At 46.9% G+C, this 69,607-nt stretch overlaps 5 protein-coding genes across 9 annotated transcripts in view; 2 read left to right on the plus strand and 3 right to left on the minus strand.

The window, feature by feature from the left end:
• Positions 1-4,180: 4,180 nt before the first annotated feature.
• lamb1a (laminin, beta 1a) lies at positions 4,181-22,311 on the minus strand. Its single transcript, XM_041038684.1, has 33 exons — positions 22,175-22,311; positions 21,115-21,329; positions 19,420-19,558; positions 18,821-18,894; positions 18,109-18,297; positions 17,890-17,953; positions 17,594-17,796; positions 17,337-17,457; positions 16,875-17,063; positions 16,602-16,778; positions 15,968-16,080; positions 15,534-15,613; positions 15,095-15,230; positions 14,203-14,361; positions 13,482-13,609; positions 13,279-13,399; positions 12,966-13,167; positions 12,304-12,447; positions 11,777-12,008; positions 11,379-11,542; positions 10,598-10,822; positions 10,007-10,224; positions 9,222-9,318; positions 7,877-8,246; positions 7,611-7,795; positions 7,140-7,381; positions 6,585-6,794; positions 6,351-6,495; positions 6,030-6,237; positions 5,717-5,858; positions 5,438-5,614; positions 5,163-5,322; positions 4,181-4,907 (listed from the first exon to the last, which is right to left on the minus strand). Exons 1-33 carry the CDS (start codon positions 22,218-22,220, stop codon positions 4,768-4,770), a joined length of 5,415 nt encoding a protein of 1,804 aa, XP_040894618.1. The 5' UTR covers positions 22,221-22,311; the 3' UTR covers positions 4,181-4,767.
• Positions 22,312-24,022: 1,711 nt separating this feature from the next.
• lamb4 (laminin, beta 4) lies at positions 24,023-47,345 on the minus strand. The gene is made up of 36 exons (XM_041038191.1): positions 47,184-47,345; positions 46,851-46,937; positions 43,745-43,813; positions 43,386-43,561; positions 41,406-41,541; positions 41,156-41,229; positions 40,786-40,974; positions 40,595-40,658; positions 40,220-40,434; positions 39,594-39,714; positions 38,508-38,696; positions 38,059-38,214; positions 37,804-37,907; positions 36,847-36,926; positions 35,622-35,799; positions 35,401-35,532; positions 35,108-35,296; positions 34,676-34,788; positions 33,946-34,057; positions 33,634-33,814; positions 32,921-33,064; positions 32,483-32,714; positions 30,902-31,059; positions 30,561-30,785; positions 29,643-29,860; positions 29,456-29,552; positions 28,718-29,087; positions 28,374-28,534; positions 27,796-27,998; positions 27,019-27,213; positions 26,560-26,704; positions 25,681-25,888; positions 25,380-25,515; positions 25,139-25,297; positions 24,841-24,994; positions 24,023-24,702 (listed from the first exon to the last, which is right to left on the minus strand). The coding sequence occupies exons 3-36, from the start codon at positions 43,761-43,763 to the stop codon at positions 24,563-24,565; spliced, it is 5,373 nt and encodes a 1,790-aa protein (XP_040894125.1). The 5' UTR covers positions 43,764-43,813; positions 46,851-46,937; positions 47,184-47,345; the 3' UTR covers positions 24,023-24,562.
• A 3,601-nt stretch (positions 47,346-50,946) lies between these two features.
• LOC121181589 (gamma-crystallin M3-like) lies at positions 50,947-52,419 on the plus strand. Its single transcript, XM_041037548.1, has 3 exons — positions 50,947-50,979; positions 51,546-51,809; positions 52,141-52,419. The coding sequence occupies exons 1-3, from the start codon at positions 50,947-50,949 to the stop codon at positions 52,417-52,419; spliced, it is 576 nt and encodes a 191-aa protein (XP_040893482.1).
• Positions 52,420-56,382: 3,963 nt separating this feature from the next.
• On the plus strand, positions 56,383-57,511 carry LOC121181794 (gamma-crystallin M2-like). The gene is made up of 3 exons (XM_041037941.1): positions 56,383-56,415; positions 56,659-56,901; positions 57,233-57,511. The coding sequence occupies exons 1-3, from the start codon at positions 56,383-56,385 to the stop codon at positions 57,509-57,511; spliced, it is 555 nt and encodes a 184-aa protein (XP_040893875.1).
• A 1,351-nt stretch (positions 57,512-58,862) lies between these two features.
• Positions 58,863-69,607, minus strand: part of LOC121182197 (sodium channel protein type 4 subunit alpha B-like) — a 21,391-nt gene continuing 10,646 nt past the window's right edge. For 3 of the 5 annotated variants that reach the window (XM_041038575.1, XM_041038573.1, XM_041038577.1), the window contains exons 15-30: positions 69,140-69,493; positions 68,645-68,834; positions 68,112-68,293; positions 67,277-67,334; positions 67,037-67,191; positions 66,209-66,382; positions 65,981-66,103; positions 65,519-65,803; positions 64,961-65,014; positions 64,670-64,807; positions 64,400-64,504; positions 63,091-63,361; positions 61,813-62,425; positions 60,727-60,871; positions 60,574-60,651; positions 58,864-60,474 (exon numbers count right to left, since the gene is read on the minus strand). In XM_041038575.1, the coding sequence (XP_040894509.1) occupies positions 60,313-60,474; positions 60,574-60,651; positions 60,727-60,871; positions 61,813-62,425; positions 63,091-63,361; positions 64,400-64,504; positions 64,670-64,807; positions 64,961-65,014; positions 65,519-65,803; positions 65,981-66,103; positions 66,209-66,382; positions 67,037-67,191; positions 67,277-67,334; positions 68,112-68,293; positions 68,645-68,834; positions 69,140-69,493 (3,087 nt within the window). In that variant the 3' untranslated portion in view covers positions 58,864-60,312. Of the gene's footprint in view, positions 60,475-60,573; positions 60,652-60,726; positions 60,872-61,812; positions 62,426-63,090; positions 63,362-64,399; positions 64,505-64,669; positions 64,808-64,960; positions 65,015-65,518; positions 65,804-65,980; positions 66,104-66,208; positions 66,383-67,036; positions 67,192-67,276; positions 67,335-68,111; positions 68,294-68,644; positions 68,835-69,139; positions 69,494-69,607 lie in introns of all 5 variants that reach the window. The other 2 variants (XM_041038576.1, XM_041038574.1) reach the window with 2 other exon arrangements.

Consider the following 69,607-nt stretch of genomic DNA (forward strand, 5'->3'; position numbering starts at 1 on the left):
TAGGCCCTGTACACTCAACAACCCTAAACACCAACTTCAGTTTGACAAAAAGTACCACAAAAAGGGGGGTCCAAACCACTCCTAAGGCTCTGAAACGTGCTCCTAAACACTTTCTGGGGGAACATTTTTGGCCTCTCACACTTAGGCCCTGTACACTCAACAACCCTAAACACCAACTTCAGTTTGACAAAAAGTACCACCCCCCTTTTTGTGGTACTTTTTGTCAAGTTGAAGTTGGTGTTTAGGGTTGCTAAGACTGTACAGGGCCTGGAGTTTTAACCAGGGTCTGTTTTGACCGATTCTCAGGGGAGCAAGATAGAGACATGGGACCTTGTCCTACCCCCCCCCCCACCCCCATTTGTGTGTACCCCGAGTCCAACGGTACCACCCTTGAGTCTCTAGGACTTAGGGTTCCAGAGTTATGAGCATTTGAAGTTCCTCCATAAAAGTGAGTTGGGAGAGTGAAAATTTACCAAAGTGTGAGAGGCCAAAAGTGTTCCCCCAGAAAGTGTTTAGGAGCACGTTTCAGAGCCTAAGGAGTGGTTTGGACCCCCCTTTTTGTGGTACTTTTTGTCAAGTTGAAGTTGGTGTTTAGGGTTTCTAAGAGTGTTTTTTTGGGCCTCAAAATATCATAAAAATGGTCATAGTATAGTAATGCGTCAAAATCGGCCAAAAAATGTCAAAAAAAATTTTGGCAGAGCTACGTCCGGATGCTCTTTGTGGATTACAGTTCCGCCTTCAACACAATCATTCCCAACATTCTCACAATCATTCCCAATTCTCGGTCTGATCAGCGATGACGATGATGCAGAGTACCGAGGAGTGACGCAGGACTTTGTGGACTGGTCATGGCCAAACCACCTCCTCATCAACGCAGGGAAGACCAAGGAGATGGTGGTGGATTTCCGCAGACACCGCAGACATTGAAAGAGTGGACTCTTATAAGTACCTGGGTGTTCACCTAAACCACAAACTTGACTGGACTAACAACACAGACGCACTGTACAGGAAGGGGCAGAGCAGGCTCTACCTCCTGAGGAGACTGCGGTCTTTTGGTGTGCAGGGGGCACCTTCTATGGACCTTCTATGACTCTGTGGTGGCGTCAGCCATCATGTACGGTGTAGTCTGCTGGAGCAGCGGCATAACTGAGAAGGAGAGGAAGAAGCTGGACAAAGTCATCAGGAAGTCCAGCTCTGTCCTGGGCTGTCCTCTGGACTCAGTGCAAGAGGTCGGGGACAGAAGGGTCCTAGCAAAACTGTCATCTATGCTGGACCATGAGTCCCACCCCCTGCAGGATGTCCTGTCAGCTCTGCAGAGCAGCTTCAGTGACAGACTGCTCCACCCTCAGTGTGTGAAGGAGAGATTTAGAAGATCTTTCCTTCCTGCTGCTGCTATAATGAGCATTGACACACAAACTTGATAACAATTCCAGGCAACTATCAGTGCAATATCAATATGCAATAATTCAATTATTAGTGCAATATCAATGTGCAACACTTATCTCCATCTCATAATTATGTCCATCTCATATTTATGTATGTACATACTGCAGATATCTTTCTTAGTTTAGTTCTTAGTTATTCTGTTATTGGAATAGTGCTTATTTAATCTTGTTCCGGCCATATTGGCCTCTTACTTATATTTACTTACTGTACTGTACCCCTGCTGTTGCTAAATGCAATTTCCCCACTGAGGGACTAATAAAGGATTTCTTATCTTATCTTATCATCAAACTGGACACTCTCGGCCCCCCCCCCTCACATGTGCCTGGATAAAGGACTTTCTAACCAAACGACCCCAGACTGTGAGACTCAGCCCCCACCTCTCCTCCATTCGCACGCTGAGCACTGGCTCTCCACAGGGCTGTGTGCTGAGCCCCCTCCTGTACTGCCTCTACACCCACGACTGCAGTCCGGCCCACAACAGCAACTTCATTGTCAAGTTTGCTGATGACACTGCAGTGGTCGGACTCATCACAAAGGGAGATAAAGCAGCCTACAGAGAGGAAGTCCTGAAGTTGGCATCCTGGTGTCCAGAGAACAACCTGGCTCTGAACACCAAGAAAACCAAGGAGATCATTGTCGACTTCAGGAGGCACAGCACCGACTTAGCCCCCCTCTACATCAACGGCGAGTGCGTGGAGAGAGTCCACACTTTCCGGTTTCTTGGGATCCTCATTTCCGCTGACATCTCCTGGACAGAGAACATCACAGCGGTCATTAAGAAGGCTCAGCAGCGGCTACACTTCCTGAGGGTCCTCAGGCAGCACAACCTGGACTCCATCCTGCTGCTGACCTTCTACCGCTCGTCCATTGAGAGCCTGCTGACGTACTGTATCACAGTATGGTACAGCAGCTGCACCATGGCAGACAGGGAGAGGCTTCAGAGGGTGGTAAAGGCGGCACAGTTCAATTCAATTCAATTTTATTTATATAGCTCCTTCCACAATCAAAATTGTCTCAAAGCGCTTTACAGAGACCCAGAGCCTGACCCCAGAGCAGCACTTAAGGCGACAGTGGCAAGAAAAAACCATTAATCCAATATTTATCTGTAGCAGAATGGAACATTAAACGTGTTAGAAATGGATCATTGTAAACAATAAACAGCAGCAGGTGGGTGGAGCCAGGACCACAGAACATGCAGCTCCGGAGCCAGAGACACCTGCAGAAAGGTACAGAGAAAGAGAGACCAGAGAGAGACAAACACAGGACTACGGGACAGAGAGGACACAGAGTTAATGACATGTAATAAAGGCTAATAAATGTGAAAGTGGGTCTGAGGAGAGAAAGAGAAAGAAGAAGTGTGCAGAGGATCATGGGAAGTCTCCCAGCAGCCTAGGCCTATAGCAGCATAACTAAGGGATGATTCAGTTGCCTGAGCCAGCCCTACTAAGGTCTATATCCTTAACTGTGTAACAGTGTCTAACAGTGTCTATGGAGATAAATGTGACTAACTATAAGTTTAATAAATAACTAGGACTGTAACTACAACTAATTATAAGCTTTGTCAAACAAGAAGGTTTTAAGCTTAGTTTTAAAATTAGAGAGGGTGTCTGCTTCCCGAACCCAAACTGGCAGCTGGTTCCACAGGAGAGGGGCCTGATAGCTAAAGACTCGGCCTCCCATTCTACTGTTAGAGATTTTGGGAACCATAAGCAAACCTGCATTCTGGGAACGAAGCAATCTGTTGGGATAATATGGCTCTATCAGCTCTTTGAGATGTGCAGGATCATGGGCTGCCCCCTCCCCTCCCTGATGGACATTTACACCTCCCGCTGCCTCAGCAGAGCAAAGAGCATCACCAAGGACAGCTCCCACCCTGGCTTTGCTCTGTTTGACCTGTTGCCCTTAGGAAGGCGCTACAGGCACATCAGAACAAAGACTAACAGACTCAGAGACTGTTTTTTCCCGAAAGCCAAAACCACACTGAACTCACACATGCACTGAACCCCACAGTCTATTCCCCTGACCCCCTGGACTTCCTTCTTTCTATCCACTCACTGTGCAATATCCGTATACTGTGCAATATTCATTAATGTGCAATAACCCATACTTTCTTGAACTGTGCACCTTACCCCCCCTTGTATTTTGTTTTTTAACTCTCTCTTCATATTGTTGTATAGCTTTCTTTTTACATATTTCGACTTGCACTAATCTTATTTTATTTTATTCTATTCTATGTTGTATACTTATACACATTGAACTGAATAAGATGCTTTCCAGCTTGTTGTACATGTAAAAGATGTATAATGACAATAAAAGGCATTCTATTCTATTCTATTCTATTTACTTGAATAAAACCATTATATGTTACTTTCTACTTCTCTAAGTTTCATAGGGAAATATTGTTCTTTTTACTGCACCATTTATTTTGAAATTTCATTGGTACATTCAGATGACTAAAACGGGAAATATCAAAAAAGAATGATGCATTATTACAAATGAAACTACTCATCAGTAAATAAAGTGATTCAGCTGCAACATTAAGGTTCTTCAAAATGACTTTTACTTACTTTCATCTGAAGTGATCTGAGTACCGCTACCACTGAAATCTACTCCATGTTTTTTTCTTTTCTTTTTTCTTTTCTTTCATCAAGTGTTTCTTCGGTTTCTTTGTGACTTCAAATGACGACCAGATGTTTTAACTTCTGTCCTCTGAAGTGACAAGCTCCACGCTGTCAACTGTTAAAAGCTTTTTATTAAAATTCATTTTTCAAAGTTTTGGCCACGAAGAATTGAAAGTAAAGGAAGAACAAAAGGAAAAATTCACTGTTAAACAACTGGAAACTCGAATCAAATGATCGACTTTGATTTTCTTACATTCACAAAGACGTTCAAATATTTCAGCAGCTGAATTTTACTGAATTTTAACAAACATTGTTTTTATCATTTGAATCGTGTCGGATCACTTTGATGAATTTCAGCTGCTTCTGACTTTTCTGATCGACTGAATTAATTTTACAGCTGTTGAGTGTTCAAACTGTTGTTTTCAACTCATCTTTCACGGTTCTCCACACTCAGGTGTGGAAATGAAGCTGGAGGCAGTTTAAACAGCTCACAGCACGTTCACCAACGCTCCGACCATGAAAACGCTCCAGGTCCAATTTGGAAATTAACTGAAGATGAAAGATTTCGTATCTTTGGCAGAAGTTCCACCTCAGTAAAAATCTAACTTCTCTCTGAAACATTTGGGGGGATTTCACATCACAGAGTCAGGTTAAAAATATGTGTCAGCTCCTTTTCAGCTTCTGATGGTGACCTTTGACCCTAGAAAAGACAGGTGCTGTAGACAGTGACCTTGTGGCTGATATCCTGCAGCAGGTCTTTCACAGCTGCCTCCAGCTCCACCAGCAGCTCCGCCTTTACCTCCAGAGTCCGCTGGTTGTCGTCATACGACTTCTCCAGATCTGAGAAACAGGAAACAAGTGGTCAGTTGCACCTCTAACGCTCATCAATCAATCAGTCAAGAACTTTATCACTGCAACAGCCAAACAAACACTGTGGTTTTACAGGAAGCCACGTTTTCAGCATCCTCGAAGAACACCTGTCGTGTTCGACACCTGGAGTCATGGCGGTCAGTCAGAGAATCTGAACGGAAACCTGTCTAAAACCTGGGTCTGATGCTGCTGTGTGATGTCAGTGTGATGTCAGTGTGATGTCACCTTTGAGCAGCTGCAGCTTGTTGCTCGCCTGCAACAACAGCTCTTTGGCTTCCTGCTGCAGTGACTCTGCCCTCTTCTTGGCATCAGCCACACCCCCTGCCTTCTGACCAATCAGCTGGCCCACTGTGGAGTACCTGTCCTTCAGGTCTGAGTCCAGGTCCTAAACACACACACACACACACAGAAATTAACTCGACTGAAGCTCTGGGAGCCTGCTGTGTGTGTCCTTCACTGTCCGCTGTGTGTTAGAATATGTCTCTGACAGGTGACCTCACCTTCTTCACCTCCTCAGCAATCTCTCTGATGCTCGCTGCATCCTGATTGGTCTGTTCTGTGCTTAAAGTGACATTCAGAGCTTTGTCTTTCAGCAGCGTTACGTCCTGCTCAAGCCTCTGCAGCCGCCGGGTGGCGTTGTTCAGCTTCAACTCCGCATCTGCCGTCTCTGACTGCACCTGAACACAACACGGAGAGACAAAGCGTTACCTTCGCGTTTCTGATGTGAGGACGGTAAATATTTTGTAACGTTTTCCTCTCGTTGGACGGTCAGCACTGACGATGGACAGCAGGTTGTTGGTGTCCTGGATGTCAGCAGCGGCCTGCTGGATGGCGCCGCTGGCGGCCATCTGGGCTCTATCAGCTTCCTCCAAAGCTCGCTTCACCTCCTCCGCAGAGACCTTCGCATCAGCCGCCTCCTCACTGAGCAACACAGAAAGTGACATTTCAGTAGCTGATTGAGAGAAATCTGTACGAAGGTTTGAGGGTTTCGAGTTTAAAGAGTCACTGAGAGATGAGAGTTTGTTGCGCAGATCCTTGTTGAACCAGGTCTACGCACTGAACTTCAGTCCTGGATGGACAGGTAGGACTCACCTGGCTCGACGGGCCTGGTTCAGCAGGTTCTCAGCTCTCTGGATGTCATCGGTGCTTTGCTGCAGTATGGTCTCCATGTGTCCCAGTTCTCCCACCTTCTGCCGGATCTCTTCGGTCAGGTTCTGCAGCTGAGTCGGCGTGGTCGGCATCTGCATGGCCAGAACCTCGTTAGCCACCAGCTCGATGCTCTCCAGGTCTGCGGCATCCTCTGAAACGGCACACGGCAGGTTTGTTAGTCGCCTGTCCGACATCTATCTACCGCATGGCTCTTAACACCTGAGGCAGCTGACCCTCGTGTTAAACAGGAAATGAGAGACATACGTGTTAAGAAGTCTCTGATCTGTCTGATGAGATGTCTCAGCTCCTCATTACTCTGGTCCACTTTCTGTTTGGTCCTGTTGGTCTTCATCAGCACGTCCTGAGCGCTCAGCTTCGCTTCGTCTGCCTTCAGCTTGGCCTCAGACACCTGAAGACAAACCACTGGTAATAAAATCCCACATGGTCCACCTGAAAAAGAACCGCAGACCAGGACCTGCCAGGACAAGTCAAACTCACCATCTTGGACAGTTTTTCCACTTCCCCCATGGCACCGGTGACTTCCTGTTCCAAATCTTGAGCCTTCCTCCAGATGTTGTTGGCTGTTGTCACCACACCGCCACATCCTTCGCCTCCACACCTGGTCCAACCCTCAGAGTCCACACAGCCCAGACCCTGACAGGTAGAGGGCCAGCACAAATCCTGACCCGGGGATGAACCACCACAGGTCTGAAAGAACGGAGACAGGAAGTAAACGCTGAATGTGTTTCACTAAAATTTTCACTAAAATATTCAAATTCACACTGAATGTTTCCAAGCAGCTCAGAGACGGAGACCTAAAGCAGAGTTTGGTGCTGTCCAGCAGCAGATGCAGGGACGGTTCAGCAGCCTGTCATGGACCAACAGGGTTTCTAGTTGTGGGTCAACACTTTTTTAATGTCAGTGCTTTTAGTTGTGTAGTTGAACCTGATATCGTCGGGATGTTATTAATAATTTTTTAATAATTAAAATTTCTCAGTAAAACTCGGTGTTAAACAAACCCGACGAACTCCACTTCAGGTTTTCACTTCTCACCTTGTGGCTGATCTCTGATAGGTCCAGAGTCTGCAGCTCTCCTGCCAGGTCATCCAGTCTCTGAGCATGCTCAGTGTGTCTCTTCAGGAACTCCCCTCTGGTTTGGTTTAGTTTGTCCTCTGTGAGTTGCCGTAGAGCGCTGGATGTTTCCACGGGGCTGCCGGTATCGACAGTGGAGGCGTTGGCTCGAGCTTCAGCTCCCTGAGACTGCAGGAAGTACTTAGTGACGCTGTCTGTCGCCCCTGGCAACAGACAGGAAGAAGAAATCAGCTGAGAAATCCTCAGCAAAGAAAACTTTATTCTGTGGGTTTAATGAGCCCGGCAGAGTTTGACCCTCACATCTGATCAATAATCAATACTCTTTAATGTATAATGAGTCAACTTGAATTGAGAGAACTGGTCCGGAAGATTCTCTGCATCACAGCTGGATAATGGGAGTGGACTCCCGACCTCTGACCTCTGCCTCTTTACCTCTGATGTCGGAGTTTTTGATGAACTCGACCTGGTCCAGCAGCTCCTGAACCGTCCGCTCCAGTTTCTGAGCGTCTGACGTCACAGAGTCTAATTTAGCTTCTGCGGCCGAGTCCTGGTCCTCCACCTGGATCAGAGTCTGTTCTGTGAGGTTCAACGTCTGGCTCATGGCACTCATGAGGTCACTGAGGGACAAACAAAGGTTTAAAGTTTAAATGCTTCACTCGACCTGTGTCAGGGTTTGATCGGATTAAAGTTAACCTCACCTGGCCTGTTGCAGCAGGTGCTGGATCTCGCTCAGTGGTTGCGAAGCCAGGTTCTGGTTCAGGAGGACCTGGATGTCGGCGGCGCTCCTCTCCACACTGTCCACGGACTTCTTGTACGGTCCACTGACTCCACTGGCTTTAATGGTGTTGACCTTGTTGACGAGGCGGTGCGTCTGATTGGTCAGCTGTCCGATGATGTCGTCCCACTCCGCGAAGCACTGGTGGCAGCGGCGGCAGTCGGGGAACGTTCCCGAAAATCCACGTGCACAGACGTCGCAGCGCGGTCCGGACACGCCGTCCACGCAGACGCAGTGACCGCTGACTTTGTTACACTGCTGCTCAGAGACACCGCGAGGGTCGCAGTCACACGCTGAGGAGGAGAGCACAGTGAGTAACACACACACACACACACAGCCAGACATGTACAGAGTGTGTGTGTGTGTGTGTGTGTGTGTGTGTGTGTGTGTGGGGGGGGGGGGGGGGGGGTCACAAGCTTTTCATTTACAGTAAAAACATTTTCGAGGAAGCGTCTCAGACAAACTGTGCAACTTCCTGTTCAACAAAAAACATCTGGTGAGTTGGAATGGTTTGTGTGTGTGTGTGTGTGTGTGTGTGTGTGTGTAACATCTGGTTTGTGTTAAACACAGTTGAAGCTTCTTTTTGATGCAGAAACAACAACCGTGCAGCAGATACACACACTAACACACACAGTAACACACACACACACACACTAACACAAACTAACAGACTCGGCCTGAATCAGTTGCTTTCATGTGTTCACAGCCCTGAGATTCATCCACTCGTTCCCTTTTCATTCTTCCTTTCCTTTCCTTCATCTATCTTCCCTTTTCCCTCTCTGCAGATCATCATTCCCCTCTTTCCTTCTTTCCTCTCAGCAGATCTGGTTCTGGCCTCCTTTCTTTTCTTTTCTTTTCTTTTCTTTTCCTCCCTCCCTCCATCCCTCGGCCTCCGGCTCTGTTTCTAAATAACAAAGCCTCTTTGTGGATTTCAGGGATATTTGGAGGTTCAGACAGATTCTGGTCTCTCCACGACAACGGGAACAGCAGGCCTCTGGGAACATCTGGACTTAATGGTTCGCAGCAGATCAGAGCAGACCGTGCTAGGAGTTGCGATGTTCCCATGATGCAACAGGGCAGTGGCTGCATGATTCTGGTTTCAGTCTCCCTTTTTAAAACAAAACAAGTCTGGTCTCTGAACCCAGATCTGGTTTCTGGACTCAGTCGAGGAACTCGAACCAGAGTTTTTCCTCCTCCAGAGTCGACCTCTGTAAGATCACTGCTCTCACATTATCACCTTCTTTCATGCAGTGAACATATGAACCTACCGTGACATTTAACCTCTGGGTCTCCCCAGAACAGCTCTCTGCACTCGTTGCACGTTCTTCCTCCGAAGCCGGGGCGACAGGAACACTGGCCGCTGATCTGTGGACCAGACAAAGGTTTGCATTCAAAACTCCAACAGAAAACTCATCGAAATACTGAAGCAGGACCCGACGGACTCACAGCTGAAAGATCCACTGGAAAACTACCAACCAGGTTTTACTGTTTGATCGGAAACTCAGGAACAAGCTCAGTGTGAACATGTGGTACAGCTGATACTTAAAGATCCTGTGATCTGGAACCATGGGTTCAGAGGGAACCTGATCCTGATCTTGATCCACAGGCCTTATTAATATCATAAGCTGTGCTGATCTGCCTGTCTGAGAGAACAAGATGGCCGACAGAAAAAAAAAAATGGCCCCACAAGACTAAAAGTGAATCGCCGATCAGAGTCAGGTATGCCAAGATACAGCTGAGTCACTGGTTGCTATGGTAACTGGGCCCCTGACTAGCCCCAGCACACAGCAAACAAAATCAGGTTTTTTGGGGAAAATTTTCAAAGAAGGCAATTAGAACAGAAGGGTCAGAGGTCAGAGGTCAGAGTTAGAAATATTCAGACTGAAGTCCACGTTTCTGTGTGTGTCATTTAAATCAGAAGAAACTTAAATAAATAAAGGCAGGTGGACACCAGGGCCGACGCTAACCCCGAAGACGTTCGCTCACACTCGTCGGACACTTTTCCTTCAGCTTCAGTAAAAACATGAAGAACCCAGTGCTTTCTGGTCCTCACCTCATCGCAGGACGTCCCGTACGAGTGTTTGGGGTCGCAGTCGCAGGTCCGGCAGCCGCGGCCGCTCACCATGTTCCAGGTGTCGGGCGCGCAGCGGTCGCAGTGTTGACCGACCACGTTCGGGAGGCAGTGACACTGGCCGCTGCCGCGGTCGCACTGACAGTCGCCGGATGACGGACAGCTGGATGGATCGGTGCCCAGCGGGTCACAGGCGCACTCTGCGAACAAAACCGTTCGTCAGGATTCATCAAGATCTCATTAAAGGTTTAATCCAGATCCGTCATTAAGGTTTATATTGGAATTTAAAGGTTCAGTCCCAAAGCTGCACGTTTGATCCGGTTTGACAAAACTTAACAAAAACTTTATTAATCCCCGTGGGGAAATTCTTTTGTTACGTACAAACTCCCAAATGAAAAGAAGAAAATTGTACAGAGAAGCAAGAATCTCAGCTGAAGATTTTATTCCAGTTTCATTTGTGATGTGCTGGATTCCACTGGTCTGTTCCAGCAATTTAATTCATTCATTAAATCATTCATTAATAATAGTTCACAGTAATAAATGACGGTTGCCCCAGTAACCCAGTATACTCACTCCTGCAGTCCTGCAGCAGGGCGTTGCCGTAGTAACCCAGTTTGCAGCTCTGGCAGGCGGCGCCCTCGCTATGGTGCAGGCAGCGCAGACACTCTCCGGTCTGAGCATCGCAGGACTCTGGGTCCAACATGTCAATGTTGTTGTTGCACTGACAGGGCTGACACCGCCCCCCCGGTTCACCAGGATTTCCATAGTAACCAGGTGAGCACTGGTCACAGCGAGCACCTGGAAAGGACAGGTGAGACAGACGAATAGAGCTGACGCTTCAGCTGCTTTCACTTCTCATTGTTCAGGCGATGCTTCACCGCACACACTGAAACTTTAACCGACCCTCCCTCTAATTTCAGTGCTTTCATAACAACTGACTCTCACTTTTTATCAACCACATTTAAGCTGCTTTGACCTTTGACCCCTCAGCTGACACTTCAGCACTGCGTGCAGCGCCGCCCGAGCAGCTCGCCGGCTGCAGAGGAAGCAGAGAGGAAACAAACAGAGGAAGTGGCTGATTCGTGCGTCTGTCAGCAGCTGATTTCAGCCTGAACGTGTCACTTCCTGCTGTAATAACAGACCTGTAGTCACATGACATTCCTGCTCTCTGACATCAAACTGAATCATAGAGCGTCTGCACGTGAAAACACTGTTTGCCTCCAGGAGGCAGCAGCTGTTTGAGCTGTGAGTTAAAGCTGGAGTTTATCTGTTGCTGAGAGAATCTCACTGGTTGTTTTTAATTCTGACAAACTTTGTTTGTACGTTTTTCCCTCAGTGTTAATAAAGTTTTTACCTCTATATCCAGTGCTGCAGACACAGATGGCCTGCTGGGAGTCGTCGCTGCGGTAACAACTTCCTGCGAACTGCCGTTGACTGTCGGGGCCGTCGGGACACATGCAGGGACGACAGTGGTCGCCTGACCCCAACACCGGGTCGCCATAGTAACCATCCAGACACCTACAGACAGGTACAAGGAGGTCAGGAGGACAACAAAGAAATCTGAATGTGATCACCTGAGGAACCTGCTTTCTTCAGTGTGTTATCCTGTGACGGACAGACAGACGGACGGACGGACGGACGGACAGATAGATGGACTGACGGACGGACGGACGGACAGATGGACTGACGGACGGACGGACAGACCGACGGACGGACTGACGGACAGACAGACGGATGGACGGACTGCTGTACCTGTCACAGCTGTGTCCCGTGCTGTGGTCCCGGCAGCTGATGCACCGCCCGGTGTTGGGGTCGCAGTCGTCGGCGTGTCCGTTGCAGGAGCAGGGTCGGCAGGTGGGGAAACCCCAGTGACCCGGCAGGCAGCGATCACACTGGCGACCGTACGCTCCCGACACACAAAGGCACTGACCGGCGAGCTGATCGCAGAACGGACTCTGCGAACCCTGAGGGTCGCACGCACACGCTGCACAAACACAACGACACAGAAGCTGTGGTTAGACACTGCAGAGAACACACACACACACACTTCCTGTTCAGTTTCTGGAAGTTTTAGAGAAACCTTTTCTCGCTGCAGAGTCAGAGACTGAACACTTCGTATTTTCATTGTCATGAAACTTGGTTTATTCTGTTCCTGCGCAGCTATTGGGTCTGAATGTGGCTGGAGGACATAATTTCGATTATCTATGAATCACACACAGAGCATGTATTGATAATCATTGGAGCAGTATTGACTGAATATATTTTGATTGGGTCCTGACCTCTGCAGCCGTTTGGTCCGAACTGGAACGTGGCTGGAGCACATCTGTCGCAGTTCCTGCCGACCACGTTGGCGCGACACTGACACTGACCGCCACTGGGGTCACACACAGTGCTGAGGGAACCCTGGGGGTCACACTGGCATTCTGGGAAAGGGAGTCCAACACGGGACAAGTTAGAAAACAAACTCCAAAGATCTGGTCTGAGAGAGACGATGGTTGAGGGACGAGGAGGAAACCAGCTGACGACAGAAACACTGATGAGTGACTTCACTCAGATCAACAACAACAACAGGAAGGAAAGGAGGAGAAACAGGAAGTTCATTCGAATGTTTGAATTCTGATGTTTTATGCTGCTTTTCTCTGGTCCTATGCGTGAATCGAAACCACATCTGGAAAGACCTGAACCCTGAGGGAACTTCCTCCTCATTCCACAGAGGTCAAAGGTCAGAGATCAGCAGCAGAACTGATCTGATCTGAATGATTCCTGGTCACACAAACAGAAAACAACATGGAACTGAACCTTCTTCTGACTCGTCTCATAAATAATCACTGACTCACACAAAGCTTGAGCTGAAGCTGCACAAACTCCTCTGCTCATTCAAGCTTCTGACAGCATGAGATTATTAAGGTGGAGTCATCAGGTTTAAGGTAGACAGCTGTACCTTTAGCTCCCTGATGCAACATGGCGGAGATGCTGAAGATGAAGTTTCTGCAGATGTCCGTCATTGGCGTCTTGACGACGCTCTGGCTGTTCTCCAGACAACGATAACGCTGGAAAGTTTCCCGCCCGCTGTTCCTGCTGGAGTCTCCTCCCTCTGAGGCTGTGAATATGTCCAGGTTCTTACAGTGCGGCATCAACACAATCTGAGGATAAAGAAAACCATGAGACTGACTGAAAGCACGTGGTCTACAGGTGTCTTCATCCTCCCCTCATCTTCCTCAGGGTCTGAGGATGAAATATCAGAGTTTCCTCACCGAGTCGATGAGTGTGTACGGAGAATGGACGTCGCTGAGGGCCGAGTACAGCGGCAGACTGAGCCGGACTGTGTAGTTCAGACCAGATTCAAAACAGACCGGTCTGGGAAGAACCACATACCTGAGGAGACACAGTTCCACCTGTTGTAAGGTTCAGGTACTGAAACACTTTGGTTCAGGTTCAGGTTGAGTGGGACTGTTACCGTGAGCCGGGGTGAAGTGAGATCATCTGGTTGTCGTCATCAGGTACAGTGTTGATACAGCGGCTGTCTGCTCTGATTGGTCCAGGCCTCATCACCGTCATCAGGACCTCCTCCCATTGGTCAGGCAGCTGCGGGACCAACAAGAACATAAGACTTTAACCCTCAGACCCTCTCAGATCCCCCCAGACCCCTCAGACGCCCTCAGACCCCCCCCCCCTCAGCCCCCCTCAGAACCCCCAGACCCCCCTCAGACCCCCTCAGAACCCCCAGACCCCCTCAGACCCCCCAGCCCCCCTCAGACCCCCTTAGACCCCCCCAGACCCCCCTCAGATCCCATCAGACCCCCTCAGACCCCCCTCAGATCCCATCAGACCCCCTCAGACCCCCTCAGAACCCCTCAGACCACCTCAGGCCCCCGCTCCATGTTTCAGAGCAGCTGAAAACTTTCCTCTGATAAACCTTAGAGTCAGTTCTGGTTTCTACCTGTTAAAGTGAGTTTCCTGTGTCTCTGTAGATAATTTTAGAAAGAGTCTGGTCTGAACCTGCTCTGTATGGAAAGTAGCTTGAGACTGATTGATTCAGCGTTATAAATAAAAAAGGTTCCCAGGTTTCATTGAACCAAATGTCTGGTGGTTTTTATTGACTCGGTCTAAGCGAGACAGCAGTGTCCGATCATATAGTTGGAGTTCTGCTGATGAGCTGGGCCAAACCAGTGTTGTACCTGAGGCTCGTAGCGGATGAGGATGTCGTACTCCATGGACTGAGGGATGTCGCTGATAGAAAATTCTAGGAATGCTCCCTCTGGGACGTTGACCAGCCCAATACCTGTCCAAGTGGGACTGCGGTCCTGAGGGTGGGGCCTTGGTACCACCGTCACTCCCTGAAGAGATGAGATGAAAACATGAAACCTCGGTCGATTAGAAAATACAGTAAATAGAAGGGAGCTAGTATTGATCTTTGTGGAACAACTTGATTGAAGAGCCTGAAGGTGAAGCTGTGCCAGAAATCTCTGCTCTGCTTCTACAGGACTCTGTAATTAACCATCTGAACACCTGAGTTCAAGGTTTAGCAGCAGCCTTCATCTCCCACAAAGATCTGATCTGAACCAAACGCTGTTTAAAATCAGAGAAGAACCCGATGTAAACACGCTGAAACTGGGTTGTCCCAGAGGACTCTCCAGAGGACAAGTTCAAAAGACATATTCAGAGGACAAATCCAGAGGCATCAACAAATTTCTTTGCTTTCTTATAGATATAGTATAATTTATAATATTTTATATATATATATATATATTTATTTATTTATTTTAATGAGATGGAGTCTTCAGTTTTCAGTTTGAATTTCAAATTCTTTTTTTTTAATCTGCTCCACAAATTAGAATTTCAGCCGACTCGTACGCAGCCTGTGAACCTGGGCCGGACCGACACGTACAGGTGAGTCAGCAAAGAATGATGTTGTATCATTTGTCCAAGTCTAATAAAAACCAGTGGAACAAAACACGGCTCCAGTTCTGTTGTTTTCCACACGGAAACCATCGTCCACAGAAAAATTGCAGGATTTAAAGGTGAAGAAAAAAAAACATGTCAGAGGTCAAAGGTTAGAAAGCGACTCACAGGTCCAAGCGTGGCGTCCTCTGCCTCGTAGGTGTAGTGATCGAGTGCGATGAAGTAAAATCCAGACTCAACCTGATCGCAGCGACGGCCGAACATGTGATCTCTGCATGTGCACTGACCACTCACCTGATCACACCTGCCGAGCAAAGAGCAGGAAAACAAACAAACAGCTGAAGCGGCCTCTGACGTTTCCAGGAACAAAACGAGAAGCTGCTTAAAACTGTTTGTGTCGCTTCTCACCTGAGCTCAACGCCGAGCGTCTCCAGCTGAGAATTTCTGAACATGTGACGTTTTCATCACGACTGAAACAATGTGAGCATAACTAACCTTTTCCTGGAGTCAAGACAAAGACTCACAAAGACCAGCATGCACCTGGAGACAGGTGTGTGCACTGGGAGGAGGCAGTTAGCAGCTAGCAGCGACTGGGACGTAAACTCACCGGTTGTTAACAGCTCCTCCGAGGTCGCAGTCACATGGTCTGCAGCCGTCCATGTCGTTACTGAGACCCCAGTGTTCGGGCTGATGGCACAGACACACACAGCAGGTGTTAGAGACGCGTCAGTAAAAAGCTGATTTACAGCATCACAGGAAGTCACTGTCTCCAGTCTCTGATCGGACCTGTCAAACATCTCGTCTCTCTGTGATCTAACACAGGTGCTGGACATTAAACGTGAGAATGAGAAGCTAAAGTCAGTGTTCAGTCGCTGGATGTGTTCGGTGAATCAGCCGCTCAGATCATTATTCTGAGTGTTACACCTGTTCCTGGTGGCTGCGTCCGTGTTCTAGCATCAGCACATGGTCTGAGCTCAGTCTGAGCACGTTTGGTCTGATGACTGTTTTAAATCACACTGTCCAGTAAACGTATGTTCTCACCACACACTGGTCACAGTTTGGTCCCGTCACCAGACGTTTACAGAAACAACTTCCTGTTTCACTGTCGCAGGGATTTCCTCCAGGAACTGTTCCCAAGGGGCTGCAGGCACACGCTGAAACAGAACATCAGAGCATCAGAACATCAGAACATCAGAGCATCAGAGCATCAGAACATCAGAGCATCAGAGCATCAGAGCATCAGAACAGAACAGAACTTTATTGTCCAGCTGAGATAAAGGGGAGGAGCAGGGAGATAAAGAAACCCTCATTCAGCTGATTAAACGAATCCTTAGCGTCGCCCTGAAGGGAGCGACTCACCGACTCATCATGTGACCATCGTCCTCACTGCCTTACAGATCCTGGTTAGCTTGTTTTTGTTGACTTGTTTAGTTGTGCTCACAGCAAACAGGGACACTGAAAACAGGAATACTGAGCCTAACCCCACTGCTGCTTCAGTTTCCTGAATAAAAACATGAATCAGCAACAAGCTGGACTCACTGCACTGTTCCAGCCAGAACAATGAACAGTACACACACTAACACTGACTGTGTCTGTAACTGTGTGTCGTGCTTCCTGTATCCACATGGTGTGTGTGTGTGTGTGTGTGTGTGTGTGTAATGCCTTATTTTCGTACCTTTACAGCCCTCAGGCTCGTCGCTCAGCCCGTAATGCGCCTGTTTGCAGCGCTCGCAGCGTTCTCCCTCCACGTTGACTTTGCAGCGACACTGACCTGCGATCAGCCCAGCTCGAACGTCTGTCATCCGGTCACACATGCCTCCGTTCAGAGAGCCCAGGGGGTCACAGTTACAGGCTACGGAGACACACGCAGGACAAAACACAGCCTGATCGTAAAGATATCCGTAATAACCAGAGGCAGATGATCACACACCAGGCAGCGTGGACTCACCTTGGCAGATGCTGGGGTCTCTGACGTCTCGCTCTGGATGTTGGTAGTAAAACGGTTTGCACTGCTCACAGCTGTGTCCGGCCGTGTTGTGTTGACAGTCGTCGCAAACGCCTCCACTGACGTTTCCTGAAGCCACGAACACGGCCATGTCGAAGTGACACGAGTCCGAGTGCTGGTTACAGTTACACTCTACGAACACCACAGAAGAAGACGGGATCACAGCTGTTTCACACCAAAGTCACGAGGATCACTGATAAATCTGAAATCATGAAAACAGACTGAAACAGGAACCGAGGTAGCTGCTTCGACCTGTCCCAGTACGCCAGAAACCAGTAGAGTCTGGGTTTATACTGGTCATCTTCCAACAGAAAGCAGCCAGCAGCAGCAGAAATCAGTGCAGAGACCAGCAGAAGAGACAAACAGAGACCAATCAAAAACCAGTATAAACCAGTATGGACTCACTCTTGCAGGCGTTGGTGTTGCGACCCTCGGCCGGTCTCCAGGGAAGGTCGTGGTGGAAATCCTGACACTGCTCACAGTTCAGACCTTTGGTGTTGTGGTTACACATGCAGTGACCGTGCACCTGGAGTCACATGAAAATAAATGAAAACAGAATCACCTGCAGGTCATCAGTGTCCCACAGAGACACACTGGAGACTGTCTCCTGCAGCTTGTCTCAGCCTGCTCCTTCAGGACCTTGTACCCTTTCAAGAACTCACCATGCCCTCCCGGGTCTGTCCGGCCCCTTGGATGGGGGCGCACTCGGAGGCGTGTCCGTAGCAGAAGCAGTTTCCTCTCACCACCATGTCGTAGATGGCGTAGTAATACTTCTCTTTGACCTCTATACGCGAGTCCAGCAGATTGTCTCCCAGCGTGTGCAGTTTGGTGAACTTCACCCGCAGGTTGGTAATCTTCAACATGTCTGAACAAAATAAACCAGTCACAGGTCAATAACTGATTTACAGGTGATCAATAACCCTGACAGACGGTGGCGTTAGTGTGTGAGGACTCTTACTCTGGATTCTGGGGCTGTAGGGGTCGTCGATCCTGAACGCCGGGTCCAGAACTCTGAAAATTACCTGGAAAAAAGAGACGTTTCACCAAGAGTAATGAAGATGTCCTTCTGATGACATCACCAGGCTGTCTCATCAGGTCCACTTTATAACCCACCTGCAGCACTCTGATACCTGTAGGAGTATCAGAGTGCTGCAGTAGTATCAGAGTGCTGCAGTACCTCTCCCTCAGTGGATGGCTCGATGTCGGAGTAACGCGAGTCACAGATGACGTCATCAACCTTCTGCATTGGACCCTGGGAAATGTGGGGGAAAGATGTCTCGCAGTCGTAGGCGAAGTAACGATAAACCTGCCACGTCTTCCCAAAGTCAGCTGACCGCTCGATCACCATGGCAGCAGGACGAAACGTCTTAGGACAGAAAACCACAGAAAAAACAGTGAGATCCCACCGAGAATCGATGACACGGAACATGGAGACAACACGTGATGAAGCAAAGAGTCTTTGAACCTCCTGTTCCTCTGGTTTAATGTGTGTCTTTACATATTAATGATAAAGATATTAACATTATTCTTGCGCTTCTGCTCTGAGCAGGATGCTCAGAGCAGTGGACGTTAAACTTAGTTTTAAAGTCAAACTGGTCGAGTGATTTTAGAACTGGGCTGAGATCAGCTGACACTCTGGGGACTGAGAGGGACTCTGACCTGTGACTCGTTTAAAGGTCCCACATTTTACACTTTGCCTCTGTTTTATTTGGAGTTTTGATTTTCATAAGAAGATAAATTTTTGGGTTACAGCAAAGTTAGAGAGCACGCTCTCAGGATCAGTGCCGTGAGCTGAGAGAGTGAAACTGAACGAGCGGCAGAGAAATCGTCAGGTTGGAGCTGTGCGATTCCCCAGAACCCCCTGCTGCGTGCACCTGTGTAGAACTCACCTTGAAGGTCATGATGAGGTGTGTGAAGTGAAACTCTGCCTCCAGGTTCAGTTGGACGGTGACGTTCTCCAGACCTGCAGACGGGACAGACAGAGCCGTGAGCTTCGGATCAGAAAGTCTGACTGAACCGAAGTGGATGAAAAAGAACTCTGAGACGCAGCAAACGTCGGATTCTGTTGTTGTGTTTACTGAGGAGACGTTTTATATGACGGGTGAATGGAAATAAATGTGCAGGGATGTCCTCAAGGACGATCTGCTGAGACGGTTTCGTTTGTTATTTAGAACAAATCCACCGGGAAACTTTCAGATAGTAAAGTTTTAGTTCATTCAGCGACGAGTTGTCGCTGAATGGTTACGGCACAGTTCAATTCCAGTCACGGACGTTAAGTTTAATAAAAAATAAAAAGTTTACTCACATTAAATAGTTTAAAGTTAAAACTGTGTGCCCCTGATCAGTGGACCCTAACCTCCTGTTACCCAGAATTCCTCACACCATTTAATCTGAGCCCAGAGGCCAAACCTGTAACAACATGTCTGACCGACCGAAGCCACGGGAGGAGTTCACCTCTGACCTCTGACCCCTTTGTTGTGTTTCTCACCGTTCTCGGATTGCCACCACGTCTTCAGTCTGTTCGGAGCAAACGTGGTGACGACGTTCTCGATGCGATGGCTGCTTGTCTGATCGATCGGCTCGTCATAGGGAGCCGCGGAGTCACACACGAAACACTTCTTCTCCTCCTGGTTGATCAGAGAGAGACAAAGGCAGAGCGACGTGAGCCTCTTTCTTAACAGGTCGTATGGACGAGGACAGAGAGACGGGGGGACAGGGAGATGGGGAGGAGGCAGCAAACGGTTAATAATGAGCTGAATTCCTCAGATTCCTCTGCTGCTGCTGCTGCTCAGTGGAGAGGAGGAAACTTTCCTATCTGACCCGAACCCAGTCTGCAGATCTGTGATCCACTTCCTGTTGTACACCAGTATAAACCAGTATAAAATCATGTGTCCGACACGTTGAAGAAAAACTTTGGTCGGTTGAAAGTTTAACATTTAAACACTTTGACTGTTTTCCCTTTTTTTCATTCATTCATTCATTCCTCTGCTCCCTTCTCTGCTCCCTTCTCTGCCTCCTTCTCTGCCTCCTTCTCTGCCTCCTCCTCTTCCTCCTTCTCTGCTCCCTTCTCTGCCTCCTCCTCTGCCTCCTTCTCTGCCTCCTTCTCTGCCTCCTCCTCTGCCTCCTTCTCTGCCTCCTCCTCTGTTCCCTCCTCCTCTGCTCCCTTCTCTGCCTCCTCCTATGCTCCCTTCTCTGTTCCCTTCTCTGCCTCCTCCTCTGCCTCCTTCTCTGCTCCCTTCTCTGTTCCCTTCTCTGCCTCCTCCTCTGCTCCCTTCTCTGCCTCCTCCTCTACTCCCTTCTCTGTTCCCTTCTCTGCCTCCTTATCTGTTCCCTCCTCTGCCTCCTCCTCTGCCTCCTTATCTGTTCCCTCCTCTGCCTCCTTCTCTGTTCCCTTCTCTGTCAGAGTGAAACCTGGAAACTCGTTATTCTCTCGTTATCTGAAACATTTTCTTCTTCTTCTGTTTCGAGTTGTTCAGGAGAAATAAATTAAATTGTTAGAAACATTATAATCTGTGTCCGTCCTGTGATTGACAGGTGACCTGTCCGACGTCCAGCAGCAGAAGAATGAACCAGTTCCAGACGAGTCGCTGATCGAACAGAGATTCAGATGTGGATTTAATCTGGATTAAACACCGACGCTCTGCAGACACTTCACACGCTCAGGCCAGAGAAGTGATCAGGGATCAGCCCGAACTGTGGCCATGATGTTTACAGAATAAGCCTCACACTGAGCACACTCAGTTTACTCAGTGTCTGATTGGACGGCTTCAGTGTGACCTTTCACCTTTAAGTGGTCTGTATTTTTTCCTCGGGAACATCTGGACAAACATCTGTCTGCTGTTAGAGCTCAGTGTTTCCTTATAGGGACGGTTAGGTTTACACAGGAAGCACTGCAGACTAAAACACACACACACACACACACACCCACACACACAGAGTCTCCAAACAGAGCACAGCATGTGTGTGTGTGTGTGTGATCATGGACAGGAAGGAGGTGTGTGGTGTTGTGTGGTGTGGTGTGGTGTGTGTGTGGCAGTGTGTGGTGTTGTGTGGTGTTGTGTGTGGTGTTTATTCCCTCTCTAGCTCGCCTCTCTATCGGTGGTCGAGCCAGGGAGGAGGAGCCATCTTTGATTGGTTGTTGTTGTTGTTGTTTGGCGTGCTTACAAACAGGTGTGGAATTTACCTGCAGGTGGCTGACGATGCAGAATGGCTCGGGTCGGTTCAGACCACAGGTGGAGGTGGATGACAGCTGGTGAGCTCGGCCAATCAGAAGGTCTCCCGTTGCGGGGTAACAGCTGCCCTCAGTGCAGACGTCGCTGAGCTCCGGTAGGCTGAGCTCATCCGGATACCCGCCCACCGAGGCCCCGTCCTCTTGAGCACAGGTACATAGCTGCAGAGCTGAGAGGGGAGACTCTTATTTTGAAAGTCTAACACACTGAAACGGCTTCATAAAAACTCTCAGAGCTGATCTGAGATCAGACCTCAGATTAAACTGAGTACAAAGAAGAACCGCGCGCACACGCGCGCGCACGGACTCTCTTATATGTAAAATCAACATTTTCTGTGAAACCTGAGATTCAATCTTATCAACATGAAATTAACTTGTCAGATTGAAAATCTCAGTAAACAAAGTCTTTATTTTCATTTTAATAAAACTAAAGATTAATAATTAGATTCATTAACAACAACAACAACAACGATGATGATGATGATGGTGATGATGATGATGATCTGCTCAGTTTAATCCTGAAAACGGATCCGGGGTCAGATTTCCATTCAGCTGATCCCTGATCAGATCTACTGCTGCTCTTTGATGTCTGATGAAATCACAGCTCGTTTAACTGATCACGAGCTCCAGTGAAATTTATATTATTTCATTTATATCTAACATTTCCTTCAGTTTCCCGTCTGAGCTCATCAGGGACCGAAACAACTGATCGATTATTCAAACAGTTACTGATCAGTTTTCTGTGGGTAAATAATTGTTTCAGCTTGAATTCGGAGGTTTATCTGATCAAACTGAACAAAGAGCTGAAGAAGGAATTCACTCAGTAAAATCACGAGTTTAACACAAAGTCGGTTTTTTTTCTGCAGATTTTTGAGCCAAAAGTTAAAAAAAAAAAAAAAAGTTTAAAAACAGAAAAGTGATGAGAAACCGGATCGAACAGGTTTTCAGATTTTTAAAAAAATCAAAGTTTTAAAGCGAATGAAAAAGTTTAAATAAAGTTTGAGCAGAAACTCACCGAGAAGCAGCGCGAGCTGAAGCAGCACGAGCTGAAGCTCCGACATGATGCTGATTCGACTCAAACCGGATCCGTGAAAACCTGAAGACCCGCAGAGACCTCCGAACCTCCAGACCCGCTCAGACCCTCAGGACTCTCTAACCCCGCAGACCTCCTCAGACCTCCGGGCTCCGCCTCCTCAGATTCACCGGCAACTACACCTCAGGACCGCACATCCGACTTTCAAAATAAAACTACATTCATCCGGTGCGTCCAAGTCTGAATCCTGGAAACACCTGAAAGCTTTTACTTTAACTGCTCTCTGACCAAAGTCTGTGTGAAGTCTCTGTTCTGTCAGTGTTTGCTCTTTTTGCTGTTTATGTGTTTCATCGAAATGTTTTCACAGATCTCCTCCACGGTTCAGCGCCGGGAAAAGATCCCGCTCGAATCACTGACCGAACGTCACCCACTTTTATTTAGAACCGACCAGCTGTGACAGAAACATCAGCAGGAAGGAGCTCGAGAAAGTACCAGAGGTTGAAGGAACAGCTGGAACAGATGTGAAAGATGAAGACCAAAATGGTCCCAGCAGTAACCAGTAACCAGAGCTGTGACCCCCCCCCCCCCTCCCCCCCCAGACTGGGAGACTGGTTCCAGCAGATTCCAGGTCCATGAGGTCCCACTGTGTCTAAGGTCTCTGTCCAGAAGAGTGGAGTCCCAGACCTGAGGCCCAGCAGAGCAGAGAGATGCCCCAGCCCCCACCTCTACAGGAGGGGGGGGGGTGGGGCAGGTCTGTACTGCACTGTAGATATGATGTATCATAAAAGGCCTATGAACTTGTTCATGTCGTCACGGCAACAGCAACTTAAATCAAACACAAACAGCAAAACTCTGTGAAGTTATGTGAAAGAATAACCCTCGTTTTGTCTGGTGCTTTTATTTTGAAAGAGAACTGGCCCGTTTTACAGTCTGACTCTTCTCCCTCTCCCTTCCGTCCTTCCCTCTCTCCTTCCCTCTCTCCCATGCTCCTTCAGTCAGTGTCTGTTTTCCATTGATAAGCTGCTGTTTAAAGCCTCAGAGGACGAACCCAGACGTTTCACTGTCCACAGACCTTTGGCCAAATATTGTTGTGTTGAAAGCACTGACATGTTAAAGTGTTGGATTCACAGTCAGACAGATCACAGATCATAGACAGATCACAGACAGATCACAGATCACAGACAGATCACAGACAGATCACAGACAGATCACAGATCACAGACAGATCACAGACAGATCACAGACAGATCACAGATCATAGATCACAGATCACAGACAGATCACAGACAGACTGTCTGTTTTTATATTGAGTGATTTTCCTTCTGTAGTTCTGAATGTGGTGGATTTCAAAGGAGACTCTGTGCCCTCCCCATCTGCCCCTCGGGGCTTTACAGACAAAAGACATTCCTGACTACCCCCCACCCCCACCCTGAAAGAGACACACACACAGACGCGCTTCCTGCTTTTTTGTTGCAGGTGAGGTTTAAAGTGGGGGGTGGGAGGAGGTGTGTGTGTGTGTGTGTGTGTTGGGGAGGGAGGGGGTTGGGTGCTCGGGAGTCCGACCCCCCACCTGAACATCTGCAGTCTCAGTGTGTGTGTGTGTGTGTGTTGTGGGTAATAACTGTGAACGCGTGGAGACCTGCAGAGACGAGCTGTCAGCCAATCAGAGACAACATCATCTGTCTGAGGACAAACATTAACAAGTGAATGGAAACAGCATGAACACACACACCTACACACACACACACACACCTACACACACACACACACACCTACGTACACACACACACACACACACACACACACACACACACACACACACACACACACACACACACACACAGAGTTATCAGCTCCTAACTGATCAGTGATCAAAGCTCTGATTGGTTCTTTCTGATTCTTGAATCTGATCAAAGTGAGTTTACAGGTCACTTCCCTCTGATACTGTGTGGAGTGTCAGGAGTGAGGGGGGGCGCCCTCTGCTGGACAGAGACAGAACTTCAGCTGCTGGGGACAAATGAACAAACTCTTCAGAACATGGAAGAAAAACCTGGAACATTTCTGATTTTTCAGGGAACAAGAGAAAAGAGAAAGAAAAATGAAGCTTTTTATATCACTGAGCTCCTCAGATGCAAAGAGACGACAGGTAGTAAACAAACACCTGAATATGCATTTTCAATGTTTTCATTCTGAAAGAAGAAGAAATAACACGAGGCATGAAACACTGTTCTCTCCTGTATTTCTACACATCAGAAGATGTTTTACTGGATAAATGTCAAATATTCTTGGAACTTGGAAAAATCCACATGAATAAAAAAAACAAGCAAATCTCCTCAGATTCGTGTTTCGTACTGAGGACTTCGAGGAGCTTTATGAGGTACAGCTGGCGTATCCCTCGGCTCGTCTGGAGATTTCCTGTCGAAGCGAATCGACCGTTTCCAACAACCTGGAGACTTCAGCCGATTTCTCCTCTTTACTTCTGATCAGCTGCTGGATCTTCTCCTCCAGACCTGACGACAAGATACACACCATATACACACAGAAACACAGGTAGATACTGTTCCACTGCACATTCTGCTAACACAGTTCTACTGATGCTGAAGTATCACTGCTGCTCCTCTAACTGCAGCCATGACCAGTGAAGGTACCTTGTATCTGTCTGAGTCTGTCCTCCACCTGTCTCCTCAGGTTCTCCGCCTCCTTCGTGATGTTCTTCAGTCGTTCTCCGGCTTCACCCTGATCCGTCTGATTCGCGTTCCTCTGCTTTAAAACCTTGAACCGCTCCATCACGTCGTCCAGCTCCTGTTAGAGACACGTCTGGCTCAACACTGCGGCGCTGCATCTAAAACTCCCTGAGCTGAGGTTGTCAGGTGTCTGCGGTAACCACGGTGACACCTGACAGGTGCAGCTTTTCTCTTCTGCTCAGTCGCTTCATTTAAAACTTACGGTTTTTGCGTCTGTGGCGTTTCGAGCCGCCTCCTGCGCCTCTCGGGCCATCTCTCTGTTCTGTTCACTTTTCTTCTTCAGAGCTTCAATGTCCCTCTGCAGATGTTCGGGTCGATGGGCCGTCAGCTTCGTCTCGGCGTCTCCCAGTTTGTCTTTGATCTGAAACAGAACAGAAAAATCTTCAGTTGTCAGCAGCGACTGAACCTGAGCGACAGATATTGGAGACGCTCTCTGTGTTTACGTCTCGGATCCGGTCTTTGATCATGTCTCTGTCTCCGCTGGCCGTCTCCAGGTTGTTGTTGGCTTTGTTCTGAGCTTCCTCTGCTTTATAAATGTCTCTGCTGATCTCTGTCGTATTGATGTCCTTTGTCTTGTCCCTAAACAGAAGAAACACAAAGATTTGTCCCGACATCAGATCAATAAGTCACAAGGCAAAAGCTAAATTTCTGTACTTCAGTTAAAGTTGAATCTTGAAATGTTTGGTATTTTTAGGAAAGTTCCGAGTTTCAGTTCAAGTTTTATTTAATGAAAGTCTCACGGACTTGAGTTCCTGAGCTTTCTGCAGAAGGTCCCGGGCAGTTCGGGCCTGCTCCTGCAGGCTGTTCAGGTCACCCTGGAGGAGTGTGGCATTGGACAGCAGATCTCTGATGTCACTGATCATTGATTGGATCTGAGCGGGCGATCGCGGCAGCTGGATGCTCAGAACAGCTCGGGCTGTTTTCTCGATGTCTTCTGGAGGAACCATCTCATCTGTCAGGCGAGAAACGAGATGAGTAACGATGCTTCAGTTGTACGTGACAGGAGCGTCTCACACCTGTGAGGAAATCTGACCACACTTTATTTATAAATCACCAACATACGTTAACTTAAGGCTCTTCACAGCGTGAAGTCGAGACCCGACCCAACAGAACCCGACCTGAAACTAAGAATCACTGAGCCCTTCAGACGTGCACGGGGAGCGGGTCCTCTCCCACAGAGCTCACCATGTTGCACGCCACGTTTCTACAGTAGCCTGCAATGGACAAACCAAACACAGACTCTACAGAGGATGTTTCGTGTCTTTATGTTACCTGAAGGCCACCGTAGCTTCTCCTCCCTTCGCACGGAACAGGAGCAGTGAGGTGTTCAAACACAACCAGATGCTGCTGGACCTTTAATCATTACAGCCGCAGCGTGAGCAGCACCAATCAATTAATAAAAAAGAAATGATATTATTAATAATAATAATAACATGAATTTCCTCTGTCACTGCTGCTCATGATGGAACTGTTCATGCTGTAAAGAGCTTTGAGTCAACGTGTGTTCTGATGATTTATGAATGAAGCTGAATGGATAACGATGCTAACACAGCAAACCAGACAAACATGGACGATCACGTCCTGCAGGTGAGGGGGCTCCTACAGTATCACCTGAACACTCACCCATCAGGTAGGCTCTGATTCGCTGGATGAGCTCCCTGGTTCTGTTCTTCTCTCTCATGAAGGAGTCCAGTTTGTCACTGATCCGGTCCTGCAGGTCTTTGGCCCGGTCTTTGATGTCCTGAGCTGCCTGCTTGGCGTCGCTGAGCTGACCCAGAATAAACAGTTAGGTTTAGTTAAGCAGTAAAGTGTGTCATTGTTTGGATAGAGTTGTGTAGAGTTGTGTAGAGTTGTAGCCACTGGATCATCCTGGAGGGTTAGGGTTTTACAGGACTGAAGGATCAGACTGCCTCTGATTGAGCTGGCTGTACCTAATAAACTGGATGTGCATCAGTTTGGTTGTCCCTAAAACATTCCCTAAAATTAAAAGCTGATTTTTCTGGACCGTCTTTTTGAAGATACTTGTAGTGTTCTGGACCAGTACCAACACCAGTTCCCCCAGTCATCCCAGTGTAAACCTGCCTTGTTCTTGGAGTCCTCCAGTCTGGAGCTGAGCCTGATGAGTTGGTCCTTCGCTCCCTCTGCTGTTTCTGAAGCTTTCTGACTGACAGGAAATGCTCCATCACAGTCAGGAGCACATGTCCCGCCCTCCAGACCCCGACCGCACGGAGCTGCACCGCATCCTGAACAGTCCTCAGGTCCTGGTCCTCCACAGACCTGCGTCAGAGCACAACACGCCGCGTCAGAGCACGGCGCGCCGCGTCAGACCGCGACATGCCGCGTCAGAGCACGACGTGCCGCGTCAGACCACGACATGCTGCGTCAGAGCACGACGCGCTGCTGAACAGCCATGCAGACAGGCGTGATGAATGACTGTCACCTGAGCTTTACTTATACGCTGCTTCACCCACAGCCCTCTGATTGGTTCAAAGATGAAACCTGAGCTTACCCTGCTGGCACGCAGACGCCATATTGTGATGATGTCACAAAAATAAAAGTAACTTTTTTTTAGTGGAAAGTTTTGCAAATAAAAACTTATAAATAAATAAAACGTTCCTAACACCTGACTGTCTGCGCTCTGAGGAATCCTGCCAACACTTCTACAAACGTCTCGTTCATAGAGGACGCGGCGTCGGAGTCAACTCTCCTTCACCGTGTCAAAGTCACAATATTTACAGAAAAACGTCAGAACAAAATCTGACCAATAAAACAAAAACAGGACGTTTGGAAGCTGCCGCCTCTCGAGACGTCAGAGTGACGCATCCTTCTGAGGTCATGTGACCGCAGAGATAAACTCACCTTTCGGCGGAGGTAGAGCACACTGAGCTCTCGGACCCGCTTCTCCAGCAGAGCCAGGTCTCCTCTGTTGCTGCACGTGCTCAGTTTGTGTTTGACCTCACTCCTCGTGTCCATGGAGTCCTCTAACGCTTCGCTGGCGTTTCGCACCCTCTTCTCGTCTGACATGAAATCTTTATGAAGCTTCCGGATCCGATCGAGCAGCTCTGCAACAGATGGGAAACAGACTGAACAGCTGGATCTTTGTGGATCAGCACAGATACAAAAGCTTTTTAACAACTAAACCTTTAACTGAGAAAAAGAAAAGCTGCCGTACGATCAGAATCAGTTCGGACTCTTCAGTGATAAACTCGGCCTCTGGATATGAAGCTGCAGTCAGACAGATTGGGCTAACATGGCTAATGGGCTAACATGAGCAGTAAACAGTGTCAACAGTAAACAACATCAGCAGTAAACAACCTGTACAGATGTTCCTTAGACCAGACCATGATGTGGTCTGATGTGGTCTGATGTGGTCTGGCTCACCTGATCTCAGTACACATCCTGTATCAGGACACACGGTAACACACACTTCTCTGTACCTTCCACGTCTCCTTCTTCGTCCTCTGCGTCCCTGATCAGTTTCTTCTTCATGATGTTCAGCAGCTTCTTGAACTCCAGACGAATGTTGTGGATTTCAGTGTTGAGGAGAGGAGACGGATCGATCACGATCACGTTCGGGTCGATGGCACCTTTCAGCTTCCTGTGAGAGGAAACGCTGACGTTAACATTTCAGAGACAGAAGGAGCTCAGATCTGCTGAGTCGTTAAAAACCAAGTTTACTGGTTTAAAAAAAACCAACAGGACGAACTCTGTTGGTTTATATTCAACACCAGAAGAAGAAAAACACACGTACAAACGTGTTAGAACAGGAAACCGCACTTACTCAATCTTCACACACAGTTTCTCCACCTTCTCCACCTTCTGCTGGGAGAGTCCTGTCAGGTTGGTGAGGCTGTCCAGCTTGGAGTGCATCTCCAGCATCTGTTGCCGGTGGCGACCGTTTCCAGACCGCGGGTCATCGGTGCGGCGAGGGACGAAGGTTCTCATCCTCTGGGCGGCTCGCTGGACATCGGTGACGTTTTCGGCCCAGAGGGCGGCGCAGGGGTGGCACTCCTCGCAGGCCGGGAACGCCGAGCTGTAGCCGGCGGCGCACTCGTCACAGAAGATACCGGTGACGCCAGGTCGACAGATGCACTCACCGGTTTCAGCGTCACATGACGGACGCTCGGTTCCCTCCAAGTTACAGTCACACGCTGAGAAGATGATGTGATGAATTCAAAACAGAGAGGAGAATGAAGTGTGTGTGTGTGTGTGTGTGTGTGTGTGTGTGTGCGTGTAGGTGTGTGTGTGTGTGTAGGTGTGTGTAGGTGTGTGTGTGTGTGTGTGTGTGTGTGTGTGTGTGTGTGTGTGTGCGTGTAGGTGTGTGTGTGTGTGTAGGTGTGTGTAGGTGTGTGTGTGTGTGTGTGTGTGTGTGTGTGTGTGTAGGTGTGTGTGTGTGTGTAGGTGTGTGTAGGTGTGTGTGTGTGTGTGTGTGTGTGTGTGTAGGTGTGTGTGTGTGTGCGTGTGTAGGTGTATGTGTGTGTGTGTGTGTGTGTGTGTGTGTGTGTGTGTTAGCACTCACAGATACACTGCAGGTCTGCATTCCCAAAGTGATTTTCTCCACATTCATCACACTGTCTCCCTCCAAACTCAGGACGACACGGACACTGTCCCGTCACCTGAACACATCACAGCCATGGTGTTACTGTCCGTCTCTGCTTTATGTCCCAGTGTAACAACAGCTTCAGGCGCGTGGGCCGAGGTCTGACCTTGTTGCAGACGTTGGAGAAAGCGTTCACGGGGTCACAGCCGCAGGGCTGGCATCCCGACGGTCCATCCAGGTTCCAGTATCCGTCTTCACACTCATCGCAGAGGACTCCCACTACGCCCCTCCTGCAGGGACACTGTCCCATCCTCGGATTGCAGAAACAGGGACTTCCCAGAGGACACTTAGTCACCTCCGTCCCCCGCCTGTCACAGGAGCATTCTGGGAAACACAATATTTAACATGAAATAATTCCTATGAACGTGGAGGTTTAAAGAAACAGTCCAACTTTCAAACCCTCGTCTCTGAGCCATGGCCCAAAGCTCTGAGGCGTCTCTGTCAAACTTTGTACAAATGTTGACTGTGATTTAAGACAGACCTGAAAGGAGTCTGGAGGTCAAAGGTCACAGGGCAAGGTCACTATGACCATATACACGTATTTTTTATATGTTAATGTGATGTCGTAAGAACCGTTTGGTGGATAGGTTTCATGAACGGAGCAGCCAGACTCTAACCTTCCCAAACATCATCACTACAGAAATCCATAACCTCTACATCAGCTACAGTCACACAGAGGCGTGTCCCCGCCGTGGTGCTTCCACTTTTATAAATGTTTTCATTTGTGTTTTTCATTTTTCTGAAATATCTTTGCTCAAGAACCTCGATGTGGTGCTGAGGTTAGTGCAGAAGTCAGGGGAGGGAGGCGGGGCTGAAGACTATACATCCAATCAGACCTGAGAACATCTTAGAGGTGTAGCTGAGGGGGAGGGCACCTGGACTGCTTTTCTTTACCTGCTGCCACCTCAGCCTCTGGGTAAATGGCAGAAAAAGGATGGATGGACATGATTTGAGACATGGTGGACATGGTGGACATGGTGGAGTTACTGGCGTTGCTGCTATCGTTCTGTTCTCTCATTTGTACCTTTGCAGTCTTGGACCAGGGCGTTGCCGTAGTAACCAGGTCTACAGCTCTGGCAGTTCGGTCCCATGGTGTTGTGCAGGCAGCGCAGACACTCGCCCGTCAGGCCATCACAGGCATCACGGTCGCCGGGGTCAATGTTGTTGTTGCACGAACATTTCTCGCAGCCGGAGCCTGGCAAAGTCAGGTCGCCATAGAAACCGGGGCTGCATCTGTCGCAGTGTGGACCTGAGAGAGTGATTTTCAGTCACTGCTGAGACACATTCGCTGTGTTCACGTGTTTAAACCCGTAGTAAACCTGTGTGACACCTGTCTACAAACAAAACACAGACACCAGCTCCTACCTGTGTGCCCCTCCCTGCAGTTGCAAGTCAGGCTGAGGGATTGTGGGTTGCGGTGGCAGGAAGTGGCAAAGAATCGTCCACTGTTCTGGACGTCTGGACACAAGCAGGGCTGACAGGGCTGTTTGGACACTGGGTCACCGTAGTAACCCTCCACACACCTGCATCAGTAACACAGATATGTCATGAGAAGCAGAACATGTACTAATGCCTTTAACATCGCAGACTGTATGAAGAGTTCTGCTCATTGTGCGGCTCAGCGTTCGTAACATTCGCTCCTCTGACAGATGCTTTCATCCAAAGTCACAGTTACAGTAAAACCTCAGAACCGTAGGAGACGTCACAGTTTGGTCAGACCCAGGTAAATCACATGTAACCTGCCACAGTTCAGGTCAGTGGGAGGCAAAAGTCAGACTTTTGTATATATAATTCAGTTGAATTGAATTGAGTTTTATTTATATAGAGCTGAATCATAACAGAAGTTCTCTCAAAGCACTTTCCATATTTATACTTCATGTTTCTTTATAATATTATCAACAGAGACCCAATGTTTCCCCTCTGAACAGGAACCAGAACCAGAACCCTCCTGCTGATGGCCGGGCGGGGTGAAAGGAGGAAGAGGAGGAAGAGGAGGAAGACAGGACAGCTGGGAATGGAGGAGAGGAGGAGGAGGACATGCAGCATTTCATTTCAACATTTACCATTATCATTAAAGGAGGCAGAGGAGTAACTGAGCAGGAGAGAGAGAGAGAGAAGCCATTGCGAGCTGATAAGCTAAAGTAACACGTGAGAACACAAATGTATTTTTTGTGAGAAACTCACTAAAAAAAGAGAGAGCTGTAAGTGGTGAAAGAACAGTGGCTGATTTACGGTGGCACAGAAAGGCCACGCAAACGCAAACGTCGCAACACAAACACAAAAGCCTCACAACGGAAGTTAAGTCACAACCTACCATCTGAGTACGAAGTGGAAGAGGAGGAGCAGGAAGTGAAACCTTCCTCAGATACTTATACTGAAGTTAGCTTCATAGCATCCAAAGTCAGACGGCAGAGTTCATCAATATTAAAATAGAAAGATAATTATTAGCATTGTTCATTTGTGACAATCACTTAATGACAGCAATGATTGTGAGTTTGTGAAGAAGGTTTCACTTCCTGCTCCTCGTCTTCCACTTCGTACTCAGATGGTAGGTTGTGACTTAACTTCCGTTGTGAGTCTTGCGTTTGCGTGGCCTTTCTGGGCCACCGTAATAATTAGCCACTGAAGAGAAAGACTGAGAGAAGACAGAACAACAACACACCGCCACCACTTGCTAGCAACAGGAAATGATGCAACATGTAACCGCCAATCACACAGCCAATCAGAGATAACTGCTATAACTGATCACAGTTTGGCCAAATAACATAAGTTTGATCAGAGAAGACAAAGGGACAGACACGTTGTTCGGTCTTCGTCTGTCCAGTTCTGGTGAGTCTGTGTCCACTGCAGCCTCAGATCTCTGTCCCGGCTGATTGGATCATTGCATGAATAAGCAGCTGCACAGATGTTCGTAATAAAGTGGTGTGTGTTGTTTATTGACAGCACCTGTCGCAGTGCGGTCCGGTGGCGTGCTCTCTGCAGTTCACACATTCTCCAGTCTGCTCGTCGCACACGTCTGACAGTCCCTGACATTCACAGGCTCGACAGAGCGGGAAACCCCAGAGTCCCGTGCGGCAGCGGTCACAGCGTCGCCCCGTCACCTCTGAACGACACGCACACCGACCTGTGACCTGATCGCACAGCTCCGACACCGAACCCCGACGGTCGCACGCACACACTGCAAATAACAGCAGAGCAGCAAAACAGCAAAATCCATCAGGGACTGATTTTCATGATTCTGTCCTAAAACTGAAAGAAGCTTCAGACGGGTTCATTCTGTAGGATTTTCTCAATCTGCTCCGGGACCGTACAGGTGTCAGGTGTCAGGTGCTTCGTTGTTGCTTCTTTTACAAAATGTTTTTAGACTGAATGTGAGTTTCTTACATTTGCAGCCGTCGGGTCCGAAGCCAAATGTCATGGGTGCGCAGGTGTCACAGCAACGACCAATCACGTTGGGTTTACACTCACAGAGGCCGCCCAGTTTACTGCAGGACGGTCCGATGGAGCCGACAGCATTACACCTGCAAACTGAGGACAGGTGAGAACAGGTGAGAACAGGGACATACGGTTAGACTGAAACAAAAGGAAAAATTAAAGTGACTCAACAAAAGTTGTTGAAGTTGCTGTTTGGTGTCCAGTTCACCACAGCCCGTCCTGTTCAGCACAGAGAACCGAGCTCCGGGACCGTACAGGTGTCAGGTGTCAGGTGTTCGTGCAGGTGAAGTCATGACACTGGATGAGTTCAATGTTCATAATGATAATAATTATAATAATTATAATTCTCTCAGAGGGGAAACAATCATAAGCTCCAAGCCTCAGTATAACACTCCTGTGCTAACCTGAGTCAGAGCCAAACACACCTGAAAACCAACACAGTGAAAAACATCATGTGGTTCAGACTCTGTGATGCCGGAGCAGGATCCAGCCTGACGGGCACAGCTCTGTGGATCCATGTGGTCCCGTAGCTCTCAGCAGGAACGACTGCATGAGCTTGATGATGATGATGATGATAGTCTAACTTTCAGAGACAGAAACTGCTGGTGTGACTCGGTGTGTGCTGAATGACAAACAAAGGGCTCTGCTGTGGAGCTACTCACGAACAGCTCCGTTGTGGATTCGGGCCGACATGCTCCTGATGAGCCCCTCGCAGGCCGGTGGTACTGGCTCCTGTGGGTCGAGCTCAGCAGCCAATCCGATGCAGCGAAAGCGTTGGAAAGACTGGAGGTCACTCTCAGAGCAGAAATTCTGGACAGACTCGACGCTGGGAATCAGACCCATCTAAAAGCATAAGGAGTAAATATATAGATGCAGCAGCTCATGACCTGCTGCTGAGCTGTGATTGGACCATCGCTACCGAGGGAGGAGTTAAGTGAACAATCAGTTAGAATGAGTGCGGGGACTCTCCTCACCGAGTCGATCAAGATGTGTGACCCATCCGATCCGGGCTGTTTGGTAAAGACGACGTCCACAAAGTACCGGCCTCCTGCATTCAGACACACTGCAGCGTCCAGCACACCTCCTCTGGAGACAGACAAACAAAGGACAGCTGTAAACACAAACAAACAACAACCCACAAAAGACAAACCCAGTAAACAACCATAAAACTCAGTCGAGTCAGCCTCAGTCAGTTTTACCTGCTTCACCTGTTCACAGTCATTGGTTCCTGATTCAGTGAGAAACTGACAGTGAATCCTCCGTCTCACTTTATCAGCTGTCACTTATTTCAACTCTTTCTTTTCTGTTCTGATCATGTGATGATGTTGTTTCCATCTCTCCTGGTTGAATCTCACCCCTGGATGAGCTGTACCTGAGTCTACCTGCAGGTGTCACCATTTTCTCTCACATCATATTCAGGACTTTATTCATGTTGCCTGTAATTAACTCTCAGCCTCTGTCACATGACCGAGCTCAGAGCAGGTAAACCCAAAGTGAACTGAACCAGGTGAGAACCTGCTTCATGGTCCAGGTGGATCCAGGACGAACGATGTTCGGCTCAGGGAAGACAGACGATGTAAAGACATCCTGGATCTGTTGGACCTGCGTCGTGGTGCAGGCCTCAGGTCTGAACTCTTTCAGTGTATTTGTGTCACACCTGAACAGCCATGGGATTTTTATGCAGGTAAACAGATGTTGTCTCACCTGGAGTTTCCAGGAAGAATCAAAGTTTTACTTCCTGTTGGGTCGCTGCTGCAGCGGCCATCACCTGGTGACAGCATGATGATTCTGACTGAAGCCAGCCAATCAGACGGAGACTGCAGGCAAATAAAACAACACTGATGTTAAAGACAAAATAAGTTAGTTTTACATTTTGATGCCAATTTTATTTTTAAAAATCATTAATATTCGATTTATAACACTCACTAACATGTTCTGCTGATTTGATATCTGTCCTGAAACTGTTTAAATTCTGGTTTTCAGTTTAAATATCTGTCAGAAGAGTTTAAATTTAATGTTTTCATGTTCTTTTCTAACAGTTTATACTTTAAAGAAAAGCTGCTCCAGCCTGAGTTAGAATTCAGAACTGGGTAAAGGTGTGAACTACAACATGAGGACCCTGATGGTTCTCCTCACCTCCGGCTCGTAGCGAATCACCAGCTGGTAATCCATTGATGACAGCAAGTTGTCCACGGTGAACCGAAGACCCGCCCCCTCCAACACTCTGACCAATCCTAGGCCAGTCCAGGTAATCGGCTGATCAGGTGTCCTCTGACGAGGAATGATCTGTAGGGCGTGGCCTGGGGCCAGAGGGATGCTGGTCTCCTGCAGGACTCAAAGAAAACACGAGTCAATAAACTCAGCACCTGACTGCCTGAAAGGTCAGGGTGGAGCCCCCGCACTGGTCAAAACCAAGTGTGACGTCTCACCTGTCCCTGTCTCCTCCGGCGGGCATGTCTACGAGTCCTCCGAACCAGTACAACTCGTCCATTAGTGAATTTAAAGTCGAAACCCTGCTCTCTGAAGTACTGCTCACACTGTGGTAAAACCACTGGATTCAACTGTGAGTGCACACAAATACGACATGTAAATGACACGTTAATACTGTTAGTGTAGAGTATTTGACTGTCACATGTTCAGTGTCACACACCAGAGAAGATGATGATGGAGTATTAGTAGGAGAGCTTCCTCCGAGCAGCAGGGCAGCAACCTCCGCCTCGTAGAGGAAGTAGTCCAGTAGAGGTAGGAAGTACCCAGGGGAGGGGTCAGAGCATCGCCGACCAATCATGTTTGGTAAACAGTGACACTGTCCGTCCTCTGGAGAACACCTGAGGAGTCAGAAAGAAGTTAGTACGACTGATTCACCTCTGATGGATTCAACTAAATAACGGATCAGAAATCAGTTTCAGTTGTTTGACGTGTCTGAGGTGACGATGCCCGATGGTTCTGGTTCGGGTAACAAGTCCGAGCAAACAAAACAGGTGGGGAACAAGCCAGTGATCCCAGGAGCAGGCCATGGTCAGGATCAGAGAGTCCAGAAACAGGAGCAAAGCCTGGAACACAAGGACTGGGTGGTACAAAACACCGATGACTGGGGAAAGACGGCTGTTACACAGTATGTGCAACAGAGCTTATGGGGAAATGGGAGCAGGTGTGCGAGTGGGCGGGTAAGGTTACTAGAGGGCAGACGAGAGTGGCAGGACCTGGAATGAAGCAGCAGGTGAACATTTTCAAAGTTGATGTTAGAAGCAAGAAAAATGGACGAGTGTTAGGATCTGAGCGAGTTTGACAAGGACCAGAGGTCAGCATCTATCAGAGGTGGTTCAGAGAAGGAACAGTGGAGAACCAGTGACAGACCAGTGGGGAACACACAGCACCAGGATGCTCTATGGGAAGAAGGCAAGCCGGCGGAGGCAGTGTGATGCTTTGGGCAATGTTCTACTGGGAAACCCTGGGTCCATGGATCCATGTGGATGTTACAGTGACATGTACCACCTACCAAACCACTGTTGCAGATCATGTACGCCCTGTCATGGAAACGGTATTCCCTGATGGCCGTGGCCTTGTTCAGCAGGATAATGCTGCAGCTTTGCCACAAAGCAAAGCTGGTTCAAGAACAGTCTGAGGAGCACAACGAGTTCGAGGTGTTGACTCGGCCTCCGAATTCCCCAGATCTCAATCCAATCGAGCATCTGTGGGATGCGCTGGACTAACAAGTCTGATCCATGGAGGCCCCGCCTCAGCTTACTAACTTCAGGGGTCTAGTGGAGTCCATGCCTCGATGGGTCAGGGCTGTTTTAGCAGCAGACGTGTTGCATGAAAACAGACTGAGACTGCAAATACTGTAAAAACAGAATGAATCCGAGGAAACATACGTGGTGCTGCGAGCTCCTCCGATGTCACAGTCGCACGGTGAGCATCTGAACGCAGAGTTTCCCAAACCCCAGAAACCTGGCTGAACAAGACACAGAATTTAAAGACAAACAATTATTAAAATAGTTTCACTCGTAGCGTTGTTTAACTCAGATGAGACAATACAGAAAAGTCAGTCAGTTTAACTGAGAGTTTATCTTTCCCATTTATAGAAAAGGTATATTTTCTGAGGAGATTTTGGATGAAATGCTAACAGACTTGCCAACAGACATGCCAAAAGACATGCTAACAGACTTGCTAACAGACTTGCCAACAGACATGCTAACAGACATGCTAACAGTCTCATTAACAGACATGCTTATGCAAAATATCAAGCTCCGTTCTTTTAGTTTAAACGTTTCCCGGTCCAGGCAGCTGTACAAACCTTGGGATTTCTGTACAGACACTTCTATATTACTTTCGATAGCTACTACAGCCTGCAGAGCTGTCGGCTGAATCTTGTTGAACAAAGGTGGAATAACGGTTGAAAAGAACCCGTAGGTCTGACATGTGTCCCTTTCTTATGTTTCGTATTACAGCAGTGAGAGGGTCGCCGCCGCCCCGCCTCGCCCCGCCTCGCACAGTGTACGTACAGTATGTATTTCCTGTGTCACAGCGGACATCAGCTGAATAGGCGGCCACTCAACATGGCCAAGGACATATTTGTGTTCCAGAACATGGCCATATTAGGTCCAGACTGCTTCAAAATGGAGCCTCAGTGCATCTTGGGTGCATTCAGAGCTGTCCACCTGTGATTGGATGACCTGAGCCAGATCAGGTCACAGTTTACGACTGGTTGATGCAGAAAACCACGTCACTCCAAAGGGTTCATAGAAGAGCTGAACCATCCATTCAGATGTAATGATTATGTTCAAATACACAAAGCCTGAGAGGATCGTGTGAGGTCGCTAAAAACCTACCAGACATCGATCACACAGCGGCCCGCTTGCCAAACGGTCACATTCACAGCTTCCTGTCAGCTGATCACATGACCCAATGCTTCCCAAGACATGACACCTGCACTCTGAAATATACAACACACACACACACCGAAACCATCAGACGGTCATACGGCGTGATGAACAAACCTGCTTGAATGTTTCCATGAGCCTCAGTCTTCTCTGTGGTTTGTTCATGTTTGTGTTTAAAACTCTGAAATAAAGTTAACGTGTCACCCTGACAGCCGGCTGGGTTGTCCTGTCTCAGATTGAAGAAGCCGTGTTTGCAGCGATCGCAGCGTCGACCCTCCACATTCTCTTTGCAGAGACATCGACCACTCAGAGCGTCACAAAGGCCGGCACCTTGAGAGCCAAGTGGGTCGCAGTCACAGGCTGAAACACAAGAAAACGTCACTCACATACGACCATGGCTGCGGTCTAATGAGATGACCGGCAGCAGACTCCAGGACAGGGGTAGGTACTAAATTAAAAAGTCACATCTGCTCTTTAAAACTTTGAAAATGACACCAGTGTGGACAGCTAAGACTACAAGAAAAACACTGTGTCCAAGAACACAACAACAACAGTTATGGACATGTTTCTCAGATGTTGATCTTATTTGACGTGGATTTCAAAATTCGAACTTTAAAAACAAGTAAAACGTGTGCAGTCAGACATGAACGTACATATGCAGGCACGCGGGTCGTCCATCGCTCTCTCTGGATCCTGATACAGAAAAGGTCGACACTTTTCGCACTGAGGCCCCGTCCTGTCATGGCGGCAGTTGTCGCACACGCCACCGCTCACGCCGCCTGTCGCTTCGAAACGAGCCGCGTCAAAGTGACATGAGTCCGAGTGACCGTGACAGTTGCACCCTGAGAGAGAAACCGTTCACTGATATTATCAGGAAGCATGGAATAAATGTCCATTGCTATGCAGATGCCCAGCTATATTTATCTATGAAGCCAGAGGAAACAGAACAGTTCAACCATACTTCAGACATAAAGGCCTGGATGACCTGGAACTTTCTGCTTCTGAATTCAGACAAAACCGAGGTTATTGTGTTTGGTCCTAAACACCTCAGAAACAGTTTATCTGATCATGTAGTTCCTCTGGATGGCATTAATTTAGCCTCCAGTACGACTGTGAGGAACCTTGGAGTTATTTTTGATCAGGATTTACTTCCAGGCTGGACGACTGTAATTCCCTGTTATCAGGATGTCCAGTTAACTCTGTAAAAAGCCTCCAGCTGATCCAAAATGCTGCAGCCAGAGTACTGACTGGAATTAGCAACAGAGATCATATTACTCCTGTACTAACTACAATGATCCGTCTCTAACACATGACTGTGTTTAATGTCCCACTCTGCTTCAGATCCATGTCGGATCCATATTCTCTGCAGACTGTGATGAAACAGCTGTTTGCTCCTGTGCTCTGTCTCCTATCACAGCTGTAACCTGCTGAGCACAGGATCCACTCACTGTTCTGGGATCTGAATGCTGTCCCTCTAACATCGTCCACTTCCTGTTTGTATCATGTTCTATATGCTACATGTCCTTCTCCTCCTGTCCTCCACTCCCAGCTGTGCTAGGGGCAATTTTGATTATGGAAGGAGCTGTATAAATAAAATTGAATTGAATTGAAAAAATAAATTGAATTCGTACAACAAATGACATCTTATTTCTTCTTCTGATGAACCTCAGGCAGAAACATGATGCTGCCTGATTCTCTTCTTCTATCAAATGAAAACAGAAAAGACTGAAATCATTTACTTCTGCAGATGTCAGCTGTGCCTTCTCCTCCAGGCCTCCAGGGGGAGTCGTGGTGAAAGTCCTGACATCTCTCACAGTTCTCTCCAGCCGTGTTGTGATGACAAACACAACGACCGTGAACCTGAAAAGCAGAAAACATCACCTGAAAGCTCAGGTGTGATTCGGTCAGTTTGCTCAGTCACAGTTTGGTGCTTGTTACTAACGCAGCTTCCTGTCTGTCTCGTAGTTTTGTTCTTTCTCGTCTCACTCTTTCTGCCTCCAGAGCTGCAGAGTCCAGATCTCTGATTGTAAAACACCTACTGCCACATGATTCTTACTGTAGTATTACTTTCACCATACATTTCTATGTGGTATCCTTGTGAAGGGGTCTGAATATCAGTACCTTACAGGTTTCACATGTCTCAGACTCACTGTGAAATTTAAGTCTAAGGTTAAACCCAGGAAAGAACCACTGAACCTCTGCAGACGAACATGGTGATAAATCATGTGTCAATGTTCCACAAACTATTCACTGTCTAATTAAATCAACTAAAAATCACCTGGAATTTTCTGAAAATGACTCATCAGTATCAGTCCAACTGATCAGAACCATTACAGCAGTGATCAATACCAGTCCTGGCGCGTACCATGCCAGTCTGGGTGAAGATGTCCCCTCGTCCTCCGTCCACAGGCATACACCAGCTGGCGTGTCCGTTACAGAAGCAGCTCCCTTGGACCACCATGTTGTAAAGAGCGTAGTAATATTTGTCCAGAGGGTTTCTGCGTCTTCGACTCAGCAGAGTGTCGCCGAGCGTGAAGAGACGAGTGAAGTTCACTCGAATGTTAGTCAGAGTGATCAGATCTGAGGACGAAGGTTAAAACACACATTTGTTTAACATGTTTAACATGTTTTCCCTTGTTCCTTACATATAAACATGTTTAACAGGTTAAGATGCTACTTGGACTTTAACAGATCGCCAACAGCCAATCAGACAACAGGAATCTCTGATATGACACCTCACCATGGATGTTTGGTGCATATGGGTTTTGTATTTCAAAGATGGGGTCCAGCGCTTTCAGCACCACCTAGTGGACAAACAGAAGAAAACGTCCTCTGAATATAACTCAGATTTCTGAACACAGAAGAACAAAGACTGTAACCGTGTTTCAAAGCATTTCAAAGTGTCTTCAGATGTATATACAGGTGTGTCACCTGTCCATCAGTGGACGGCTCTGAGCCGGAGTATCTGCCATCACAGACGACGTCATCGATGCTTCTGGCCGGTCCACTGGGCACAGAAGGGAAATGAAGCGAACAATCTTCTGCAAAGTAACGGAAAACTTTCCAAGTTCGTCCAAAATCCTTTGAGCGCTCCACCAACATGGCCGCTGGACGGAAACTCTGCAGAGCAACAACAGGAAGTGACATCACAGGAAATCTCTTTTTGGTAAGTTCACATGTTCAACAACCATCAACCGTGTAGAGTAACTTTTTAAAATATAATTGTTTTTCTGTCTCATGCCTCATTATCAGTGTGCTGATCAAAGCATTCACACTGTTCACCTGAACACCTGAGCGTTACCTTGAAGGTGAGAACCAGGTGACTGAACTGGAACACCGTCTCCAAATCTAACTGGATGCTGACCTGATGAACTCCTGCAGATGATGCGACAGGGCAGAGTTACACAGGTGAGTTAATAAACGTATTGATTATATCTTATCACTAATTACTATAATGATTCATACGTTCAGTGCAGGTGGGTCACCCACTCTGATTGGACAGTCAGTTTTCTGGTCACATGATGTACTGCACCCTAATGTTTTAAACTCACCGTTCTCCGACTGCCACCACTTCATTTTTCTCTCGGGGTTAAAGGTCGCGATGATGTTCTCAACGCGGTGGCTGTTCGGGTTGCTGTGGTCATGGTGCGGCAGACGAGAGTCGCACGTGAAACATTTCTGCTCCTCCTGGTGGATGAAGACGTACTCAACATCATCGCTGTCAGAGCTTCATCGTTTACAGTCGGTTACTGATCATAACGTGAAGCCTCACACTCCCTGACTCATTTCAATCCGTTCACTTTGATCATTAATCAGTGCAGAGGTCTGAATGATCGTCTGACGCTGAATCAATACGAGCTGATTGATTATCTCAAGCCTCAAAACACTGCAATAAATCTGAAGAATGAAGATGAGACTGACACGTAGCTGAACACAGAGAAACAGATTAAAGGTGTGAGGAAAATTTGTGTGGGAATAAAAATCCTACAGAACAAAGAGATGTGAGCTGCTCGACAGGAAAAATGCAGGAATGAGGAGAAGTGGAAATGATCCTCAGGGTGGAGAGAGAGCAGAGAGTCGGATAATAAAGTGACAGATCAGAACATGTTTCAGTATGAAAGTCAGAGCGGGAGCCAGAAACACGTCAGAGTTCAGCTGCAGTTTACTCGCACCCACGTTCACTGTGCTGGTTTCTGCACTCTGGCTTCAGTCTTCACAGTCGCACACGATTTCCTTACAAAAGGATGAAACTAACATTTTGCATCCGTCTACACTCAATAACCAGCAGCGACATGTTTTTGGGAAATTTAACCAAAATGTACAAAATATTCAGACTCTCCAGATGCTGCAGGTCCCGACGTGTAGAACTGGAGTCCACCATGGCCCAGGACCTCTCTGTAGAGGGGCTTAGGGTGATCGAACCATCTCTGAAGCTCTGAGCGTTTCCAGAGTTGGTTGTTCTGCCAAACTGAGAAGCCAAACAAGTTGTTGCTTTATTGAGATAATGTAGATGTGGAGTTTTTAGTCATTGCTGCTGAGAAATGTGGAGGATGCAGAGGAGTAGCTGTGTGCACATCCAGTCCTAAATTTAGGCCAAGTGCAGCAAAATGAACTCAATATACAGAGTTGAACTAGAGCTTCAAATAGTCTTCCAGTGATATTACTGAAGGAGATAAGCTAAATTCCATGTTTAAGACTTTCTTAAGTGTATTTGCTACGGCCTCCTACCATGGACCTGATGTTGGTCACGTCCAGGTCACATGTAAGAAGTTTCCTATAGTGCCAAAGTTTTTTCGTCCCCAGAAATGTGACCGGGCAGCAACGGTTCAGTCTCATGTATCTGAAAGTGTTTGCGTGAAGCAGCGACACTGTCAGACGTCTCTGCAGGGGAAGAGCTGTGTCCAGATCTCAGAGATTGGAGGAGGAGGAGCGGAACGAGCCGTATCTCTCTGCTGTTATCTTCATCATGTGAGGTTGTTGGATAATATGTTGGACGGACGGGTCAGTGGCCGCAGTGAGGAAGGGACTGGATGAGTGTGGCATTATGTGTTTCATCGAGACACAGCTTCAGGACAATCCAGATCCCATCGTTACTCTGTGTGATTATTATCTATTTATAATAGTTTTTACTTCTTCTTTACTGAGTGTGAGTAATTCCTGCTTTCCTGCTGCCGTCAATCAAAGTTTCTGATTATAATTCTTAAATAAATAAATAAATAAATTTGCATTTACATTTATAAAAACATTCACTGAGACATTGAGGATTATTGAGTGTAGATTAATGGCAATTTTATCTGTTTACAATTAAATGTACAATACGCACAAGAAGTGAAGGTGTGTGAGCATGTGTTCATGTGGGTATGTATGTTCACACACACACAGTGTATGTATTGATAGATGTCGAGCAGCTGCAGAGGAAACTCTTCAGGTTTATATCAGTGAGAAATAAAAGTCAGCATTATTTTATAAAGGAGAGAGTTTGTTAAATTTAACAGTTACAGGTGTGACCCTGACACCACCCCCCCCCCGACCTCAAGGTATCCGATGATGCAGTACTTCTGTGGTTCATCCAGACCGCACGTTGACGAGGCAGAGAGCTGAGCAGCTCGACCCACCATCAGGTCTCCCAGCTGAGGGTTACAGGATCTGCCAGAGCACTGGTCTTGAAGATCCCGAGGGTCTTGAAGCTGAGCTGCTGGAAGAAGAACTACAGAGACAGAGATGCTCAGAGATGACGTGTGAGAAACGTGTGTGACGTAATTCAGCATCTGAGTCTGAAAGTTTCAGTGGAAACATCAGAAAGCTTCAATTCAGAGCAACAGATGCTGTGAATTCACTGTTAGATGAGATAAATGAGACCATGATCTGATGATGATCGAGCTGAACTCACTGATGAAGATGAAGATCATGTTGTACTGATGTCTGGTTCAATGTGATAAATTCTGTTCCCTGGTGGATTCTGTAAGAAAAAACATGAATTATATATAATTTATTAAAGATTATTCAGACAAAATGAGGTTATTGGGACTACTACCACAGGACAGGAGCCTGATCGCTGAAGCTGACATATGAAACCACTTTAATCTGCAGACAAACCTCTTGTCTGAAACTGAATCTTTATCAACATTGTTAGCATGTAGCTAAAAGCAAACAGCTAAGCCAACATTACATGAGAAAACATAAGTTTTTAATCATCATCAGCATCCTGAACCTCAGGATCAATAATCCGATTAGAAGCGAATCTGGTTTAATCTGGATCTCGCTGTTCCTCCGCCCTGCTGACGCTGAGCAGGTGAATCAGTTCATGCAGCAGAAAACTGTGAACCCTGGAGGGACTGATGAACTTTACCAGGAATGTTTGGGCCTCAGCTGTAATTGTGGGGATTTACTGAAGTTCAGTGTTACGACATAAACTCTGAGAGCAAACTGTTCTGACACTCAGCAATGGAAAAACATCTTTTCAAAACTTTGCCACGTTCGTGTTGTTAAACGTCTTAACCAGAGGAAACATGCACAGGCAGGAAAAATCTGCAGAAACAAGTCTAAATGAAATGTTGGTTAAAGTAAATGACTCAGCAGCTTCATGGTAAACAACCTACTCTGTTTTGTTTGAAAGTTAAAAAAGTCTTTTAACTTCGATCTCATCATCTCACCTGCTGACATTTGTATTTAAGGTGAGGAGTTTTACAAAATACAGCTCTGTAAACAGTGAGAAGAGTGAAATCTTTCTTTTATTACCACAGCTAACCGGGCTACAACCACAGCTAGCCGGGCTACAACAACAGCTAACCAGGCTACAACCACTGCTAACCGGGCTACAACCACAGCTAACCGGGCTACAACCACTGCTAGCCGGGCTACAACCACAGCTAACCGGGCTACAACCACTGCTAGCCGGGCTACAACCACAGCTAACCGGGCTACAACCACTGCTAGCCGGGCTACAACCACAGCTAACCGGGCTACAACCACAGCTAACCGGGCTACAACCACTGCTAGCCGGGCTACAACCACAGCTAACCGGGCTACAACCACTGCTAGCCGGGCTACAACCACAGTCAGCAGGGCCTTCACTAAATAATCCCCACTTAATACTAAATCTGGATGTAGGAGAATGCAATTTAATTACACCCACGAAGGCAACAACTGCAAACAACAGTTCCACCTCTACAATGAAATTAAAGTGCAATTAAGAAACAACACAAAATGAACTTTTTTCAAACTCTTAATGAAGCAAAAACTTCATTTTCTTATATATATATATATATATATATATTTGATGTATGTATACACACACGCGCACACACACGCGCACACATATATATATATTACTGCTGTTGGTAAACCTCTGTATTAGTGTATTTTCCTGATCCAGCCACTAGGGGGCGGCAGAGTTAGAAATTTTTTTTAATTATAAAAGGGATTTAAATATTCCACAGGTGCAGGGTTTTGAAGAAAAATTAATCTATGCAGAACGAATCTGATGGAATCTATCAGGTATGTGCAGAGATTATTGCTTGGATTAAAGTATGCTGAAAATGATAAGTAGTCCATTATGTCCACTTGTAAAATGACTGTTGTTGTCTCACCATTTTCCTCCTAAAAACAGCAACATTACTGTTTGTAGACTCATCTCGGAGTCACCCTGAACACATCTCCTCTAAAATTTAACCATAAAGTGAAACAAGTGACTGCTGTGACTTGTTGAAGATCTGGACTTGTAATGATTTGAATATTTTGTGGATGAATGTTTCTGTCAAATTTACTGAAATTAAAGCAAAACACCTTCATCTAACTCCAGTGGAACTTCATCAGGTGTCTTTGGAAAGCTGAGGATTGCAGCAGCTTCCTCAGTGTCCATCATCGTAGATTAGATTTCCAGGTATTGCTTTTTGTCAGCTGGATAGTTTTACAGTGTGAAGGCACAGAAATCACCCAGACAAAGGCCCCAAGCGGAAAGAAATTCATCCAGTTGTTTTTTCAGTGTGTAACGAGCAGCTGCAACGTGAGACATAAACTGAGAGAGAAATTTGAGGGTTTTGTAATGTAAAATGTAAATGACAGTTCACTTGAAATCCACAACACATAAAAATGTTATTTGACTCCTTTTCGCTGCATTTCGTTCCCCTTTTTGCTCGGAGTTAAATCTCCTGACTACAGTTTTCTGTCTGTCAGTAATGAAGTGAAAGAAGAAGGTCTGTGATGAGGGAGGCTTCATTCAGCTGCGCCAAACATGTCAAATAAAACGTTGCATGTCAACACCATGTTTCACTTTGCACATATAAAAATCCCATCTCAGTGTTCAGCCATGAACCCTGGAACATGTTTACAACGATGCTGCTATTACACGATTTTCTAAACTTTAAATGGCAATTTTTAATTAAACAGATTGATCTAATATATAAATAATAAAATATAATCTATAAATCCTGAACGATATAATATCATTTCAAAGCAGCAACAGTCTCAACCATCCAAACTGTAAAATATATCAAATATCACAGTTCAAAGAATCTTTCCTTCCTTTTTTCTTTGGTGTTTTATTCTGAGAAAAAAAAACAAAGCTTTCACAACATTCACATGTATGCGGTTTTCATGTTTTTGGACTGGACATTCATTTTAAGATGATGAGTTCAGTTTGTATGCAGCAGAAAATCCATTTGAAATTATATATATATAAAATGTACAGATACACAGCCTGTGTGTGATTTCTCAGACATCCGTTCATCAGCTGCCCTCAGATCCTTACCTACCTACAACACCTCTACGGCATAATGGGGAAAAACTAATAAAAAAAACAGTTTAAACCAGTTTATCAGATGATATTTCTTACAAAGTTATGGATTTCTACATTGAGTTACTGTTTTAACTGTCTCTCCACTGTAACGTTCGGTGGAAAAGCATCAATCATCCAGTTCGACTCCAGCAACCAGCAACATCGATCAGTGATTCAGAAAAATCACGTAACATCTTTAAATGAGTGAACGTGAACTTACCTTCTTCTGCTGCTGCACCCAAAGTATGAACATACGTGGGCAGGTAACAGCACACCTTACTGAGACAAACGTTCCCTGAGGCTGGACCTGTCAATGACAGAGAGAGAGAGAGAGAGAGAGAGAGAGAGAGGGAACGTGTGTTCAGGCTGTTATCACAGTGGTTAGAGTCTTACATTTTCAGTCATGTGCTTTAAACGCACTTCAGGATACTTTTAGGTGCTGCGTCCCTCTCACCAGGCCTGGGAGAAGAGGGGGCCCAACAGTGCTGCCCATCCATCTCAGCCTGGAACTGTGCAGAAAGCCAGAATCCATCAAAGTGCAATAAAAGCTCACCTAACCCTAACCCATAGGAATGGAGCCAGAATGTCATGAAAGCAGAAGGAAACGCTCAGGAGGTCACACAGAGGCTTGTGGCATCATGTCGAGTTGACCCCACGGCTCCACCGTGCTGCTTCGACTCCAAAGGCGGACTTCATAGGAACGAACGGGGGCTGGAAGTTGGAAGATGTCGAAATGTTGTCCAGGTGTCCAAAAAGCGCTCACATCTCATGTCTCAACGGTATTTGGGTGTGCTAAATATACTGGTTTGGTCCCATGTCTCTCTGGAAATACAGATGGTAACTTGACAAGAAGACATCCAGTATACCTCAGTCCTATCTGTATCTCTACTAAATCGGTTGTCCTGAACACAGTGGTCTTTGTACCATCTGCACCACCAAAGGCTTTGGTGATTAGGACATATTTTTGAAAAAATCAATGATAATAAATGGAAGTGGAGGAAACTTCAGTCTGTTTAGGTCCAGCGCCCCCTGCTGTTTGTTCACAGTTGGTATCAGAGAAATCAGCAAAAAAAAAAGCCAGATTTTTTTGGTATATTTTGCTAAGCAGCAGAGGAATCGGTCATCTTCACAGAGAGCCAGGAAGTAGACCTACGCATTCATCCCAGTCTCCTCTATGACATGAGGCCGTGTATGAAGACACAGGTGTTCTCTTCCAACAGCTGGTGAAAAATGTAATGGACGGCCAACATCCAGCAGAAGACATCAGGACTTCGTCCTGCAGGACGGTTATCATCGTCATGATCCATGTCAAAAATAAAAGGACTCGAGACAATTTTTTTTGTACAAGTCAAAACAGAGTAAATTCACCAAATTATCCGGTCAAACTGTTTGAGAGGTCATACTGATAAATGAATGGGCCTAAATTAATTAAGCAGTTTCAGATCCTTCACTTTGGATCACAGGTTGTGTAGAAGTTTGGTTCAATTCAGTTCAATTCAGTGTTATTTATACAGCTCCTTCCACATTCAGAGAGCCAGAGTCTGACCCCAGATCAGCAGACACAGCTCCCTCTGATCCTGGCTCATATGGGGGACCCTCCTGCTGAGGGCCGGGCTGGATGAGAGGAGGAAGAGGAGGAAGATAGGACAGCTGGGAATGGAGGAGAGGAGGAGAAGGACATGCAGCATATAGGACATGATACACACAGGAAGTGTATGATGTTAGAGGGACAGCATTCAGATCCCAGAACAGTTAGTGGATCCTGTGCTCAGCAGGTTACAGCTGTGATAGGAAACAGAGCACAGGAGCAAACAGCTGTTTCATCACAGTCTGCAGAGAATATGGATCCAACATGGATCTGAAGCAGAGTGGGACATTAAACACAGTCATGTGTGTCCTGTTACCACAGAGAGATTTATCTGATCTAATGAGGAAGTGCCAATCAAAGGCAAAACATCTTTAAGAAGTCTGGTCGGGATAGGATCCAAAAGACATGTTGATGGTTTAGATTTAGTAACTACTGAAGTCAACTCAGCGAGGTCTATGGGAGAGAAACCGTCTCACAACAAATCAGGACTGACAGACGTTTCTAAAGATGCTGTTCTTGACAGATCCACATCATTAACAGCTGTAGGCAGGATGAGAGCTAAAGGAATGCATGGCTCCACAGAGTTCTGACTCTTTGTCAGCCTGGCCACAGCGCTGAGAAGAAACCCAGGGTTCTATCAACTGGATAATCTCTGTTTGCTGGAGTAAAGTTTAGGCCATTGCCCTCTGTAAAACTGGCACATGGCAACGGAGATAATAAAGATGGAATAACTTCCTTATATTTGGTAACAGCATTATCAGACAGATCTACAGATGCTGTGCAGTTCATTATTGTAAATTTGAATGTTACTAAAGAACGATGGGATAAAACAGGGTTCTGAGGGCAAACTGTCAAATGTTCAGCTTCTGTGCCATAGGTTAGTACAAGATCAAGGCTGTGATTAAAACAGTGAGTTGGTTTGTTAACATTTTGAAAGAAGCCAATTGAGTCTAATACTGAATAGAATGCAGTCTTAAGGCTGTCATTGTGGGGATCTACATGAATATTAAAGTCGCCCACTATAATTGCTTTATCCGTACTAAGCACTAAATCAGATAAAGATTCCGTGAATTCAGACAGAAACTCTGAGTAAGCAGCGGGTGGACGATACACCCCAGCAAATAGGACTGGTTTCTCTGTCTTCCAGTTTGGACGTGAGAGGCTGAGGATGAGGCTTTCACATGTGCTATAGCTCGGCTTAGGCTTGGGATTAATTAATAAACCTGAGTGGTAGATTGCTGCCACTCCTCCTCCTCGGCCTGTGCCTCCAGGAATGTGATCATTAATATGACGAGCAGGGGCTGACTCAGACTGACATGTTCTTCCTCCTGCAGCCAGGTCTCAGTCAGACCGAATAAATCAATCTGCTGATCCGTTATCAAATCAGTTACTAACAGAGATTCAGACAAGAGAGATCTAATGTTTAATAGCCCACATCTAACTGTGGTGTTCTTAATTTTTTTTTTTTTTATGAATTAATGAATGTTTTTATGAATAACACCTCTTGCATTTTTTGGTTCATACACTTTTTGTTGATGGGGAGCAGACAGTCTCTGTATGATAAAGGGAATTGTTGGAATCATAGGAATCATGGGAGGGTGAAGCGTGCTGCTCTGCCTCCTGGACTCATGACTTTGGTTGTCTAATAAAATCTGAGAGCTGCACCGTCCACAGTGGGATGATGCCGTCTCTCCTCATCACACCAGGTTTTCCCCAAAAACTTTCCCAGTTGTCTCTGAAGGCCGCGTCCTTTGCTGGACACTACCGAGACAGCCAGCGACGGAGTGATGACATGAGGCAGTGGGAGAGAGAGAAGCCAACGCTAACAGCTAACAGCTGAGCTAGCGGACCAGAGATAGAGCGATTATATTCTAGTGTTAACTCCCAATGGACCCGCGCACAACAGGTGTTTAACTAAAGCGATATACGTGTGAAGAATTCGGAGGTTGAGCACAGAGCACGGCAGAGTTAATGTAGAGTGATAAACGAGGATAACTCCAAACACTCGTTACACCACAGAGCAGAAGCAACAAACAGGAAGTGACACAATACGTTACCAGCACGTCAGCACGTCAGGTGAGGCTGTTCCACTGCTCGGTGACAGTGATGTGTTTGCTCTGTAGCTGTGTCTCCAGCAGGTGGAGCTGCTTCTCCTGTCAGAGGTTAATGAGGGCGGGTCAGCCTTTGTTCATCAGGTGAACACTGGTTCTCATCCAGCTGAGCCTCATCACCACATCGTATTTCATCAGTTCATCGCGTTTTCAATTCAATTCAATTCAGTTTTATTTACATAGCGCTTTACAGAGACCCAGAGCCTGACCCCAGAGCAAGCACTCAATGATGAATCAATGAATGCTACAATTCCCACAAGCCTTGGCTGTCGTTGCCATGGAGACGAGGAAGGTTAAAGATGTGAATCAGAGTTACTGAATCACCCAAGTGACAGTGTGTAAAGGTGCACACAGGTGTGTTCTGTTGAACAGGTTAAACAAAGTGCTGGTGCTGATGAAACGGCAGCTGGAGGCCTCACACACTCATTGTTAACCCTTTCACAAAGAGGCTTTGTGTGTGTGTGTGTGTGTGTGTGTGACAGAGACGTGTGTGCTGACCCAGCACTCTGACACACAAAGCAGCAGCCGACGCTCAGGTGTATAAAAGCTCTGAGCTCACAAAGGTGTGAAGGCACGCCAGCTCCATCAGCACCGCACCTCAACAGCAGGCCGGCAACATGTCCACCACCGACATGAACATGATGAGCAGGGTAAGTCCCAGCATGCACCACTGCAGTCAGACTGAGATCAGCTGGAAAACACACATTTCTGAATCTGCTCAGGTGAAAGGTCACGTGGATTTCTAACCCTATCATATCAGTTTCTCTGGGATCACTGGTTGTATAAACTGGTGTGAATATTAATAAATGTGCTCAGACACACAACGTGCAAACACATCATCATCATTATTATTCTGCTGGCCAAAGATACACCTGAGTGCGTCAGTCAGAACACCCACCTGCACAGGTACACAACAAAAATCTATTCCAGCAAAGAAGCAGCACAGAGAAATAAGACGAACAAACATCCAGAACTCATCAACTCATTGTTTCGACTCTAAACCCTGATCACAGCTAACAGCTGACATCAGGGGGCAGCCAGGTGCTTCCCATCATGCACTGGGGCCTGAAACCTGCAGCCACCCTGATCTCATGAGATCATCTCAGTTAAAGTTCACTTCACATCAGAGCAAGCTGACGGAAATCTGTGTTCTGATCAGATCTGATGTCATGTGACCTCTGACTCCTCCGTCACTTATTAAACTCTCACCACTTTATTTGAACCCGTCTGTCCTCAGATCATCTTCTACGAGGACAGGAACTTCCAGGGCCGCTCCTACGAGTGCAGCAGCGACTGCGCCGACATGTCGTCCTACCTGAGCAGGTGTCACTCCTGCAGGGTGGAGAGAGGCTGCTTCATGGTCTACGACCGCACCAACTTCATGGGCAACCAGTACTTCATGAGGAGGGGCGAGTACGCCGACTACATGAGCATGATGGGAATGAACGACTGCATCAGGTCCTGCCGCATGATCCCCATGGTAACCACACAACCAATCACAGTACAGTATTTTTACACAGCTTCCTTGGACGGTGGTGTCAGAGACGTGACAGTCCCCTGTGGACACAAACACATTCAGCGTCCTTTGAGTCCAGACTGTCGTCTCTGCTTTAAATAAAGTTTCATTGATAACATTTAACTTCCTCTGAGATCAGACAGACACAGTGTGAAGCACAGATGCTCACTGATCACTGGTGACTGACTCCACGTGTGTCCGTATACTTTTGGCCATGTACTGTCGGGCTCTCACAGGGAATCGGTCCTGCTGATCGCTGACTAATCATTGGTTATTGATTGCTGATGTGTTCCAGTACCGCGGCTCGTACAGGATGAGGATCTACGAGAGAGAGAACTTCGGAGGCCAGATGTACGAGCTGATGGACGACTGCGACAACGTCATGGATCGTTACCGCATGTCCAACTGCATGTCGTGTCACGTGATGGACGGACACTGGCTGATGTACGAGCAGCCCCACTACAGAGGCAGGATGATGTACATGAGGCCCGGAGAGTACAGGAGCTTCATGAACATGGGCATGGGCAGCATGAGGTTCATGAGCATGAGACGCATCATGGACTCCTGCTACTAGACGCTGTCAACAAACTGAGAAACAATAAAGTTCTGTTTAAATAAAGTTTTCTGTCCGTTTCTTTAATCACTGCGTGATCGTTAAATCCACGGCGGCAGCCAGCGTGACAGGTGAACAGCGTCCACGTCATGACGTCACTGCTGCTGAGGTTCGCGGAGCCGCTCGTGTCACAGGCCACACGTGCTGTTCGCCTGAAGACAAGAACGTGCTCATTCTGTTTATCAGATCCATCAGTGTTGATCAGTCTGCGGCTCCATCAGCCGCCTCAGGACTGACACCCGAGGCGGAGCCGGCAGAGACGCAGCCTTCCTGCTGTAAGACCAGGAAAATAAAGTTGGTACAAAAGTTACAGACAGAATAAAGTCACAGCAAATCAGAGTCGACTGAGATCGTGGAAAAAAACTACATCTGCCACGATGCTCTGAACAGGCCAGTTCTAATATGTCCACATCAGATACGGTTCAAAGGTCACGTACCGTCATCACGGGGGCGGGTACACCGTCCGCTCAGGCCGAACATCAGCGGCGCTCAGACCGAACATCAGCTCCTCAGCGAACCTCACACATCAGCAGAGCGAGGATGATGAAGGACGTTTGCTGCCTTCTCATCTTCACTGTGCTGCTCCCAGCTCCCAGCATCCTTTGAGGCAGAGTGTTTGGTCATGACCTGGCTCAAAGGGTCACAGCGAAAAGGGAGACAGCGCCATGTAAATGTTCAGATAAACACGTCACTGAACCAAATGACATGATCAAATCAGATATTTGCATTGTGGGATGTCAGAGGTGGAAACTGTGTGAGTGGAGAGTGGGAGCATGCAGGTGTTGAATGATGTGAAACAAAAGCAAAAGGTGAACTCAACACAACATAATCAACCCAAAGCAAAGCAAAGACGTGGTGTCCCTGTGGACAGAGAGAGACAGAGAGTGAGCAACTGACTGCAGTGACTTAAACAGACTGTCCACCAGGGCCCAGGTGTGACACACACGGGGCATCACAGTTTTCTTACGTGTTCATCAATGTGAGAGTTTTTACACTTTAAATATCAAAATGCAGACTTTGATGGTTCTGTTCGTTTTTATTGACATTAACAACAATTTCCCTCTGAGGGATGAATAAAGTCTATCTATTTCTCTATCTATCAATCTATCCATTCATCCGTCCATCTATCTGTCTATCTATCTGTCTGTCTATCTATCTATCTATCTATCATCCATCCATCCATCCATCTATCCATCTATCTATCTATCTATCTATCTATCCATCCATCCATCTATCCATCTATCTGTCTGTCTATCTATCTATCTATCTATCTATCTATCATCTATCTATCTATCTATCCATCCATCCATCCATCCATCTATCCATCTATCTATCTATCCATCCATCTGTTGGCTCCTGCAGGACGGAGACGGTCCTGACAGAGTGGCACAGAAGCTGAATCCGATGAGGCCGCTTCCTCTCTGTAACCCTCGAGTCCAGGTGCGACTCTGATGAACTGGCGTGTCACAGTGAATCCGCTGAAGTTTGAACCCGATGAACCACGTCTGTGTTGGATGGACTCAGTCGCACAGACAGACATCAGACTCTGGGTCTGTGAAGAGCTTTGGAGGAGGAGCTGAGCTGAACTGAGCTGAAAATAAAGATGCTGCAGTGGGTTTTGGATGATGTTTGGTTGAAGGTGCAGTGAGTGTTGGTAGAAATGGGATATAATATCTATACTGATGTTTTCATTGGTGCGTAATCAGCTGACATGAAGAAGAGCTGTGCTGTCGTTACCTTTGACTGAGCCGTTCACATCAGCTCAGGGGACAGGTCCTCTTCCACGGTCCACCACGTTTCTCCGGTGGTTCTCTGAGAGCGAGCGTCCTCACTGCCGGACGCTCTCACACTGCGCCGAGCGAACATGACACACTGTCACACACATGATGAGGCTGGAACATGTTAAACCGAAAGAAGACGGTGTTTATTACAGAGCTGATGACTGATGATACTGATTCTCATAAAGGCTGCAGACTTCACTGATCTGTCACATAGATAAATAAAACAACATTTGTTTGTTTGTCTGTCTGTTTGTCTGTCTCTCTGTCTGTTTGTCTGTCTCTCTGTCTCTCTGTCTGTCTGTCTGTCTCTCTGTCTGTCTGTCTGTCTCTCTGTCTGTCTGTCTGTCTGTCTGTTTGTTACTGTGTGATGACAGGTTCCTGTCAGGGTAAATTTTTGGATTGATCCTCATCATTTTTTGGGTTCTGTTTCACACTGATGAACACCTGAGAAAAATTCCAGGTGTGTTTGTGGCGATCAGCCTCCGGAGGTTTCTCCACTCACTCAGGTCACCAGGCGCCACGTTCCTCCGCCCACAGATGCCGCGGCTTTCCCAGGAAGTGTGGATGGTGTGAGCGGAGGGATCCCGGTGCACGAGCACAGCCGTGAACGCTGCTGCTCCTGGACAACTCTTCGTTTGCAGCTCTGTCACTTTGGGCGAAAACTGTGAAGCAATGAAAGGATTTTTTTTTTTGACAGATGTTTTTAAAGCATTGTTGTTCATCGTAAAGTTTGAATCCATGGAAGCTGAATGATGGTGAGTCACGTCTGTCATGCATGTGTGTAACATGCTGAGATGAAACACGGGACACAGGAGGTCAGACTAATACAACAATAACAGCCATAACAATAATAAAGAAGCAATATTAATAAGGTTAAAATACAGATAATAAAATGGATCTAAAATTCTACCACACTGAGTCTGTAACAGCATCGCAGCCTGCTGATTGGAAGGGTGTGGCATCTCCCATGATGCTTTTCTTCTGCCCCTGCTGGTCTAAATATCCCCATGATTCTCTGAGCAGATCTGTACACTCCACATCTACCAAAATAAAACATGCACGGCAGCATAGCTGACAGGAAACAGGTAACCCCCCCTGGTCCAAACTGGGACAGTGACTCCAGCAGATCCCAGGAACAACGTCCCAGATCTCAGAGGGAGACTGCCATGTGTTTAATAAACTGAGATGTTTATTAAACCTTTAAATAAAATCTTTTTTTGCCATTTCATTTTGTTTCTGAGATTTTGGGCAATTTCACAACTTTTTGCTCATGACAGTGTTCACTTCAGATACAAAAACTTTGCCCAGAACATTCAGACAATAAAGAACATGTCAGGACATTTTTCTCTTAGTTTTTTTTTTATTCTAACTTTCTGCAGCCTTTTTATTTTTTCTTTTTGCCATAAGCTGTGGAACCTGCAGGTTCACTGCTTTGTTGTCATACCATCTTACCATGTCGTGGTTCGGTCTGATGGCAGAACACGTATCAAGTCGTACACGACAGGTTTTTACAGAAAGTATTGATCATTTTGATAAAATGGAGGTCTCAGAGGTTAATGTGCATCCATCTGTTTATAACCTGCAGGAAAATGACTAACAAACTAGAAATAAAGTTTTACTCTCCTGCTTTTCCCTGCAGATTCTTCTGAAGCCATTTAAAAAGTTGGATTTGTTCAGGTCGTAGGTTTTTGTCTTGGATTCAGTGAGTTTGTGATTCTTCTGTTTGAATTTGAAGTTGAACTCGTTTTGTGTTTGAGCAGAAGTTTCAGCACAAAAACGTGGTTTCATGTTGAATTATTCGTGAAACACTTTCTTTTATATTTCAGGATGAATGTTCAGACCTGTCTCTATAGCCGCTCACAGCTTTTTGTTCCAGAAAACATGCTGCACACAGAGAACAGAGGCCTGAAGGAGAGACACAGTTGCTGTCTGTAGCTCTTTGTCTGTAGTTTCTAAGAGAAATGCCGAACACTGAGCGTCTCTTTTATAACGCGCTGCTGGCTCAGGCTGTTTGGACAAAAGGCTTCAGCTGCTCAGGTGCTATAAAGAGCAGCAGCTGCTCCACAGGTAACACACACAGAGGACAACCACCACTGAGAACAGCAGCAACATCAGCAACCAGCTGAGCAACTTGAGGGACAACATGACATCCAGCAACATGAACATGATGAGCAGGGTGAGGACTCAGCAAACACGACAGTCATCTGTTTCAAATCCAAACACTTTGACTTCTTTGGTCAAAGTGTTTGGATTTGAAACAGATGAAAACACTTTTCAAACCTTTCACTCAGGATGAGAAATGAAAGAGCGATACAAGAGATTTCTCAAAAAATCAAGTTGTAAAACCTTGAGAGTGTAAACGTCCTTCAGCAGCCCGTCAGAGTCCATCATGACCCTGTGTTCTCCCGTCTGTCCTCAGATCATCTTCTACGAGGACAGGAACTTCCAGGGCCGCTCCTACGAGTGCAGCAGCGACTGCGCCGACATGTCGTCCTACCTGAGCAGGTGTCACTCCTGCAGGGTGGAGAGAGGCTGCTTCATGGTCTACGACCGCACCAACTTCATGGGCAACCAGTACTTCATGAGGAGGGGCGAGTACGCCGACTACATGAGCATGATGGGAATGAACGACTGCATCAGGTCCTGCCGCATGATCCCCATGGTAACCACACAACCAATCACAGTACAGTATTTTTACACAGCTTCCTTGGACGGTGGTGTCAGAGACGTGACAGTCCCCTGTGGACACAAACACATTCAGCGTCCTTTGAGTCCAGACTGTCGTCTCTGCTTTAAATAAAGTTTCATTGATAACATTTAACTTCCTCTGAGATCAGACAGACACAGTGTGAAGCACAGATGCTCACTGATCACTGGTGACTGACTCCACGTGTGTCCGTATACTTTTGGCCATGTACTGTCGGGCTCTCACAGGGAATCGGTCCTGCTGATCGCTGACTAATCATTGGTTATTGATTGCTGATGTGTTCCAGTACCGCGGCTCGTACAGGATGAGGATCTACGAGAGAGAGAACTTCGGAGGCCAGATGTACGAGCTGATGGACGACTGCGACAACGTCATGGATCGTTACCGCATGTCCAACTGCATGTCGTGTCACGTGATGGACGGACACTGGCTGATGTACGAGCAGCCCCACTACAGAGGCAGGATGATGTACATGAGGCCCGGAGAGTACAGGAGCTTCATGAACATGGGCATGGGCAGCATGAGGTTCATGAGCATGAGACGCATCATGGACTCTTACTATTAGAGTCACCATGGAAACACGGCAGAAATATCAATAAAGCTGTAGATGAGTGACCAAAGTTTTCTGTCTGGTCTGTTGAAGCTGAACTGTGTCACTGTGGCTGAGAATCAAAATCAGCTTTGATTTTTTTTTGTCTCAGGAAGAATTTAAGTTTGAAGTATTTGTACTCAAGTATTTCCATTTGATGCAACTACTGTAAGAGCTCTGGAGACTCAGACACACAGGAGGCAGAGTAACCGTCCTCAGAAAGTTCAGGGTCAGGACCAGGACAGGATGATCAGGGGTGGACAGGACGAAAGGGCGGGAACTGAGAGGACAAAAGAAGATGAGAACACAAAATAGAAAAGAAAGTCAGACAATGAAACCAGCTGACAGCACAGCGTCACACTGAATAGCTCAGGCAGAGGTCTGACAGTTTCTCTACTGCGACATATAAAGTTGCATTGAACTGACGGGTGGAGTTGGAGGATTCTGAGGTTTCTTATTGACAGCTCTGTCGTCTCTGCTGAGCTGCAGTTCCCCTCTCGCCTGGTTCAGGAACACAAGTTTCAACTCATCTGCAAAAACCTGAACCTCGGTTTATCTGTTGCCATAAGGTCATGAGCAGGCGCTGACCTGATTTAAGTCCAGAAGGTGGACATGGATTTTGATGGTGTAAACTGATTTCAACTTGCAACCCAGCTAGAACAGTGAGGACCCCATTCCAAATGTCCAGCAGGGACATTTCCCCCCACATTCTGAAACAGGACCTGATCCTTCGGTCCATCATCAGGCTCTTTAGTTGTTCTTCCAGCCACGACAGAGCCCACAGGACTGACGTCCTTCATGTCGTCTGAGTGACTGCTCAGAAACACACCGTCATATTCTTTCAGTCCAGTTTCCTGGGCATCCTGATGATGCCAAAGTGATGGTCATGCGGTCATGCGTGTCGTGCAGCCTGCACAAAGCGTCCAGAGACCTGTTCCATAACCGCACAGGAAATCTGAAAATCTTTGTTCCTGCACAGAAAAGGCATCAGGTGGTAAATGTAGCTTTGCAGGTCAGTGATGGAGATGCACGGCAGTAAAGCCCCATATGAACATTGACTGAGCAGCCGGACCGTCCCCCAGGTTGGATCACACGGTCCCGGCTGTGAAGGCGGGTCCAGATGAACTAGTGTGGATCAGTCTGTGGTTCCTAAACTGGGACAGAATCTTCTTTCCTGAACATGTAGATCTAGATATCCAGCAAAAAAAAATATGACCCCACTTCGTCAGCCAGCCAATCAGAGGGCTACTAATGGGGGCGGGGGCGGTTCTTATAATGATTATTAGAGACACCAACCAGGTAAAATGAAGACCAAACTACTTTTTCTGACATAAAGTGTAAAACTGTATAAAACTGAATTTATTTTTTTTGTTTGATTAGATTTTACACATAAAAAGAGAATGAAGGAAACAACAGCATCAACATCAACGCTGAAAAACACGATTAAAAAAAAGAATAAAAAATTATAAAAGGCCGCCCGGTTAGCTTGGTGGGTGGAGCATGAGATTCAATCTCTCAGGGTCGTGGGTTTGAGCCCCACTTCGGACGGCACCACCTCCCACGGGCTCACCACCTGTGGGATGGGCCTGGGCCCAGATAAGCGGCAGATGATGACAAGCACAAAGCCGCACATCTGTCAGTAAACAGGAACAAACACATAGAACCTGATGGTTTCACAGACACACAACACAACACAACACCACAGAAAATCAACAAAACCAAAATACATGAGACTCTGACCTACAATGGTCGTCTTTTGGTTAAAGTACATTCTATGTTGTGGGAGTACAAGGTTAATAAAACAGAATCAATGAGTCAAATCAATACACGTGTAACACTGAGTGATTTTTAGATCAGGTTTGTGTTCACTTTAACACAGAGATGTTAGTCTATGTTTAAAAAGCCAAATAAATGTGAAAATATTGATAAAAATAATATTAGAAATACATGTGTAATACATGTGGATAACATATTGTTATGTGCACTTCTGAGTATTTGTGCAGGTTAATCAGTCTGCTGGGAAACAAACTTTGTCCAACAAACTAAATATGTTTCTGAGTTTGTCTGACTTGTTTTCAGCTACGTGAGGACCAGGTTTCTGTGGACATCAGATCTGAAACATCTCAGCAGCTGTTGGACGGATTGTGGTGAAATGTGGTTCAGACGTTCATGTCTCCCTCAGGATGAACAGCACTGAATTTGTGGATGACTTTTCACGTAGCGCCATCATCAGGTCACGTTTACTTTGTTCCAGGCTTTGGTTTATGATCTGATACCTACAGAACTAATAACATTCCCATCAACAGCAGCTGTACTTGATGCTTACTGCTAATTAGCTAATGTTAACATGCTAGCGCACTAAACTAAGATGGTGCACATTGTAAACATTATATCTGCTAAACAGTCGCTAACGTTGTCACGTTAGCATGCTGACAGCAAAATAGAACATCGCTGCTCTGTTTGTAGCTAAACTGCTTCAGGTTGGTGTATAATGTCACACCAGTGTCAAGGTCTGTGATTGGTCACCTTGAATGTCCATCAAAAGACATTTCTGGTCAAGCAGGCATCTCCTAAGACTGTGGACCAGAGAAAACTATCAGGTGATCACTGATACTATTCTACACCGAGATCATGTACCTGTAATAAGTGTTAGCAAAGTGTCACTACAGTAATAACTTGGATTAGTAGTTAAATGAAATTTATCTGTTTCAGCTTTGTTAGAAGATTAAAAACTCCTCAGCACAGACCAGAGATGCTGATTCAGGGTCTGGTCGACCTTAAACACCTGGAGCACCTGAAGCGCCGCCTGCAGACTCAGGCACCGTCTCCTCGCCATCTCTGTCCTGCAGGAGGTGTTTCCTGTACGCTCTCTGTATCACTGTTGCCGCAATTTCCTCCTGTCTCCTCCGCAGGGTGCTGCTGATTGGCTCGTACGACACCTACAGGAAACAGATGTCACCTATTACACCAGGCAGGATGTCGTGTGGGTGGGACTGATATTTAAGGTTATACCCAGGAGCTGAGTTTAGATGTAAAACCTTGCATGAGTTGTTGGCAGTGAACTTTTCCTCCATTGTGGCTTTGAGAGCATCCGTCTCTCCCGAATCACCGAACACCTGCACACATATGATTCTTATTTTTATTCCTGTTCTTATTCTTACGCTTGTTTCATGTGTGAACAGCGACGTTACCTGTGCAGTAAGTGTGAGCAGGACATCCACACAGTGAATCTTGTCTCCAGGAAGTAGAGGCAGATCCATGTGGATCAGTTTGATGGTGTTTGGTTTGGGAATCCTCAGAGGACCATGCAGAGCGTCGCAGAAATCTGACAGCTGACTGTAGAACACAAGAGAGTCAATTGTAGAGATCACCAGAGTCCACGGTTCAGACCAATGACATCTCTGAAAAGTTTGAGTTTAAGTTTATTAAACTCTTCAGCTTCTGATGATAAATCTGATAACTTGGCTCCTCTGTTAGCCCCAGAAGTGTAAGAGTTACCTTTGATTCTAATCTGTCTTTTGATGACCACAGTCTCAGAGTCAATCTCAATGACAAAAGTAAAATAAAGAAAATAATCACCGGTCTGTCAAACTGCTAAAGTTAGCAGACGACACCACCCTCATTGGTCTCATCTCCGATGGGGACGAGTCTGCATACAGGTGGGAGATTGACCACCTGGTGCTACAAAAACAACCTGGAGCTGAACACGGCAAAGACAGTGGAGATGGTTGCAGACTTCAGGAAGAACCCAGCCCCTCCTGCCCCCATCCTCCTGAGTGACTCCTCAGTCAACAGGGTGGAGTCCTTCACCTTCCTGGGAACCCTCATCACCCAGGACCTCAAGTGGGAGCTGAACATCAGCTCCCTCACCAAAAAAGCCCACCAGAGGATATGCTTCCTCCGGCTGCTGAAGAAGTTCAACCAGCCGAGGTCAGTGATGGTGCACTTCTACACCTCCATCACTGAGTCCATCCTCACCTCCTCCATCACCATCTGGTACGCTGCGGCCACTGCCGAGGACAAAGGAAGGCTGCAGCGTATTGTATCATCCACTCTGCTGAGAAGGCGATGCCATCTCTCCAGGACCTGTACGCCTCCACCTGTACCCTGAGGCGTGCAGGTAAGATCAGCAGCTGATCCCTCCCACCCTGGTCACAAACTCTTTGAGACACTTCCCTCCGGCAGGAGGCTGCGGTCCATCAGGACCAAAACCTAATTCTGATTTTAATTTTAATTTTCCTGTAAAGCAGGTTGGATTGCATGGAGCTGGGACTCACCTGTACTGTATGACCTGTGAGCCGTCGGGGTCGAACTTCCTCCAGGCTTTATAAAACATCTGCAGGTCGCCATCACTCAGCCGCTCGATGTCCTCCACACTGAAGGTCTCCAGAATGACGGCAATGAACAGGTGGACCACCAGCAGCATGGACAAGATGATGTAGGAGGTGAAGAAGACGATGCCCACTGTTGGACTGCCGCAGTTCCCTCTCACAGCAGATCCCGGGGTCTCAAAGTCTGGGTCGCAGTCCGGAGGCGTGTTCAGGATGGGAAAAAGAAGACCATCCCATCCAGCTGTTGTGATTATTGTAAACAGACAAATCATGCTGTTCACAAAAGTCTCGAAGTTAAACGTGTCGTTTATCATGGCCTCCTTCTTCACATGGGCGAAGCTGAACATGCCGAAGCTGGAGAAGGTGAACATGAGGAGGAAGAGGAGGAGGCAGATGTTGAAGAGGGCAGGCAGTGACATCATAAAGGCCGCAAGTAACGTCTGGATCCTCTGGGCCCAGCGAAAGAGATGGATGATACGACTGATCCGACCCAATCGGAGAATAGGCAGTAAGCTCTGTGGGAAGAAATACTTCTCCACCAAATCAGCTATGAAAAGATCTGCAAGAAAGAAAGAGAGAGAAACTGGAAGCACCTTATTCTTCTAGATCACTGCATGATGCCTCATGGGGAGCAGCGCCACCTGCTGGGTGGACTGATGTCTAATATTTCTTTTCCAGTACAGCAGCGGTTTTCCTCCTGTGAGGCACCTCCTCACAGTGTCACAGTGTAAGCCAAAGAGCAACATTTTACTTCCTGTTTACATCCCTAAAGCATTATGGGACCTTTCCATTCAAGTATTTAAAAATGAACCAAATATGACACCACAAAGGTGTGGCATGATCCATTCAATTCACCAATCTGTCATCTGTCAGGGTCACAGGAGCCTATCCCAGCTGAGGATGGGCAAGAGGCAGGGCCTGGACTGGTCACCAGCCAATCGCAGGGCTGACACACAGACAACCATTCACACCTGGGGGGAAATTTAGAGCAGCCAATTGACCTAATGTGTGTGACCTAATGCACGGGGAGAACATGCAAATTGCACACAGAAGAGCCCAGCCCAGGGTTCGAACCTGGAACACTCTTGCTGTGAGGCGACAGTGCTAACCACTGCACCACCTTGCCGCCCCAATCAAGCTATCATTCACTCTCCACGCTCTCCATCACTCTTCTCCATGACATCACCAGACGAGACATCACCGTATGAAAACTGGCCGACTCACCTACGGTGGAGAAGAAAATAATCACAAAGTCAAGGATGTTCAAGTAGTCGGAGAAGTAGTGCTGTCTGAGCGCAGTGATCTTCAGGAGGAACTCGATGAAGAAGACGAGGTAAAAAGAGAAGTTGAACCAGTGTAAAATGAACTCCTTTTCCATGCTGTCCTCCTGCGTCTCCACCATCAGAGTCACCATGTTCAGGCAGATCACCACCACCATGAAGACCTCGAAACACTGTTTGGTCACCAGGTCAAAGAGCAGAGCCTGGCATTTATTCTGCAGGAACAGGAGGAGGAGGAGGAGGAAAGGTACAGGATGTTACAGCTGGATGACAATTACTTTGAAAAGTAAAGACTGTAACACAGCCAGAGATCCAGACAGTCATGGGTTAGGGCTCTGAATTTGTTCGAAGAGCTCATCGCTTCCATCTCGAATCAAAGTCTGAAATCCAACACCGTGTCCAAAATCTGGAAATCTTCATACATCTGTGTTGTGAGCAGATACTAGGGCGGCTGTTTGAACTCTGTTAAACTTTTTATGGACCGTTTGGATTTGGTCTTCTGACTTTTTTTTGAGTAGTTCCTGATTTTATTTTGAAGTTATGTTATTCTTGTTTTGACTTTTGTTCTGCATTTCCTGTTTTATTTTGAAGCCTTTGTGTGTCTGTTCCTAGTTCACTTCCCATCTTTGTGTCCCACCTGTATATACGTCTCATTGCTCCCGTCTCTTTATCAGTTTATTTGTGTCCCTGCCTGAGTCCAAGTCTGCATTCCTGCCCGAGTCTGTCCCTGTCGTGTCGCTGTCCCTGTGGTTATGTCTTTTCCAGAGCACCTTTGACCTGCCCTGTGTTTGTCTCCTGGTTTTGTCCACCCCCCCGTCTCAGACTGTACGCTGGTGATTTTGAGTTAAATAAAAGGACATTGTCAATCATCAGTCTGTCCAGTGGTGTCCTTCCCTCATGTTCTTGGCTACAGCCTCATAACAATCTGTCCATTTGTTAAAGGACGCGTCCCACCACAGGATTATCTGTTCATTTTAATCACCTGAAACCTAAACGCTCTCAGTGACTGTCTCGCTCTGACCTGCTGCAGCGTTACATATATTTCATTATATTTATTTATTACACTAGTTTACAAGAAATTCTTTTTCTTTAAATCTTTGTACATAGGAAAATGTTTAGATTGCTTCTGAATGGGACTGCGTGCAGTTTCATTTCATTCATAAAGATTCTGATTCTGAGTTTAATGCAGATTAACCAGTTTAACCAGCGTCCTTCGATCTGACCACAGTCGGACAGGAAGTCGGTGAACCCACCTGGGGTCGTGGAACCGGTTTCTGAGGTTTCTTGGAGAACAGTTTTTTCATGGCCCACAAATGTTTCTGCTGCTCCTCCGTCATGAAAACATGTTTCCCTCCAAAGTAAAGACGAGAGGAAAGAGCGACGTTAACTCACAGAAACCAACATGAGAAGAATGTGTCCAGTTTAAAGTGGTTCAACACCTGCACCTTAGCTTTACACGGCACCTGAACTGTTGTCATGGTAACAGTCTAACTGTCTGTCCCTCAGCCTGTATAGAAACATATCTTGTGTCTTAGCTGATCCAGCGTGTTGATGAAGACTCTGATGAAGAAATTGAAGGTGAAGAAGCGGCCAATGATGATGAAACAGATGAAGTACAGGTACATGTACAAGTTGGACTCAAACGCTGGCTGAGACTCCACCTACACACAGACACACAGACACACAGACACAGACACACACACACACACACACACACACACACACACAGGCAGGCAGCAGTGTCAGTATCAGAGGCTGTACCAATACAGTACCATGATCAGTATTAGTGTCAGTGAAGCTGCTGCTGCACTGACCTGTCTGGAGTCCACTGCTGAATACATGATGTCCATCCAGCCTTTAAATGTTGCCTGACAGAGACACAAGACAGAACTTCATAAGGAAAACTGTGAATTTAAGTGTCTTTTCTAATGAAGTGATTCCATTGAAAATAATGAAGGTTCAGTATTTGACAGTGTCTCAGTGTTTGTCTCAGTGTGTGTCTCAGTGTGTGACTCAGTGTCTGTCTCAGTGTCTGTCTCAGTGTGTGTCTCAGTGTGTGTCTCAGTGTCTGTCTCAGTGTCTCAGTGTCTGTCTCAGTGTCTGTCTCAGTGTCTCAGTGTGTGACTCAGTGTGTGTCTCAGTGTGTGTCTCAGTGTGTGTCTCAGTGTCTGTCTCAGTGTCTCAGTGTGTGTCTCAGTGTGTGACTCAGTGTGTGACTCAGTGTGTGTCTCAGTGTGTGTCTCAGTGTCTGTCTCAGTGTCTCAGTGTCTGTCTCAGTGTCTGTCTCAGTGTCTCAGTGTGTGACTCAGTGTGTGTCTCAGTGTGTGTCTCAGTGTGTGTCTCAGTGTGTGTCTCAGTGTGTTCCCACTGACCACTTGCAGCAGTGACAGGTAGCCTGCGCTCACGGTGTCATAGTTATTCTTCGTGTTCTTCCAGCGAACTTCAGTGTAGTTCTGCTGTATCAGAGACAGACACTCTGTCTTGTTGTTCAAGTCCTCCGAAAAGAACAGATCGTCTGATGTCTCATTAAAGCAGTAGTAGAACTTTCCAGCAAATAAATGCACTCCAGTGATGCTGAAGATACACCAGACGAACAAAACCACAAACAACACGTCACACATGGCCGGGAGGGTTACACCCAGAACCTTCAACACCACCTGCAGACAGACGGGTAGAGAGTGAGACATGTATAGATACACATGGACAGGTGGAGCTGTCTGTCTGTACCTGTCTGTACCTGTGACTCAATGATCTGAACTCAAAGCTTCACTAACAGTTTCAGTGAAGAACAAAATGACCTCAGTTACTGTCTGTGTTCAGAGTGCCTGTCTTACCCTCAGGCCCTGGAAGCGAGACAGGGCCCTCAGGGGCCTCAGAGCTCTCACAGTCTTCAGGGACAGGCCGGCTCCCAGTTCAGAGTATCCCAGCATGCCTAGCGCGATTGACACCAGAGACACCTGGAAGACACAGCACACCTGGTGATGACGTCGTTCTACAGGTGAGAGTTAAACACTGATGGAAAGAGCAAGTCAGTACAGCACAGAGGAAGATCGGGTTCTTACCGCCAAGATGAGGAAGTCGAGCCAGCACCAGGCGCTGGTGAAGTACTTCCTGAATCCACAGCCGATCCACTTGAGAACCATCTCCAGCAGGAACAGGTACGCGAACACCTGATCGGCCTTGTCCAGAACCATCTGTAAGACCTGACGCTGCTGTAAGTGGACGTCCTCAAACACCTGTTCTCACACACACACACACAAACACACACACACGTTACCAGGTGGACAGGCTTTTAACCCCCCCTCACTGACCAAGTCTTCTCCCAGTGCGTAAACCAGCCATTACCACATTCTTCATCAGATCAAGTCAACTGATGATCTTCTGAATTCAAAACTGAGGTTATTGTGTTTGGTCCTAAACACCTCAGGAACAGTTTATCTGATCATGTAGTTCCTCTGGATGGCATTAATTTAGCCTCCGGTACGACTGTGAGGAACCTTGGAGTTATTTTTGATCAGGATTTGTCCTTTAACTCATATAAAACAAGTCTGTAGCCCTGCCTTCTTTCACCTGCACAGTATCAGTAAGATCAGGAACGTTCTGTCGCAGAGTGATGCTGAAAAATGAGTCCATGCATTTGTTACTTCCAGGCTGGACGACTGTAATTCCCTGTTATCAGGATGTTAACTCTGTAAAAAGCCTCCAGCTGATCCAAAATGCTGCAGCCAGAGTACTGACTGGAATTAGCAACAGAGATCATATTACTCCTGTGTTAACTTCTCTTCGTTGGCTTCCTGTAAAATCCAGAATTGATTTTAAAATCCTTCTCCTTACATATAAGGCCCTCAGGGGCCCTCAGGGGCCCCTGATGCTGCCGTGTTTGTGTTTACCAGAGCTGCACTGCTCAGCAGGATGATGAAGATGATGAAGGTCTCAAAGTATTTGTGTTGTACAACAGAGAAACAGGCTCTCCTGAAGTTAGACCACACCCTCCCCGGGCCCCGGGACGTGTCCGCATCCAGGAATGGACAGCAACGGTAACAACCTGAGACACACACACACACAGGCTCATCAGAGCTGTTACTGGTCATTGTGTGTGTATGTGTGTGTGTGTGTGTGTGTGTGCGTACTGTCACAGCAGCAGTCCTCAGGTGTGTTTTCTCTATGATTTGCATTGTCTTCATCCTGCTGAACAAAAACATTCATAAATAAATTTACATAAAAGTTTCTGATGATTATTACTACTTTATTACTACTGCACTACTGGGTCTCCAAAGAGCACAGGCTGGAAAAAGACTCTGATCTGGGATCAGTTAGTGTTGTTGGTGGTTCCAGGGTCAGCTGCTCAGTGAACAGCTGGAGCAGCATAAACAGAGCAGATGAATGAGACTTTTCCTGTTTAAAGTGCTGTGTCTGGTTCACGGACGCACGGAATCATCCGGATTTTTTGGATTCTGAGCGACAGCGGCAGCCCTGCAGCTTTTCCTTTATTGTTGTTCAGCTTTGTGAAGAACAAAGGCCTGAACCAGACTGAAGGTCTATTCATGTTTCACAGTGAGTGTAAATCACTCGTGTTCACAGGAAACTGGGTGAAAAGTCCAGTTAATGTAGAAACTAACCAACAAATTCAAAACACTGAGAACTTTGTCAAAAAGGCTGAGATTTGATGGATGGAGCTGAACGACAGGTTCGGGTTCGGAGCGATTTCATCCGCGTACACTGATGATATATTTATTATCTGTGTGTTGTGACTTTTCTTCCTTATATTCACTGTTGTTTGTTCTGTTTTTTTCTCCTTTCTGGATGAAATTATTAGTCACTGTTCAGGATGTGAACCCAACTATCAGCTCATACATGTGACTATAAATTGTAAAGCAAAGCAGAAAAGGGGAGATTCAAAACTAAAATATGGAAATAAGAAAACAGGAAATAAGACGCCACCCAATCAGAGCAGAAACCCTTTACTTGTTGCTTTTTCTCTTCTTTCTCTTCGTTCTCAGGCGTCTTGAATTCAATCTCGGCCTCGGCCTCGGGAACCCTCCGGAAGGTGGTGCTGTCGTATTTACCTCCAGGGGCCTTAACGTCTGACGCTGGCTGGTCTGAGGTCACGCAGGTCAAACCCAGGCATTCCTTCGTACTGTCGGCCACTAACAGTAACATACACAAACACAATTTCACTCCTGAAATCTGAGGCTGACGAGTTAAACTCAGAAACCTTCAACGGTTTCAGCAACAGTAACAGCCTGAAAAACCCTGAACTCCAAAACCTCCAAAGGCCAAAAGCAAAACTGAAAACCATCTCGTCCTGAGGTCACATCAACCAGGACACCTGTCGACCTGCCGTTCTGACCCACGAGAACTCAGTAACAGATACACCTGTAAAGCTCGGACAACATCTGTCCACAGACATCAGACATATGATGATGACATGCTGACACAGACACACACACACACACACACACACACACACACACACACACACACACACACAGGCCTACCTTTGTGGTCGGGTTTCATGTAGTTCCTCTTTCCCAGCAAAGTCCACATATGTTGTAGGATCCAGATCCTGGTGCGCGTCACCCTCCCTTTGATCTGGGCAACGGCAATTTGTACGTTGTTTTCCTCTTTTTCTTTTGGATTGTCGTTGTTGAAAAAGTTCAGCAATAAGGCCAGGAACAGATTCAGGACCTGAAACAAGACCAGGAACAGACTCAGGACCAAAGACAAAGTCATTCACAGATTCCAGACCTAAAACAAGGTCAGGGTCAGCATCAATTCCTGAAACAAAGCCAGGAACAGAGGACTTGCAGCAGGACGAGGACCAGTTCAGGACCCATACCTGTAATGGTATTAACATTCAATACCTAATTAACTTTTTCACTGCTGAAGATTTAAGCCAGAACTCCCAGTTTGTTTGTAGCTACATCTGACCTGCTGGACTCCAGAGGGTTAAACCAGGCTCAGGTCGGATAGGGACATAGGGAGAGGCTCACCAGCAGGTTTCCGATGACCAGGACCGTCATGTAGAAGATCAGACACATGGTCGGACCTGAGACTTCCATGCAGTCCCACATGGTCTCAATCCACTCGCCACACAGGGCCCTGAAGATAAGGATGAAGGTGTGGAAAAAGTCGTACATGTGCCAGCGAGGAAGCCTACAGTTCTCTGGAATGCGACAGACGTTTCCATAATCCTCGTGGAACAGCTGCGTGCCAGCAATGGTGAAGAGGAAGACCATGATCAACAGAACAAGAGTCAGGTTCCTCAGGGCCCGGACTGAGGTCCAGATAACCTTCATGAACATGTGGAGGGTTGGCCACCACCGGGCCAGTCTCAGCATCCGCATCTGGACACCAAACAGACAAGAGACAAAACAGGCAGGTAGTCATGTTAATAGTGTTAAATGATGTATGAAGTAATTAGTGATAATGATGATGATGATGATGCCACAATGATGAGT

Source organism: Toxotes jaculatrix, chromosome 5 (assembly GCF_017976425.1).
Source record: "Toxotes jaculatrix isolate fToxJac2 chromosome 5, fToxJac2.pri, whole genome shotgun sequence".
NCBI lineage: Eukaryota > Metazoa > Chordata > Actinopteri > Toxotidae > Toxotes > Toxotes jaculatrix.

Coding starts and splice junctions, on each gene's coding strand:
- lamb1a (XM_041038684.1), bottom strand. CDS start 22,220: ATGTCGGAGCTTCAGCTCGTGCTGCTTCAGCTCGCGCTGCTTCTCG. Junction 15,231..15,533: donor GGAGGAGCTGTTAACAACCG/GTGAGTTTACGT, acceptor TTTGCTCGGCAG/GTGTGATCAGGTGAGTGGTC. Junction 12,009..12,303: donor CGGACCAAACGGCTGCAGAG/GTCAGGACCCAA, acceptor GTGTTTGTGCAG/CGTGTGCGTGCGACCCTCAG.
- lamb4 (XM_041038191.1), bottom strand. Junction 37,908..38,058: donor CAACCCAGCCGGCTGTCAGG/GTGACACGTTAA, acceptor TGTATATTTCAG/AGTGCAGGTGTCATGTCTTG. Junction 25,889..26,559: donor AATCAGAGCCTACCTGATGG/GTGAGTGTTCAG, acceptor CTCGCCTGACAG/ATGAGATGGTTCCTCCAGAA.
- LOC121181589 (XM_041037548.1), top strand. CDS start 50,947: ATGTCCACCACCGACATGAACATGATGAGCAGG. Junction 50,980..51,545: donor ACATGAACATGATGAGCAGG/GTAAGTCCCAGC, acceptor CTCACCACTTTA/TTTGAACCCGTCTGTCCTCA. Junction 51,810..52,140: donor CCTGCCGCATGATCCCCATG/GTAACCACACAA, acceptor GATGTGTTCCAG/TACCGCGGCTCGTACAGGAT.
- LOC121181794 (XM_041037941.1), top strand. CDS start 56,383: ATGACATCCAGCAACATGAACATGATGAGCAGG. Junction 56,416..56,658: donor ACATGAACATGATGAGCAGG/GTGAGGACTCAG, acceptor GTCTGTCCTCAG/ATCATCTTCTACGAGGACAG. Junction 56,902..57,232: donor CCTGCCGCATGATCCCCATG/GTAACCACACAA, acceptor GATGTGTTCCAG/TACCGCGGCTCGTACAGGAT.